Source organism: Anarhichas minor, unplaced genomic scaffold (genome assembly GCF_050575085.1).
Source record: "Anarhichas minor isolate MPS153535 unplaced genomic scaffold, ASM5057508v1 ptg000051l, whole genome shotgun sequence".
Lineage (NCBI taxonomy): Eukaryota > Metazoa > Chordata > Actinopteri > Perciformes > Anarhichadidae > Anarhichas > Anarhichas minor.
Window position 1 is genome coordinate 4,082,355 of NW_027466497.1, and position 63,509 is coordinate 4,145,863.

The 63,509-nt window shown below is 42.9% G+C and overlaps 3 protein-coding genes across 4 annotated transcripts in view; 2 read left to right on the forward strand and 1 right to left on the reverse strand.

The window, feature by feature from the left end:
- trim71 (tripartite motif containing 71, E3 ubiquitin protein ligase) overlaps positions 1-8,130 on the forward strand; it is a 26,349-nt gene extending 18,219 nt beyond the window's left edge. For both annotated transcript variants that reach the window (XM_076112851.1, XM_076112852.1), the window contains exons 4-7: positions 1,041-1,283; positions 1,399-1,896; positions 2,635-2,775; positions 2,983-8,130. In XM_076112851.1, coding sequence (XP_075968966.1) covers positions 1,041-1,283; positions 1,399-1,896; positions 2,635-2,775; positions 2,983-3,555 — 1,455 coding nt within the window. In that variant the 3' untranslated portion in view covers positions 3,556-8,130. The remainder of the gene's footprint in view (positions 1-1,040; positions 1,284-1,398; positions 1,897-2,634; positions 2,776-2,982) is intronic.
- Positions 8,131-40,431: 32,301 nt separating this feature from the next.
- Positions 40,432-42,920, forward strand: LOC142931410 (cholecystokinin-like). Its single transcript, XM_076075311.1, has 3 exons — positions 40,432-40,552; positions 40,683-40,838; positions 42,784-42,920. Exons 1-3 carry the CDS (start codon positions 40,432-40,434, stop codon positions 42,918-42,920), a joined length of 414 nt encoding a protein of 137 aa, XP_075931426.1.
- A 4,960-nt stretch (positions 42,921-47,880) lies between these two features.
- Positions 47,881-60,645, reverse strand: trak1b (trafficking protein, kinesin binding 1b). The gene is made up of 18 exons (XM_076112703.1): positions 60,621-60,645; positions 60,371-60,565; positions 57,499-57,575; positions 57,246-57,362; positions 57,028-57,134; positions 56,818-56,911; positions 56,630-56,708; positions 56,059-56,189; positions 55,879-55,953; positions 55,638-55,775; positions 55,471-55,547; positions 55,116-55,364; positions 54,668-54,951; positions 52,605-52,723; positions 51,984-52,203; positions 51,767-51,872; positions 51,145-51,270; positions 47,881-50,492 (listed from the first exon to the last, which is right to left on the reverse strand). The coding sequence occupies exons 1-18, from the start codon at positions 60,643-60,645 to the stop codon at positions 49,898-49,900; spliced, it is 2,814 nt and encodes a 937-aa protein (XP_075968818.1). The 3' UTR covers positions 47,881-49,897.
- Positions 60,646-63,509: the final 2,864 nt, after the last annotated feature.

A 63,509-nucleotide genomic window follows, 5' to 3' on the forward strand; every position in this document is an offset into this window, starting at 1 on the left:
GGAAATAAATGTGATGTTCGCCACAGGAATCATTGATGCACTATTTCTCCTTCATGCCCGTCAACCTTAAGTCAACCTTAACATCAAATACCTTTTATAATATATCTAAACTGTATGCAGCCAAACCAGCTGCTGCTTCTTCTTCTTGCTTGCTTAAATATGTGACAGACGTGGCTTTTCAACTCTTTGCTGCCATCCTGTGGGCCGTTTGCTGGTAAAAGTCTGTGGTGTGGAGGTACCAGGACACGTTTAATTCCACATTCAGTTTGACTTTTTTATGAGGTAATGAGGTAAAAACTACAAGTCAAAAAAAAGATGTAAATCTGGGTAACCATTGATGCCCGATCATAGTTTTAAATCCACCACAGAGTGCTCTTTGAAACCTTTTTTGTTGTTTTGTCGTGTTATTGTTTCTCTATATTGTTTATAGAGGTGAAGCCCCTCCCCTAACCCTACCTAGCATTGTGCCATGAACTACACACCTGATGTTCGTCAATGTAAAAGATCATTTTGCATGTCAGGAAAGTCACAGGTTGTTATTAGCCACGTTCATTTGTCTTGATGAGGCTACTCCAGCCAGCTGCAACCTTATTCAGGCTTTTGTAGTGAAATGAGGAGGTGTACAGATAGCTCCTCGTGACAACTTCACCAATCAGCCGTTCCTCGTTCACTTCTAAAGCGAGCGACGGGAGTAAATAGAAACGGGGGTCTGATAGAAGTTCAGCTCAGAGCGGCGCTGGTGGCCGGTTGGGACCTTCCAGTAGAAAACAATTAAACCGAACTGCCGCTGGCGTCGCATTCAGTGAGGACACGGTTACGCCGTAAACTCATCCTCGAGAGAAACCTGATAAAGCGTCGGTGGCCACGGAGTGACCTTTTGTGGCCACAGGCCACAGTTAATGTTGAACCCTGACCTGAACATAAAACATAAAAGTTATATGGTTGAATAAAGTGCCTCGGTCATGTGCTTTCTATTACGTTCGAACTATAAAATCCCCTCTGGTGGTGGTAAAACGTTCTGTGCTCTGGTCTCCTTCCAGGTGGAGAAGATCCGTAAGGTGAAGGCCAAGTCTCTGTACCTGCAGGTGGAGAAGCTGCACCAGAGTCTGACCAAGTTGGACAGCACCATCGCCGCCGTCAGCCAGGTGCTGGACGAGGGCCGCCACCTGGACGTGCTGCTGGCCAGGGAGCGAATGCTCACCCAAATGCACGAACTGAAGGCTCTGAGGGGCCTGCTGCAGGCGCAAGAGGACGACCGCTTCATGTTCACGCCTCCAGACCAGGTGGGTGCTTGGGACCCTGTAGATGCTGGATCATAAGCACGTTTGGATGGGTTTTAACGTGAAATCATTGCTATGTTTGCCGAGCCTGATGTTATATTATCGTGGTTCCCTACAGGCTCTGTACATAGCCGTCCAGTCCATGGGCCTCATCAGCAGCGGAGCCTTTGCCCCGGTCACCAAAGCCCACGGCGAGGGTCTAAAAACTGCTCTCCGCGGCAAGCCCGCCTCCTTCACCGTGATTGGATACGACCACGATGGCGAGCCACGACTCTCTGGCGGCGACGCGGTGTCCACGATAGTCATGTCGGTCCCGGATGGAAACCTGTCCGCAGCCGAGGTGACTGACCACCAGAACGGCTCCTACACCGTCGGCTACCTGCCCAAATGTGAGGGGGAGCACCTCGTGTCGGTGCTGGTGTGCAACCAGCACATCCAGGGCAGCCCCTTCAAGGTGACGGTGAAGTCGGGGCGGAGCTACGGCTCCCTGGGGAACCAGGTGTCGTCCTTCGGGTGCGAGGGGGAGGGAGACGGCCAGCTGTGTCGACCCTGGGGCATCAGCGTGGACAAGGAGGGATACGTGGTGGTGGCCGATCGCAGCAACAACCGCATACAGGTAGAGCACCGCCACAAGTACGGGGAGTCGTCTGTCCCTATACCCTGACAGTAGTACATGCTGATTATGTCCTGACAGTAGTACATGCTGATTATGTCACTGTACTGCATGTTTCTCACCTTTAAATGTTTGTATACATTTATATTGTGAGAGTTTGAGCAAATATGATAAAAAATCATTTATTTAGTAAAACCAACTGCAGCTTTAAATGTCAGTAACGCAAATGTAAAGAAGGAGATATAAAGCTCCCAAAGCGACTCTATCCTTCTTCTTCTTCTTCTTCTTCTTCTTCTTCCTCCCTCAAAGTCTCGACTGAACTCCGATATCTGAACTGTAATTGTATTTAGAGTGGTCGTATACAGTTCATCATCCACTCATTTACTCACCAACTCCACACTGTTGATTTTTGTGTCGACATGTTTACATAGCAGAGAGTCTGCTTAGCAAACTTTGTGTTCGGATGTTGAAACACACACACACACACTCTCACACACACACACCATCATTACTGTGATGTCTCATCACTAAAAGGTTGTTTCTCCGTATTTAGTAGAACAAATGGACTACATTTTAAGGGAAGGCCCTAAAAAACGTACCGTTCACACACGTGTTTAAGTGATTGTCACACGTGTGCTGTAAGTACATTAGCGTGTTTGTAGAAGTCTGTAAAAACTACACGTGCAGGTTTAAAGAGAGAGCTTTACAGGATCATTGGTTTCTTTTTCCTCCCCTCTTCAGATATTCAAGCCCTGCGGTGCCTTCCACCATAAGTTTGGCTCTCTGGGTTCTCGGCCAGGTCAGTTTGATCGTCCAGCGGGGGTTGCGTGTGACAGTCAGAGACGAATCATTGTGGCTGATAAGGACAATCACCGCGTGCAGGTATGAAAACCACACGCACATTTCTACGTACTCCTTCTGTATTATTGTTGAAATCCAATCGTATTCACGTGTGGAATGCACGACAAAAAAAGTGAGCTTAGTTAGCTTGTAAACACACACACACGTAAACACATAGCTCCTCGTGCTCACTCTCTCTGCTGCGGATGTAAACATGTTGGGCCCTAAGACATTTGCTTTGTCTGACAGGTGTTTACTTTTGAGGGCCAGTTCCTGCTGAAGTTTGGGGAGAAGGGTACCAAGAATGGGCAGTTCAACTATCCCTGGGACGTGGCCGTCAACTCTGAGGGTAAGATCCTGGTCTCGGACACCAGGAACCACCGCGTGCAGCTCTTCGGCCCCGACGGCTCTTTCCTCAACAAGTACGGCTTCGAGGGGGCCCTGTGGAAACACTTTGACTCTCCCAGAGGAGTGGCCTTTAACCACGAGGACCACCTGGTGGTGACCGACTTCAACAACCACAGGCTCCTGGTCATCCGGCCGGACTGCCAGTCGGCCCGCTTCCTGGGCTCCGAGGGCATCGGGAACGGGCAGTTTCTGCGGCCGCAGGGTGTCGCCGTGGACCAGGAGAACCGCATCATCGTGGCCGACTCCCGCAACCACCGGGTCCAAGTGTTCGAGCCCAACGGGAACTTCTTATGCAAATTCGGCGCACAGGGGAGTGGCTTCGGACAGATGGACCGCCCCTCCGGTGTGGCCGTGACGCCTGAAGGAGTCATTGTGGTCGTTGATTTTGGAAATAATCGCATCCTCAAGTTCTAGCTTTTTCTTTTTTTGGCATTCTCTCCCTCCGTTTGCCCTTTTTGCAGTTTTCTTGAACAAGGAAATGGAGGCGAGAGAATGAATCAACAGACACAACAGGAGAGCTCAGAGAGAATTGAGAGCACGTTGAAGTGAAGGGAAATTAAAACTATTGATATTTTTTGTTTTTTCATTTACATTGCTATATTCCCAATCAGATATCTGTGGTGTGTACGACAAAGGGGACCTGTAACACATTGATAATCAATAGATGAAGCCATGTTTCCCTTCCTCGGTCTCAGCTGCTCTGAATCCTCTCCGTGAGCTCTCCTTAGTTTTCCATCTCAGGGATTTTTTCACTTTTCTTGAAACCTTGTACCCTCTGCTCCACACCTACCTCATTTAGCTCTTTATGAATGTACTCATAGTCACTGAGCAGAGGTTTTAGTCCGTGAAGTTCTACAAAGAAGATGAAAAGCCTACCTCTATACTTTATTTAAAAGACAAAAAAAAAGAAAAAAAGACTGTCAGTTGATATTTGCACAGGATTAAAGAAAATCTTGCTGTGCATTTTTTTTTTTGAAATATGAGTTAAAGTGAACCTCCTGAATGTTGCTGAGACAACACTCAGACCGCTGTCGAGGCTGCATGATTTATTCTCACTAGAGGGCTTCGCTCACAGAGGAAACTAGGAGACACTTGTGTCCTTTTTCATGGTTTTTAGGCGAGTTAGTTTTTCCGCGTATGCATCGGCCCTTTGAAGAAGAGAGCGCGACCCCGATGCCGAATTAGATAGAATCAAAAGTATCTCAGGTCACGGTAGGACTGTTTCAAATGATCAGTGCTTTTCAGGCTCTCATTTGATAAACAAATCTCAGAAATGATCCTGAAAATAAGTCCTAGATAAGTAGTCCTGTAAGAAAAGACAACCTGTGTTGTTACTATGTCATAGATGCAAAGATAAAGTATGCAAGGAGAGCAGCGTCTCCTAAAGGGAGGACCCACCAAAGGATTTTGGTGTTGAATTTTTCCCAGATCTGGATCTGTAAGCGATCCTCACGTAGATATTTAATCATTTTAATTGAGTGACACCTTTTTTGATGAGGCATGCTGTGTGACAAAAGCCTCACAAGTAGACACCTACATTTGGCTGTCCAGAGGACATTAATGACATCAACTTGAAGGCCTAACATTACAATCCTTTGGATTTCAGATGGTGGTTGAAAGCCATGCCCCTTTGGCTCCCAGGGCCAATGAGAGAGGCTGTGATGACAAAGCCCCGCCCTATTTATTGATGCTTGGAGTGAAGGAGACCGATTCCTCTAAAGACGGAGGTCTATAGACCAACTTCTGGAGTCAACCAAAGTTAGAATTTCTGCACAATGGCCAACTGTAGATTTGGCGATTTAAAGAAAATGAAATAATCATTGTTGCTGGGAAGTCTAAAGTTCATCAAACGCACGGAGTTGAGTTCATAGCACTGTCCGTGTTAGGCTAAGAAGAATAAAGTGTGCTTGGGTCACAGTTTATTGTGCTCTGACCTCTTTCATCTGCAGAGATGTTCACGTGTAGAGAACTGAAGATACCCGCACCAAAGAGACCCCCCCCCCCCCCCCCCCCCCCCCCACCTCAGCCCATCAAACGACGCCATCAGACGACCCGTAGGCCTTTGTATCCCAATTTAATTACCATAGACACGACTAACTCTCTGTGGGGTTTTAAACCTCCCCTTTGCCCCTTTTTGTCCAATCTGTGTCCCACTGGAAGCACTCGACAATTATGGTTCTGTCAGCCACTTCCTTCGCCTAGGACCTGTGAAACGATTCACCGACGGGCCCTCGCCTCTGAGGAGAGGGCCCGTCTGCACACGATCAGGATTCACGTCGTCATATCTCAAGATGTCTCGTACCTCAGCGGTCGTTTTACCTCATCTCCTGAATACCTCGAGTATGTCACTCATAGCTACTGTGCATTTGAACGTTCAAATACCTCAACTTGTTACACATTCTGAATACCTCATTTTTACTCTTTTTATTTAAGCATACCTCGTCGGATATTTATGCATTAATATACCTCGTTCTTTGAATCGTCTTGTGTTACAGTACATGTCCCATAGCTCGAGGACCAAAGATCATGGTACTGTCTGGAGTGGAAGTAACGTTTGTTTTTTACTGTGGTCATCGCGTCATCTCGCAGCTTTTTGGTTTGTTGAATCTACTGTAAAGTGTCTGGTAAACTCTGCCTTTTATCGTCAAGAAACCAAAACATTTCAGATGAAAGCATTGTGCCAAAAAAAAATGATCTGTGAGAGTTCTGTGCCAAACAGGGTTGGCATCAGGACCGCGCTGTTGTAGACGACACATGTCACTGGACCATTATATCATGTCTGTCTCTCTCTCTCTCTGTCTCTCTCTCACTCTCTCTCTGGTTGATGCACTTAAGAGGGCTGGGCCCAATTTATCTTAACCTCATAATGATGATGAACAAGCAAAATTCCACTTGTACTTTGCAACTGTGCGCAAAGGGTGAGGGCAAGAGAGGATGTGGCCTCTTCTAAAGAGATAAAAACTTCACGAATCCGCCTTCTTAATGCACAAGAATTACCTCCTTGATTTCAGCACAAAGTTACCGATGTTTCATTTGTTGATGTTGGCTATTGGCAGACCTTGAGACCTCGAGACTCAACCATTCTGCGGCAGGTTTAAACAAAACGCACCGTAGGGATCACGCCTGATGCGTGACAGCAGTGTGGTTTACTATTACAGTGGAGCTATTGGCACATTGATGGCGACCCAACACCTAGTTTCACCAATAAGATTGTCTTTTGCTTTTCAGTATTACTCTGAAACGTTTCATCCATGTTGCATCTGTTTTTTTGTTTATTATTAAAATTGCAGAATTCTACCTTTAAGATCCGTAGGTCTTCACTCTTAAAGAGGAAACGAAATGTATTTTAAATCTTTTTCTTTTCTTTTTTAAATTTTTGTTGCATGCTTTAAAAAGTCCTTTGTATTACATTGACGTCTCTCAGATAGGTGTTGAAAAAAAACTCGGATGGGGTGGGTAGCGGTCGTTTGGGATGGTTTTACCAAATATTTACCCAAAGATGTGTGTGTGTGTGTGTGTGTTAGGATTGCGTCGGATGGGATTAACCGTTGACCTTTGCGATTGTATTTCCTGTTCTCGAGAGGCTCAACCTGTTCAGCCAGCCAACGCCTCGACTCCTGACAAACAGCGGCAGATCTTGTCAGATACAAGCTGGTGTGCCCCTCTACCATTGGTGCTTAATTTACTTAATCTCCCTCTAGTGTACATAATGTGGGAAGCCATATTAACATATAGTTTAGGAGGCTCTGAAAGCTTCCTACTGAGTAGATTTACCTTCCCAACTAGTCCGTGAGGTGGTGATGTTATGTTTGATCTAGCAATGGGAACTCTCTAACTGTCGTGTGAGGAGCAGCGATGTGTCTCCAGCACAGACCGGTAATCGGCTTCCTCCCCCGTCTTTATAAGAAACCAGGGAGTGCGGTGACGGTTGACAGCACTCCTGCTCGCTGGGTTGTTTTTTTTGGGGGGGGGATTTTGTTTATTTTGTGTCCACCATTTTATTGCTGACCTCTCACGGCTTTAAGAGAGAAAAGCAAAGCTGCGCCAGGTGACGTGTGCAAGGTCGTAGGTCGTTTTTAATGATTGTGTACTCTAAAGACGGAAAGACAAAAATAAGAAAAAGGTTGGAAAATTTAGAGAAAAAAAAAAAAAACTCAGGTAGTTCTCAGCAGCCCTGCCCTGCAGGTGTCTCATTGAAACGTGTCCCGTAGTGATGATGTAGTGCCCCCCCTCTTAGTACTAGTCAAATTATTTTGTGTGCCCATTTACTTATTATAAAACAAATTATTTCTAAATCTGAAACAATAATGCTTTCGATTAGTTTCCCCTAATTAAAAAAAAAAAAAACTTTTGTTGCCAATTTTACTTTTCTTTTACAAATAAAAAGTACAAATACTTCACACCACTTGATGTCCATTGGCCCTTTTAGAATGTATTTTGTGAAGAAAAGGGTTCAATGGCATCATGTTGGCGCTCAGTCGCTGCAACCAGCTGGCGGCAGCAGCATGACGAGACACAACACACTCGGGTTTTATCTCTGGACATTTTGGTGCTAGATGTTCCACACCAGCAACACTATGTTGGTGTATGAGGTGGAATCATGTGGTTGTAGTGGAACACGCTGCACCGCGCTCCTTTTCTAAACCAGCTTTAACGTCGGCCTTTCCCCGGGTGTTTTGGGGCCCGACAGTCCAGCTCGTCTCGTCCTCTTTTTGTTTGTGTTGTGTCCTGTTCCCCCGGCGGCCGGTTGTGTGCGGAGTGGATATTGTGTTTGTGCGCTGCATCTGTTGTTGTTTTAAGCAGAAATCCACTGAATGTATCCTCTGAACAGTCCAGGAGGCAGGGCGAGCCAGTGTGGCAGAGGAGACTATAATATATTGGCCACCTGCTGCTCTCTCTGTACTCTGTGGACTTTAAGCATTTCCTATGCAGTTTCTTTTTTTTCTTTTTTTTTTTGGCTTACACTTCAATAAAGTTGTATTTCTTTGACTTCAAAACCTGTGACTCGTTCTTTGCTCTTTAAACTGCACCAACACTAAAGTCTAGAATATCTCACTGAAGGTTTTCAATGATGAAGTACACAGCGTCTTCACAGTACACAGCGTCTTCACAGTACACAGCGTCTTCACAGTACACCGCGTCTTCACAGTACACCGCGTCTTCACAGTACACGGCGTCTTCACAGTACACAGCGTCTTCACAGTACACAGCGTCTTCACAGTACACCGCGTCTTCACAGTACACGGCGTCTTCACAGTACACAGCTTCTTCACAGTACACAGCGTCTTCACAGTACACAGCGTCTTCACAGTACACAGCGTCTTCACAGTACACAGCGTCTTCACAGTACACAGCGTCTTCACAGTACACAGCGTCTTCACAGTACACGGCGTCTTCACAGTACACAGCTTCTTCACAGTACACAGCGTCTTCACAGTACACAGCGTCTTCACAGTACACAGCGTCTTCACAGTACACGGCGTCTTCACAGTACACAGCTTCTTCACAGTACACGGCGTCTTCACAGTACACAGCGTCTTCACAGTTCACAGCGTCTTCACAGTTCACAGCGTCTTCACAGTACACCGCTTCTTCACAGTACACCGCGTCTTCACAGTACACCGCGTCTTCACAGTACACCGCGTCTTCACAGTACACAGCGTCTTCACAGTACACAACGTCTTAACCATTTAACAAGATATAACCATCAGTTGCCACTTAAAAATTGACATCCAAATAATTTTTATAGATTGTTTGCAAAATTCAGAAAGCCTAAAATTATCTGATCCATAATGTTTATAGATGGTTTACAATTGATTTCTTAAAGGTTTACAACTAGAATAACTGTTAGAATAACATACATTATAGCATTAATACTAATTAGTAAACATGATCATTTCATTGTTTGTGAACAGTAAAATAACTATTAACTGTAGTTTAGTTAACATCAATTAACAATTTATAATAAAATTATTTTTCTTTTGCACAGTGTTGGTTCACATGATTAACGGGTAATGGCTTCACCTGCTCAAGGCAGGGAAACAAACACACCTTGTGTGATGACAGTGAGTCTGAAACTGGTTTGGACAGTCACTGGTTTCACTGGGGGAGGAAGAGAGCACCACTCGCATCATAAACGACTGACACATAATATGCTTTACTGCTAGTAGTAATATCTTACACTCATTCACAAAATACAACCACATTAGAAGCTGAGGCAACAATGAAGAAAACAGTTTGGTGGAACAAGTACTTTTTGTCCTCTTTTGTCTTTTTGCTTTGCCTTTTGATTTTTTTAGGTAAAGTATCATTTTCAAACGCTTGGAGATTAAGTTTCCAGCGGAACAATGAATTGAGGTCTGGTGTCCATGAGTCAGTAGACCTCAACCCCCAATGTTGGGAACACTGGGAATGGAACAAAAACGCATAAAACAGTAACGTCACAAGACACTCCGGGGTGAACTAGAGTGCAAACTGTAATTCTAATAAACCATTCTTGACTTGCATCATCCGAATGTATAAACTATCCTACAGAGATGGTTTTCTTCTGTTACAACATGGATTTATGTTTGACTCTCTAAAGGACTGAACAAAAACATATGACCTCATATAGTCTACACATGGCCCAGTGCATCATGGGCTGTCGTCCCCCTCTAGTGGAGACGACAGCACGGAAACTAGACTTTATTTCTTTATACAAACAAACAAGGCATCTTTACATGTCTCATTCATCAGGAAACATTCTGCCTCAAGTTGAGCAAGATCAAAATCAAATAGAAAAATATAAATACATAAATTAATAAAATGCAAACATAGACAGGGCTTTGTCGAATTACCTCCAAGATATCGAGTAATAAAAACAACTTCAGAGCATTCTTGTCTTTAAGGACTCACAGCAGCCATTTTGACCAGCGCAGGTGAGCTTTATTTATGTTCTCACCTGTGCTTTGCCCACTGTGACGTGTGAAAATTCAAAATGTGTGTCAGTGGAAAAACGCCACGTTTGTTTTTTGTGTATTCGAACAATGACCTGCCTTTACTGAGCAACTAACGACCATTTTCATAGCAGACGTTTTGGCTCGTCAAGCACAGGTGTGATTAATCACATTAACGACGGCTCCATTCTATTACGTGTCATAGCGAGCCATGTCAGTGAGTGAGCATGCACAATACCAGAACCCAATGCAGCTCATCCTTAATATTATCAAAGTGCAGAAGTGTGAAGTTAATGTCTGTAATATGCTTATTATTTTAGGGATTCTGAGCATATGTGTGATTGTCTGTCCTGTTTTTCTGTCACATTAAGCCACCATGTTGGTAATAAGTGCAGCTTTACGTGTCCTCCCTTGGCTTGTTTTGTCTTCTAGATCAAATGAACTCACTCCCAGCTGGATTAATACTGACAAGAAGTCCAGAGAACACAAGTTTCCCCACAGGGGCGATAAAGTGCGTCACAATCTGACTCTGTTGTAGTTCCCTGCCTCCACAGCTTGATGTCAGCAGCGTTGCGTTTCAGATTCACCCTGGAAGCAACACTGTGGGATAATGTTACAGAGGATTTGTGGTACAGTATATCAATGAATGATGTGACTGGGTGAGAATGAGAGCCGTGTGAAATGTACAGTGGAGTGTCTGGTCTGTGTGAAGTGAATCATTCTCAGAAACTAGAGAGGAGGTTGGAGGCAGGTGAGACACGTGTCTGATTTGCACTGAGACGTGTCGTGAACTGCAGGTTTGCAAAAATTACAATGACGAGACACGACTGATCAAACACAACAGCAGGCTGGTGGGACCTGAAACGCCCCCCCAACCCCTGAGCATTGAGCTGAGAAAGCAGGAGCAGAGGAGCACCTGTATGTGCGAGCCCCCAGCAGATGGCTGGGAGGTCCTGGGTTGGTGTGTGTGTGTTTGCGCGTGGATGTCGGCATGTGTACGAATGGCTGAACGTGGCTCTCAGAGGAGCCAATTAGCTGTAGCAGACTGAGAAGGAGCCACAGAGATCCAGATTGTTTCGCTTTGGTGGCGGCACAAACCCGGCTGCTTAGCCAGAGTCAGCCGAGAGCATCGGTCACCTTTACTCACCACAGAGCTCCATCACATGTTCATAGTTTGACTCTACTCATTTGTTTGCACTGAGAAGACATTAAAAGGCCCAGAGGCTATGGAGTCTCACAGTGTTCAATATGAAATCAATTTAAAACATTGTGGAAACTTGTATATGTTGAAGCTGACATGGTAAACTTGTAAGAAAGCTTATTTACACATCCAGACGTTACAGAGCAACATTATTCTTTCAGAGATGTGTTTGTGTTTGCACCTGGTGACCAAAAGTCCAATATTCACTCTTCTTTCAGCTCCGTCTTTGGTCTCCACCAACTCCTGGGGGAAATTGAGTCACCATCAGTTTTTGAGACATCTTTGACCCGTAGACTTAGTGATTCCCACTACAGGTGTGTTTGAGCCTAACTGAGTACATTACTTCCTCTGGACTAACATTTCCTTTGGAGCAGGTCAGAACGTACGACACCGGGCCTTGATGATTGTCTTACTGAGATACCGAGGCGTGGGCGGATTTGACCGCCCCCCCCCCTGTACCGAGCAGAGCGAGCAGCTGACGTAGTCTTGACGTCGAGGTGATGTAGAGAGCGTGACGTAGTCGAGACCCCTTCAGAGTTGAGGTGTCGGGGAGGAGGAAAAGAGAAGAGAAGAGGGTAGATGTGTGGCAGCAGCAGAGAGAGGAACACAGAAAGACAGAGACATTGATTTTCTATTGACTTCAACTACCAATCAAGACATGTTTGCACTCCGTCTCGTCATGGAGACGACCAGGAAGCAACTTGAGATAACGAGACGTTTCACCCTGAAAAAATAACTAGATACACAAAGTGAAAACATTAAAAACAGCTTTTGGTTAGTGGATGTTTTGGATTTGGGAAAATCTATTCGTCCGTTCGTATTTTTGTAATTTTACGTCACATAACAATAGTTTCATACGTCATACACACTTTTCTTTTCTGCACCAACGAAAATTATACTCAATGACGGCAATAGACTAAACTTGAAAAGATGACGGCCACTTTTCTGCCGAGGCAGATCGAGGTGACCCCTTCAATCATACTTTGGCTCATTTTCCTCCAAGAGACGGGAGCTCTGGGTTATGGTGTTTTGGTGAACCCCTTTACAGACGACGGGACAGATGAGATTGGATGACACTGCCCAGCGAACATTCTTCCGTTTAAAGACGTTAAAAAGACGTTCAAAATTGGTTCAAAAGTGAACGTTTTTTCAACGACTATTTGAAGACGTTGATTGAACGTTAACGTTTAGAGCAGATTTCAACGGGATTTGCAATACTACAATTGTTCATCGTCTACATTGTGCTAATAATAATATATCGTCATTTTAGAGGCTTACTAAAATAACAGAAGACCATGTATTAATAAAACAAACATTAGAAAGAAATACTCACTTGTGGACTAGTTTTGAATGTTTTTTCAACGGAAAGATGATCACTTGGATAATATAATACTTTATATTGTTTGTATAATGCTATAAGCCAAACAACGACCGTATTCTTATTTGTACATCACTTTGTTTTACTCACTTCCTCCCCATTTAAACTGTGTACAGCCCAGTTTCTGTTGTGTATTTTACATGTAAAATGTCCTAAAAACTCAATTTTATAACGTTAGGCTACAGCAACAGCCCATAAAGACAGTCTCCAACATTAACTTACACACACGTTTATGTTTACTGTTGGCCCATGCTGCTGTAGCTACAAGCTGACAGCCTCACCTTCATCGTTAGCAGCATTCAATGATACTAACGGTGCTAATTTCGGTTTGCATTATTGGATTTCAGTAGTTCAAGTACTTACAAAGTATGTCGTTAGTTAGCGTGAAGCCTCACCTTTATTCCGTCAGCCCGTTCACTTCGCTCCGCAAGTCCTGTGCTGAGTTTCCAGACCAGTGCATCTTTCAAAATTGTAGAAGCACTCTGAACCAAAGTTCCTGCGCACGCGTGTTCACGTTTTCGTTTAGACCACATTTCACCGACCAGTGTAACATGACTTAGGAGAAATACCTTCACAGTAACCAATATCGTGTCTCTTTCAACCTACAACTGAACAAACCATCAACATTTTAAAACAAATTGGTGTTTTGTGACATGTTGAAGTTGTAACTGTATTTCAGCCGGTTGAAAAGACGGTGAAAATATGGTCTTAGACGTTCAGACCGAATTTCAACCAGTTTTAACGTTGAAACCCCGGTTGGTGCTCACTGGGTGTGTTGACGGAGCAGCTGTGGGACAACTGGTTACTTATACCTATACTGCATTACCTGATGTCCTGTGATTCATTTCTACCACAGACGAATTGGATCTTAGTCCTCAGTGAGTCATGGCAACCCCACTATAGCCGTGTCGTCAGGCAGAATGTGATTGAATGTGGATAATGTGGGGGGGGACTCCGTACACCAACTTTAGGATTGCAGACTCACAGCGGCCTTTTAACCTTAAGGCTGACCACTACACTCCCTAGTCATCATGCATCAGAGACGTTTACACACACACACACACACACACACACACACACACACACACACACACATACACACACCTGTCCAACCATCATTGCAGGCGGTGGACTGATATCCATACAAAGCGACGGATGCAAGATGGAGCCATGTAAGAGCTCATTGACCTCCGCTCTGTTCTGGGCACCGTGTTCGCTGCCGCAAATTACCCGTCCATCCGTCCCAGGCTTCCTCCTCAGCAAAATGAGACTGACCGTGGATCACCGCATCTCCTGCATACAGATATAGCCCGGTCCTGTCCAGAAATTTTAGTGCTTTCATGCGTGCGTATGCTGACAAAGACAGAGATAACATCAGAGGAAGTGAAGGAGGAGGGAATTTGAAGTGAAAACAGTGAATTCAAATAAGAGTTAGCAAAGCGAGGACATACTGTATGTCTTTGGAGTTTTTGCTGCTCTGATGTGTGTCCTCTCGAAGAACTTTTATTTCTGGCTGAACGGAATCACATTTCTAAATTCTAGGTATAAAGGCCCGAAACTGACAAAATGTAGTTATCAGCCAGGTAAAAAAATAAAACTAAATACATTGTTAATTTAAGCATATGAACGCACTGAGCGCAGGCATTTTCTCGATAAAACTACACCAGCCGGTGCATATTAATTGTTCGTGGACTGCAGTGTGCGAAATCTCTAGAAAACGTTTTATTCTGCTTGTGTAGTATTATAGTAGCTGGTGTTTGATTGTGTGGGGGACAGATTAAACCTGACCAAACATTCACCAGAGTGTCACCTGCAGCTACCATCATGTCTGAAACTGCTCATTCTGCAGACAAACGTGTCCACATTGTAAATCAGTTAGCAATGAAGTGACATTTAAAAGCTAAGTACTTGAGAGTGTCGACGCATTAATTTGGAATAATTATCACACAACGCCGATCTTTCATCCAGGAGACCACTGTTAGTTCCCCATGTCAAATAAGGTAGTGAACGTTGATTGTTCAGTTAATGACGACCTTTTACTAAACCTAAAGTTTTTTTGTTACCTTAACCTAATTAAGTTGTTTCATCTGGAGACGGAAGTTTATTTAGAAAAGACTGCATTTAACGAGCGGAAATTGACAGTGTTGCTGGACTTTGGTAGGTAAACACACGAAAAATGAACGAACCTATATGTATGAGGAAATGTCTGAATAGGCCTATTTGGGAATGAAAACAACTTACTGATTTATAAAGCCACCTTTGGGTATTTCTATTAAATGCTTTACTCATGTGCCATAATAATGTAATGTTCTTCATTTGGGGGCTTTTCCAAACAGCTATCACTATTTGTGATTTTGTTTAAATCAGCATATCTATTTCTGCCAGTCCTGAGCGTCTCCATGTTGCCACCCTATTGCCACCCCATGAATATTTCTCTAGATCTGCCACTGCACCAAGACGACTGGATAAGAACATAACTAGCCATGAGATATAGGCCTCAGGTGCTGGTGATTCTTCACCGTAGTAGAAGTGATTGCAAAATGAATTAACTTTATTAGAGAATGCATAAGGGCACTTTGACTACTGCCGTCCTCTCCACTCATTGATTTGATAACATAAAGAAAATGAATCTAACATAAATTGCAATTGCATGCAAGCATTAAGAGATCCTCAAGCTAATAAATCAAAATGTTAACACTCTGTCTCCTTGGTAACATAACTAAAGCCCTGCTCCTCTCAGTACCCCTCAGTCATTGTTTTTCTGCTACACATCCCTTTCCTTTGCCTCACTAGGGCCAGAAGCGTACATGGTTCAGCAGCAACCATTTCCCTATCTGCCCTGCTGACTGTGGGTTTTGTAGTTGTACTTGCTGCATTACATCACATTATGTGCCACTCACAATCTAAGAATCGTCCCATTGTTCTATGTGATGCAGTGTTCTAAAATTCATCACATTATAGAATCAAAGAACATTTAACTGTTAACTACTCACAAGTAACTTGTGCCACACTACAGTCCGATCTACCTTCAGAGTCCGATCTACTACAGTGACGATCCTCTACAAACAGACAAGTCTTCTCGACAACCAAAGTCTACAGACCAAAAGAGAATCCTACAAACACCCAAAGTCTTCTAGACAACCAAAGTCTTCTAGACAACCAAAGTCTTCTACAGACCAAAAGGAGAATCCTACAAACACCCAAAGTCTTCCAGACAACCAAATCTTTTGATGTCATGACGTGCCTATCTTTGATAGGCAGCTAAAGTCTTTGACAGACAGCCTTAGTCTGCGACAGACATCAACAGTCTTCTACGCACAACTACAGACAGTGCCATGGATAGAAGGCACTACCAACTGAAGCTTTTACATATCTTAAAAAAAGGCGGTTGCTAACAAGTGGCTAAATTAAACTACAAAACATCATCACGCCAAAGACTAGTCCACCTTTAGCCTAGTGCCGGTAACGGTAAATCATGTTGTAGTAAAGGTTTTATCAAGATAGCTTCTACTACTTCTACTATTGTAATTGGTTTTTATTTGAAGTCGCAGCAAGAAAGATCTTGCCCCATTTAATTACTCCCAATAACTTGTTCCTGAAAAATACCTATGTCCTTTTATTTTAAGTGTAAATATTTACCTAGTGATTTATTGTTGTCTTTGTATTTGTCTTGCCCCAAGAATGGAAAAATCTGTCTCTCCAGAGAGTGGTTCAATTTCACCATGCGTCCGTGTTTTTTATGGTTAAACCAGCCAATTTGTCATTCCCTAACTCCTCTTGTTTGTTACGTGCGCCTCCTAGAAGTCAGTCAAGCATAAATACACGTGCTGCTGTCAATATGATAACCTTGTAATTTATTCATTCAGCATTTCTGTTTGTCTCTCCGGCTCTTGTTTCTCGCAAGTGTGTCTCATGGAAACACCCAGGGGGAGCTGAACTTTACTTTACATATCAAAACACAGATTTCCCATGTTGCCTCAGTGTAAAAGGTCAGCTCACACACACACACACACACACACACACACACACACACGTCATTACATGAACAGAGTTCAAACACTCACGATGTACTCTACATCACTTATGATCTTCTCTTCCTGCAACACCCTCACTTTTTCTGTGTTATCTTCTTTTTTTTGTCTTTCGCTTCATCTCCCACTCATTCATAGATTTTTCTGTTTGAACAAAAGGGTTTTCTTTCGCTCTCACGACAGCAGAAGACCCAGCGGTGAAGTTCATCAAAGCTTGTTTCATGTTTGGGTGCAAACGCCTGGCTTTTTATTCCACGGCTCTCATTGGCTTTAGAGGAATACACTGGGAATTTGGAAGGCAGACTCATTGTCAACTTACTTCTGAAGTCAGGAGATTACCAAAGTGAGAGAGCTTCATCCTCTGGAGGCTACAAATAGACAAAAACAATCACGGCAATCTACCAACTAGTTGTGGATTTATTTTCAGTCAGAACCAAAGTGGTGGGTCGACAGACACAATCCAGAGATTTTTCCCAACCTGACAATCCAATAATTGTTCTTATTAATGCTCATAAAGCATTAGTGAATGATTTATTAAGCATTTGTATAGCCATCTTTATAAAAGACGTCTTATTAGAATGAGTAAGTGCTCCTCTTTAAAGCTGCTTTCAATTTCTTCCTTTCGAGAAAATCTAAATTGTTAAATGATGCCAAAGTGTTAATGATCGACAGGGAACACCTGCGGAAGTCATGTCGCAGACAAACGGCACATTGAGCTGAACGATGTGTGCACAACATTTAAAAGTCATCTGATAACGAGATAAGAGGCGGGAACGGCGTCTTTACTTCTGCTGGGATAATGATTTAATCAATATCAAATCGAGTACAGCAAACACGGTGCTATTGGCAAAACAGATCACTGATCGATTAAGTGGCACACCACCAGTTACTGATTCAAAATCAAATGGGTTATTAGGTATTAAGAGCTGTACATTACAGATACATTCGTTTGTCCTATTTTATTGGATTGGATTTAATTCCAGAGTAATTTAAGGAAAAATATACAATTTTGATAGATATTTAAAGCTGCTATTAGAGCAAGCTTAAAGCTTCACAATGTTTTTATGCCTCCATGATGGCTGGAGGCATTATGTTTCTTGGGTTGTCCGTTTGGTCCATTCTCCTGAATGTCTCAGGAACGCCTTCAGTGAATTTCTTTAAATTTGGCTCAAACTACACTTGCTTTCAAGGTTGAACTGCTAACCTTGCATACCACTGGACTCCTCAGCCAAATATTTATTTGTGCACATTTATGACTGTATGCTCAAGAACCCGTTGTGGTTACGATGAATCATCATTTTAAATTCATACCGCCGTTGACTGCTGACTCCGTACTCAACGTTGGTAGGGGCTGAATGTGATGAACTGCTTCAGTTGGGAATTTCTGGCAATCGTCTCGGCTTATTCTTTTGCAGGCCACATTTTGGCCTTTGTCGTGGTTCAAAAACTAACATCCATAACAAAGGTTGGTCTCATTTTGAACCAGAGATTCTGCAGAGTAATTCTATACCCAATATGTTATGTTCCACTAAAGTTAGACACTGTACAAGGTAAACAAATCCCTGTTTTCTGTTGTGTTCGCCTCCATCTTGAGTGTAAGGGAGCCTTGAGGGACAGTTGAGTGTTTGTTTATTTGGGAGGGAAGAGGCAGTCTCGCCTGGCGGATATCTGCACTCTCAGTGAACTTGTCTAGTTTGGATTTTGGTTTTGATTGAGTCTCACTGTTCTCATCAGCCTCGTTTCAAGTCTGTTTTTATTGAAAAAGCTCAAATTGTACACTGTGTCAATGTGCAAATAAGCACTGTTTGCTAACAGGTTTGCCATTTAAACTTTATTAGGTGATAATATGTTTATAGCTTCATGCATTGCCCTCAGGTGGCCAAAAAAATCAATTCATCCAGTTTTTTTAGAAACAGCCCTGGTTAGAAAATCAGGGCAACGCGAGAATAAAAATGGATCATCGCAAAAAATAACACTGTTGTCACTTCTTTTTTAATATTCTCCCAGTCTCTAACCTCTCCTCTCGTAGAGGAAGAGATTGAGACATAAACTTATAAGCTCTGAGATTTTCCCCCAAGACTTGTAAAGCTAACATCTGTCAGCTGACGCCACAATATCTGCGGAGCCTCTCGGCCCATCAAATATTGAAGCGATGGACATTAAAAATGTACGAGGTTAACAATACTGTGTTATTTCTCTGATCCTTCTCCTGCTGATCACATTTAAAGGACCCAGACAAGCAGCCGTTTCACAGACAAACATCCATCAACATCCAAATGGTTTCCTATTCTGTTTCAGTCATTCTATTACATTTTATGTCTCCAAAACTGTGGTGGAGTAAACAGAAAGCAAGAGGCTTATAAGTAGTTGTTTTTATATTATGGCGAAGGCAATGCAGTTGCTGATGTGTTTGAAACTCGTTTTTCTTTCCTCTACATCTGTAAAACAGCTGAGACTGGGGCCATCTCTCTGTGAGCTATAATTACACACCACTGATACTATTATATTTAGACATCACACCTCATTACATGTACCCCTAGTTAGGTCCAGTTCTTTTCTGTATTCAATGTGCCCACAGTTTAACGCCGTTAATCCGTTCTACTTTCACGCTCATGCTGTATGCTGCACGAAAGTCTCTCTCATCTCAACCATCTTCCCGTGTCCTCACCTCTGTCTTTCCCTCTCCTGAGCCCATTTCCTTTTTTTCCCCTTTTCCTTTCTCTCTCCCTCTGTAATAAAGGTTGTGCGGAAAAAAAACCCTCTAATGAAGACCAGAGAGACTTCCTAATCGCACGTCACCATTAAGGTCTGCAGGCATACATAAATAAAGACAGAGTGACAGGGAAAGACTTTCAGCTAAGAAGAAACTTCATTATCTAGAAGATGATTATGCGATTTTAAAAGTATACTTTTCAGACCTGGATAAACTTTTGATGTTGGAAAATAACTGGGGGAAGGACCCACATTTCAACTGCAGGATCCCACAATGCAACTGTAGTAAAGTGATAAGCAGGGTTGTGAAGGGTCGTTGGATTTTAACATAATTCAACAAATGAACCTGTAAATTTCACGGTTTATCCTGTATTTTGTTTGCTGGAACAGAAATTTGCATAAACAATAATCTTGATGAGCTAAAGAGTGCGCAAAACATCGCACTTTGTGCAAACTTGCACTGTACGGTGATATTCCCCTTTTTCTGATTTTACATACAAAATAATGGCGACATTTCCACCCAATAAAAACATTTGTCTCACTAACGTTAGACTATTGTGTGAGACGTAAATATTACGTTATATTGTTATATATATATATATATGTTACGTTAATAAGTGTTGTATTGTGAGCACGTGTGCATAGCATTATAACGTTTCTTTGTATTTTTAAATTATAAGCCTGTTTATGATCCCCTATTTACTAATGTATCAGTTATCCGATTACATCTTTGTTTTCTATTATCTGTTACGGATTACAGTTACGTTTGTTTGGTATCTTAACACCTTTCCACGTATTCCGTTACTCCCCAAGCCTGACGATAACCTTCCACTCTATCATACCGATCCCCTTGCAGCAGCAGAAACACTACCATATGCTGTTATGATTTCTCTTAAGGCTGCCGTATTTTGACATGTGGTGATGGTGGATGCATCCATCAAGCCAAACAGGACAGGGATTGAGAGTTTAGAAGCCTCACCGCTGTCCTCGCTGTCAGCAATGACGACAAGCGATGTGACTCTGCAGGAGGAACATTTTTAAAGATCCTCTTATGGTGTGTGTTACTCGTATACACAAGCACACACAGAGTGTTGAATATTTGTGTAGCGTTCTCTGAGGGGTTTCTCTTCGGCAGTAAAGACACTAATGATCAGTGGCACAACGCTAACATCCCCAGCAGCATAGAAATGCTCCAGGGTAAAAGTAAAATATTCAAAATGTTGACACCAAAGTTGTTCTTGATGGAAAGCAAACCTTGGGCTTGTGTTTACCCGCGGCTACATGTCAAATCATGTGTTTGTTAACTAAGTGAAGTACCTGTGACTCATACTGGATTTGTAAAGGACTACGCCAATTGTTTGAATATTTGGTTTACTATAAATATGGGCTATGTAATTGTAACTGCTGCCGCCACCTGTTGCTGTGCGTCGCCACACTCTGCCTTGGCAGAAGGCAGAAACATGTATCACTTCAACTCTGATTGTGACGTTAGCGCATACAAACCTACAAAGAAAACCACTATTGAACAGCTCCACCTGTGTACCAGACACACAGATGTTGATCCTCTCGTCATATTTTGGGTAACGTCACCAATGGGAACATTTACAAAAAGTCAAAACAGTTCTTTGGTCATTAGCGTGTTGTAGTGGCAGCTCTCTCTGACAAACAGTAAACAGGGTTGGCTGGAGGGACGGAGGCTGTGCCAGAGAGAGAGAGATGTAATCATCCCCTCTTTCTAATTAACAGCCCCTCAAATAGACGTCGCTGCAGATTGAGTTTGGTCTTAAGTGCTCCAGTGTCAATTTCCTCCACCTTGTATACATGGACCGATAACGACGACAAGGTTCAACGCTTCCAGTCAAACGGCATGTCATTTTTCTAGAGTGTCCCCCCAAATGGCAGAAAACATTTGAGATGTTTTTTTCATTATTAAATCTATTTTAGACACTGTCTTTAGACACTTGCTTCCATGCTTCAACCAAGGAGGACTTGATTGTGAATTTAAGGCATTTACATGGACGTCCTCTATATGAATCCAGCGACTTATGTTAACCAGTCGACAACCTCCAGTTTTCAAAAGTGAAGCCGATACGGAAGTCCCTTAAACTCGCATTCTTTCTAATGGCCATCAGGGGGCGACTCCTGTGGTTGCAAAAATGTGTGATATTGTGTAGAAGTCTATGAGAAAATGACTCTACGTCTCACTTGATTTATTACCTCAGTAAACATTGTAAACATGAGTTTTTGGTTTCAATCGCTAGTTTTAAGTCTTTTTCAACACAGCATGATGTTCATTTAGTAAACTATGGTCCACTTTGAGTAACATAGACCATAAAGCGGGGTACGCTTTAGGGCGGGGCTACCTTGTGATTGACAGGTCGCTACCACTGTGTTGTCTGTTTTTGTTGTATAAGTTTAACCCTTTCAAAGTGTGTTTTTAGCTTATGAAAGTAATCGTAACATTTTGGTCGCCGAAAAATGTCTTCAAAAAATGCTGATTGATTTCTGGTTGCATAAAAACAAGATGGCGACGGCCAAAATGCCGAACTCGAGGCTTCAAAACTGCAGTCCGCAAACCAGTGGATGACGTCTCTATGTCGACGTTAACATAAAATGGAGGGTTAGGCTCAATGTTGATGCAATGTTTTAAAAACCTTCGGACAACATGAAGGTTTTTATTCTCCCCAGAAAAACGAATGATCCAATTTTACGCTCACATAACCTTGATCACTGAAACGTCCAGCTGTTCACTGAAACCATTAGGATTTGTACAAAATGATTTTCATTAAGTGTTGATGATGAACTGAGATCTTATAACCACTGAAGTGAGTGTGTGATACAACTTATTGTCTCAGCGAGTCATTTCACCCCGGCTGTTCGAGGTCCATTACTGTGATATGAGTCAACTGAGTGGGTCAAAGCAGAGAGCAAAACTGAACTGTTCTTTTTGATTTTGCTGCTCTGAGATGCGACAAACTGAGGAACTTGTGGCTTCTGAACAATCAGAGCCTTTTATGCTATTAAGTGGAACCAAGAATATCATTTGAATACAAGGATAATACGAATGTATTCATTTATTTAAAATGACTGAGGGCAAGATGTGACAATAGCAGATGATTGTTATGATACAGGTTACGAAGTGCTTCACTCGGCCTGCACTTTACACATTTTATCATTGACGATTACTTTGACGATTCTCTCATGGCAGCAGCATGGCTTTAGGGATGTCAGCCTGGTGTCGCTCCAACACAGACCGAAATATCTCAACAACTATTGGATCATGGATTGCCATAAACATTAGCAGACATTCACGGTCCACAGAGAATAATCTTCTATTGATCGACTAATCGTTTCAGCTTTACACGAAAAACCAAAAAAGCAAGTTAAGTCATTAGAGATGCACCACTCGATCAGCCACCGGTCGAAACCGGTCGATTGTCAGCTGATCGGCTCATATATATGTTTTATTTGCCGGTCACATAGACACACATGTGCCACATGATGGTTTCACGTCTCACACACAGCGACACTGTCAGTAACGTCACCGCCTCACACACACACACACACAACATGTCGTCGGTTTGAAAGTTCTTCAGCGTGAGTGAAGAAGACTAAGTTTGCCATTTGTAACACCTCTAAGTCCAAAATAAGCTTTTGAGGAAATGACATTTAGGGAAACTTTGCCTTTGCACTTTTATTATGAGGTTTGTTTGTTGAGTGAGTGAAGGTCCTGCAATTTTTCACCAAAACTGCAATTTATATAATTGTCCATGTTTTATTATGAACATACATAGTTGTAATTTGGAATTGTCCATGAAAGAAATTGTGTGTTTATGCTGTCAATTATAGTTCTAGACTCATTATTACATCTAATCTAAACAATTCGATCACTAAAAAGTGATCCCCCCACACACACACACACACCTAACTGCTTGTGGATTGAGCCATCTGGGAGATGGGCGGCTTGGCTCCTCTGCCGTCGTCTGTCGAGCTTTAGCGCAGCCTCTCGCGTCTGGCTTCATCTCTGTGGGATTCTCTGTAGATTCAGGTGGCTTTTTCTTCTTCTTCTTCTTTTTTATTTTGGCATCCCTTGGCCCACATGGCTGACTAATGGGATGCCCGTGGAATGGATAATGGTGACTCTGTACAACAATATATCTCCATCCCTGAATCCACTGTGCATGAAAACACAAAATGTAAGCTTTGCAATGATATTCTTACTTTTGACCTTTGGTTAAAAGGTAAATTCTACAAGCTTAGAATGAAGTCTTCCTTTATATTTACAGCCTTTTGACTCAACGGCAGTTAATGTCAGGGAATTTCGGAAAGAAATAAAGATGAAAAAAATCATTGTCAGCTTTGCTTTATAGCCAGAATAATACAATATATCCTAAGGTGAAAAACAGCTCTGTCCATTCGACATTTAAAAAAATCCATTGTCAGTTTTATGCAAATTGTCCAAGGAAGGTGATGCCGCATTTTGACTGCCAAACCTCAAACAAGACTGGAGCAAAAAACAAAATAGTGAAAAAAATTAAATTAAATTCAAGAGCATGAAATAACCATTTGTTTCTGGCTTGGCGTACTAATGGCTTCAACTGGTGTTTACAAAGAGACAAAGTGCTCCATAAAGTACATATTTTAAGCACAGATCCCATTTGAGATTGACAATAAACAAAATGTGGTGGAAATCGAGCAGCTGTCAAACCGAACTAATCAGATGTTTCCTGGAAAGTGAGTGCATACCACGGTTTAGACAGAGGCAGAGAAAAGATGAAGAGAGAGAGAGAGAGAGAGAGAGAGACATTAAGGAACAGAGAAGTGAGAGGGACGAGACGTTCTTGAATGCTAATATGAGAACAGGGTCCAGGTGCACGGGAGACAGGCAGAACAGGTACCATCTGCTTCTCCAGACAAGGCATGCCAAATATGAAATATTCATTATGATTCATAGAAGCACACAAGTATACCATGCATACTGTATTTCAGCAGGGCCTGAGGCTGTGTATATCTATATGCAATAAGATGGGAGCTAGATGTACCTGTCCGCATGTGTGTGTGCGTGTGTGTGTGTGTGTGTGTGAGAGGGAGGGAGTAGTTGTATGTGTGCCCATATAAATGACTATGTGGATTTCAGCGTGGATGTGTGACTAATTCCTTCACATCAGCTCCGATTACGATCGTTTAGTGTCTCTTTTTTCAGGTTTGCACTATCTCAGCATTGTGTTGTTCCGGCCAGGATAAAAAAAAAAAAAAATCCCAATCGAGTTGTTCGTTTGAACCTCTTAAACCAATCAGAATCTTTCAAATTGGGTCTTAATTGAGTAAGACTTGCTTGTCTGTGCATTTGTAATGACGTCTTAGTAATTTTATCAGAGAAAATATGTTTATGTTTGCTACCAAATGTCCAATTATTTCATTCCAGTATTTTAGTCAATGCATAGCAGGTCCATAGGGCTACACAATTAATCAAATATTAATCGTGATCCCGACTTTGGAAAATGAAGATGATTGACTGCGATGTTGACGTATAAATTGCGTGCTAGTGGGGCGATAAAGATGTTTTGGCTTCACTTCTCGGGAAGCTGTCATGCTGCTTCGTGCGCAACCTTTCCTGAATGTTGCAGTTCAGAGTGGAGGAGTAATGTACTGTATATTGTACGGACGGAAATGCACCAAACTAGGGTGAAGAAGAGCCTTATTTTAAGTCAAATTTGGATTCCAAAATGTTTGCGTTAGCAGGAATTAGCTAAATATGGGAGTGAAAGCAACGATCTGTTGGTTTAATTTTGGGTAAAAAGATTTGGTGCTATTTTATTTAGCTTCCAGTAGATGCACTGTGAATAACAACCAGTCTTATTTTGATGCAAAGATATTTACCTTAGCAGGAATGTAATACAACATGGAGGTGAAAGCAGTGATTTGTTTATTAAACGTGAAAGTAAAATGAAATGATTTTGATATTGAAGATTGGATTATATATGGAGAACTTGAACTTGTCCTTCCAGGGAACCTACAAGAAATTTAATAGGATATTAGTAGAAAATGAGTAGAAATTAAAGTGTTCCCGTTTGCTGTACTTAGATCATGATGATGAATGATGCAGAGAGAGACGTTATAGAGGGACATTTTGCACATAACCAATTGTATGCTCATCATAATAGGTTGGTAAAAATGTAATGGTTTTTTCAGATTTTCTCTCTGCTATGAGAGCCTTGAAAACAGCAGCAGAGAAACACAATAGAGGTCCACATCTGGTCGGTGAGATGGAGAGCCGAGGCTGATCCATCTGCTCTGAAGATTACATGTAGTTCGTCTGCAGCTCTCAGTAGGTAATCACAATCTGTATCACTACCACTCTTTATTTCCTTCTTTTGTACTAATTGCTCTTTACAGTCAGACATCACCTGCCAATCAAACTTTTCTTTCATTCTCGGTCAATCTGAAGCCCTTCTCACACAGCCTGTTCAAAGCGGGACTGTCGTGGCGTTATTACGAGAAAAAAAGAAGAAACTAGCAGCAGTTAGCAGCTAATTTACAGCAACCAGAGAATGGCAGTTAATTGGGGACACAAAATGGTCCGGGAGCTTTCAAAGCGATGGACGGAAAGAAATAGAAAGAAAGAACAGGACATTGTAACAGAAAAGGACACGGTTCAAGAGCAGTGTTATTAATGACTCTCAAGGCCCATAGGATGGACTTCTACTTCTCTTTGTTAGTATGGAGTGGGATCAGGGATTTAATGAATTAGCGTTGATAGATTTGGCGCTTTGGTTGCTGTCCGTGGTGCTGATCAACGACTGGTTTGCAGGATAGGTGTTGCATGCTGAGCCTCTCCATGGTGGCATAGCAATCCTCTGCTTTGCACTTGTCTGGAGTGGTTGTGTGTGTCCGTGCGTGTGTCCGTGTCTGTGCGTGTGTGTGCGTGTGTGTGTGTGTGTGTGTGTGTGTGTGTGTGTGTGTGTGTGTGTGTGTGTGTGTGTGTGTGTGTGAACAAGTGCGCGCTTGTATGCGGGGCCATGTAGGCGGCAACCTCTGGTTCTGAAGAGCGAAGCCAATGTGGAAGTTCCTTAAACTTGCATTCTCTCTACTGGCCATCAGGGGGCGACTCCTCCAGTTGCAAATAGAACTCCGGTTTTATGGAAGTCTATTAGAAAATAACTCTACTTCTCTCTTGATTTATTACCTCAGTAAACATTGTGAACATGAGTTTATGATCTCAATCACTAGTTTTAAGTCTTCTTTAATACAGCATGATGTTCATTTCGTAAATTATGGTCCATTTAGAGTCAAATAGACCATAAAGCAGGGTATGCTTTAGGGCGGTTTAGGCCACTCCTCTGCAGTCCAAACATTCTTCCGCTCACTCGTTGCAAAGAACCAAAATCGCGATGGCCAAAATAAATAAATAAAAGTAATTCACACATTCCGTCTTTATGTAAAAGAAGCAGGACAAACTTTTCTCTTTCAGCCACACTTGCTGAAGTTTTTCTGAGCACAGGACTGAATGTCGACCAGCTTTATGTGTCATGCTGTGAAACTGGCTCTCAGGCAAAAAGAGGCTTTCCCTGGAGGGAGTTGTAGAGAGTCACATTATCAGGAATAAATAAACATTATTTGTCTCCAACCTCAGATAGAAGCCAGGATAACATTGTACAGAAGTTCAAAAACGCTCCCACCACTATCTACCAAAATCTTTTGAATTAACCGGTCGTATTGGTTGGACACGCTAATTGATCGTTTCCAGTCAGCAGCAGCCAAGCGCATCGCTGACACCTGTAATCTACCTCACCAGCACACACCAAAGCTCTCTCTGCCCCACTGTCTCTCCCTCTCTGGACAGTACATGTCCTCCCGTGGAGTCTGCTCGGACACATTTCTTCTGGTGATTGCCAAATTCGTGTCACATTGCAGCTCTGAACTCTCACAGAGCCAATGGCTGCCAAACCCTACTAACGCCTAATGAATTATACATCATGTGGGAGGGAGAGACGGAGGAGTGTGTGTGTCCAAAAATCATTAAATCCCCTGCTGTCTTCAGCGTGTTTAGAAATGGACAGCAAGCCAAGATAAGCAGTATAAAGAGAAGGACAGAGAAAAGTAAGAGTTTACACACTATTTCTTCGCTAAGGGTGCGAGACAGAAAAAAAACACGTCAGGATCCTTCGTCTATTGACTGTCGCTCATTCAAATTCAGCAAAGCTGGCAGGAAAAACACTGTGATGCAGAGCAGCAGTTACATAACAGAGCAGTCATCTGCTGCAAACCCTGCAGCAGACGGTCCAAACCTGAGACAGTTTTGACAGGTCAGTTGTACAAAGCTGAGTTTTAGGGCAACAGTGACACGGGTCAGCTGGATCAGAGAGATTGCTGATTGGTCAGAATGTCGACCTGTTGTTCTGCTAAATTGTAGATTTTGGCAGTGAGTGACAAGAGTCCCTGTAGCTCTAACTGGGCATGATAGACTTTGGCTTAATTTACCGTCTCTGTTCTTCATATTTGTAACAAGACTTTGGGGCATAATCAACATTTTTGCACATAGTCCCTACGACTACGAAGCCGATGAGACAAACTTTTATGGAAGGTTATTTTTTATATATATATATATATATATATATAGTAATATAAAGAGCAACAAAGTATCTGAAGGAGTGGAAGTCTAATTTTATACTTATTGACTTATTGTTTTCTGAATTTATTATTATTATTTTCAGATTTCAGATGCCGTTTGGTTAGGTTTAGACAATATACATAGCCTTCACAAATATTCATACGGTATCTAATGTGTGCCTTATTGTTTCAACAATGCTGCTGCATTCACAGAACAAAGAGTGATGACCCAAACTATGAAAACAAGACCCAAGTTGTAATGAACTGTAACACAGTAAGCCTTCAGGTTGAGGCATCTATAACCATTCGGCTTATAATAACATGATAATGGGATATGATCATATGATAATGATTTGGGTCATTCTGTTGTTTCCAAACAGAGCTATTTGGTAAGAGATGTGCATATTTTTTGGGGGGTTGTTTGCTGTTGATGGGATTTAATTTTCACATGTCACCAGTTCTGCGGAAAAGCAAACATCTCTGACGCTCATTTCGAGCAGACTGATGCTGATGCTGTTTGGTGCCGCCTGAGTTTAAATAATGTTGTTTTCAGCGGACAAACAAACCAGAGTAAACACACATAGCGTGAACACGCTGTGTTCTTTACCTCCTCAGATGAACACTCAGCATTATGCTTTTCCTCCAGCATATGCAAAGACTGTGTCACGTGAAATTAATTAAGTGATCCTTTCTTCAGAGGTGATCGATATTTGGTTATTTTGTAAAGATGGTGTTTGATACGTGCAGCTGCAGAGATCAATGAAGATATTGTGAAACCTTTTTATATCTAGGTAATGGTTTCCCTCAATGAGAGACAAGCCTGATGACTGTTTATCTCCTTTTATTGGCTAATGTCTTCTCGTACCACAGATATCCACATACAGTACATGAACGTCTTCCTGCATAAGCGTGAGACTCATATACGCACATATGTGGTCATCAATCTGAATGGCTCATGTTTAATATTTAATGATTTTGTTTTCCGTCTAATGGATTTGTGCGTAACTGCCGTGACGTGGGTTATGGAGCTACATTTATCTTTTCTCCGAGCATTAGAGGAACGTCATAATAAATATGATCAATTAAGTAAAACTGTCCCAAACAAAGAAGACTACAATCAAAGCTACATTTACATCTGTGATTTATTGGTGAATGAAAAGAAAAGGTGAGCCGTCCAGCATAAAGAAAACATAATTGTTATTAGAAAAACACATGAATTTGCTGTGTTTTCTTAAAAAAAAGGCTACTTATACTAATATGGGCATTGGCTGAACGTAATGAAGCCAAAGAGGGTTACATTAATGTCGTCAGATCTGACGTTATCATAACCTTAACACTGGGACTAATTAGCTCTACACTGCAATACAAGAGCAAGAGCGTATTCTACGTGGCTCATTAACTGGGGAGGATGCTTTCCTTCAAGGGGACATGCAACCTACGCCCGAGGCTGTGTTCGAAATCATTCACTGCTCCTCAGATAATAGACGCTCATTAGGTCAACAACGGAAGAGGTGCAACGGATAACAAAACCCACAGTTTGGAGTGTATCGGGGTTTTAGGTCACGGATCTGATCAGCATCTTTGTTGTTGTTTTCTTTTGTTATAGCTGCTATACAAGGCTCCAGACTTTGGTTTTTTATCACCGTCCTGAAAAATCATTTCAAATGCCCAGAAGTTGGTTTAAACCATCAAAAATTCTAAATGTTATCCTTTTACTTTGTTTTAGTCATCTATAGTGTTATTTGCAAATGTCAGCTGCTAATTTTGCCCATACAACAAGATGGGAGTTATGGTGTGTGTGTGTGTGTGTGTGTGTGTGTGTGTGTGTGTGTAATTTGCACTTTAACTCGTGCTTTGTATATTACCTGTTCCCCAATATCTTAAGTTTGAAAGTGATTCTTATATTCCTACACTTCATGCCTCTGAAATTCATGGTCAATTTTATATTATCCCATTTTTGTAGTTTTTCAAACCAGGCTTGATGTAGTTATGTGGATCTGATTGCAGCCACGGTGAGTCCGATTTCAGTGATTCTGACGAAAAGAGACGGATTGTTTAATTTATCTCTTTGTCAAATAACAAAATAAAGAAAATACCGTGACACAGCCATTGCGATGGAGCCGGTCTCTAATAAAGTCGTCACGGATATCTTTTCTCTGTGTGATGCCTGTGTTTGCTCTATATCCACTCTCCTCTGTCATCACTGACACACCACAGGGTCATTTATAATTCAGCATTGAGACCAAGCAGAGCCAGAGGAGGCACACGGATTGCCACAGTGGAGCAACAATTACCCGCCTCTCATGCCTCTCTATGTCCACGTATGTCTGTGCAAAGACATGCAGGCACACATACAGGTGATGGCATTTCCCAGGCAACGAGAGAGAGGGTTGATATCATTAGACCTGAAGCTGACTGGTGTGTCACACACACATTTTACATGTTTTGGTGTCTCATCACCAATAATAAGGTTTTAGCTTCATTATAATCACAAAACATCCTGAATGATGTGTTTTCCTCTTCTTCTGCCAGCCTGCCACTTCTTTGTGTCTCACTCATCAAAAGCTTTTTAATTGCACAGAGTTTAGAAATGTGCCATGATTTAATGAACCCACGTCAACTTAATTGGATGCAAAATATTCACATGCACACGTTTGGATGTGCAGGGAATATCTTCCTGGTAGTCGTCGCTTCTCTGTCTGAGTCCGTGACTGTGACATATTTGGCGTATTTGAAACTGCGGCCATATAGCTTCAGCTCTCCTTGCCTGAACATCGTGTCTAACTGCCTGTCAAAGAAGTATCGATCAGCTAGTTTCACTGAGAGCTGCTCTTGGTTTGTGGTATGAAGCTGCAGAGAAGCATCCACACTTGTTGTGGTTGAGTTACAGGCCAAAAGATCTACAGTACGTGCTTATTTATAAAAAGCAAGGCACACGCTCTTATTTAATTGGACAGTCCACAGAAACATTTCTAAATAAGAAAGTGTTGCTGTTATACAACAAGTTATGAAAACAATAAGCTGAAGATCACGACATTAAGGAGCAGTTTGCAAGAAAGTAGCCGAGGGCAAAAACCTGGCTGCTCTGTGAAAATATAAAATACATATTGCTGCGACTAAATTCCTCCTGATAAAACTACTCTGAAGGAAAATAGATCTTTAAACACTACAACACTGTAGAATCCCACAAAAAGAAGAGATTGCTACAATAGACACTCACCCCAGTTTTGTCGCCTGCCATTAATAACGGTGGAAACAAAATCTGTTTCTTCAATTCATCCCAGTTTACGTGATTTGACTGCACACATTTGGTAACATTTGCAGGTGATTGTAAGCAGCGGCATGGTGAGGACAATACTTGACCTCTCATCAGAAGTGTCGGTCCCTTTTGGTGCTAACCTTAAACTGATCCTCGTATTATTATGGAGGACTCCACTGTCATGTCAAAGTCTGAAGCTATTAAACCTTTAAATAGATCTTTCCTGCTGTTTATTCTTGGCTGGTTATTCGCGGTTTTGCATATAGTGGAGTGGAGTCTAATATAAAGACATCGTCAGATTGTGGTTCTATCTTTGGTTTATCAATGTTGGCTCTGTTTGATACGCAACAGTCCACACTTTATAGTGATTATTGTCACTCTGGTGATAGAAACACACATGTTATATTACAGGTTTATGCAAGAACGGCCATTATGTATATTTTCTTAAATGTTTCTGCTAAGTGGTACACAAGCAAGTGTACAACATATCAGTGAAAAGAGAATAAAGTAGGATTTTCCCCATAGAAGTTCTATCATGCTGCAAATTCGAGTGTGAAATAACCCATTTCCCATATAATTGATGTTAACGGATGTTTGAAAGCTGCCATAAGCTGTAATTTTCCTCCTTTTTCTCAGAACCACTTTACCTTTTATCTCACCGTTTGTCCTTCGACAGTCCAAACCTGAGCTGGAGCATTAACACTAACACTCTGCTGAAGATCTGACAGGTTACAGGTTACAGGTTCCCATGCTACATTCAGCTGATATGCTTTGACAGCTCTGACATAAAGGCAAGTGATGAATTTAATTTAAAAGAGTAAATAGGTGGAAAAACATAACGAATGGAGTTGCTCCCATACAGTACAAGTGTACCACATGACACAATTAAGCCATGAATGGCCTATTGTGCTCTCTTTTGACTCTACTTTTCACTTGATTTATTACCTCAGTAAACATTGTGAACATGAGTTTATGGTGTTAATTGCTAGTTTTAAGTCTTCTCCAAATGAATACAGCATGATGTTCATTTGGTAAATTATGGTCCATTTAGAGTAAAATAGACCATAAAGCAGAGTGGGCTTTAGGGCGGGGCTTACTGTGATTGACAGGTTGCTACCACAACGTAGTCCGATCTGGGAGTTGTCTGTGTCTTTGTCTTGCATCTTTAACCCTTTCACAGGGTGTTTTCAGTGTATTAAAGTTAATTGTAACATTTTTGCCGCCCTAAAAGAATCTTAGCTCCACCCTCTCATGTCACTTCTGGTTGCAAAAAACCAAGATGGCGACAGCCAAAATGCCAAAGCTAAGGCTTCAAAACAGTGGTCCACAACGTCTCGGTGACTACGTCCACTTCTTATTTACAGTCTGTGACTCCTTCACTTTAATCAGCAGCAGGTTGCAAGCACTAGTTGTAGCATTTATTCACTGACAAAGAGAGTCTGAAAGAGGTGAAACAATGCTTTCGTTAACGCTAATCAATAGTATTGACTGAAACCCTTTGAGTTTAACAGAGCTGAAGTTCTGGCTTGCTGTTAATTACTAAGTTATCACAAGGACCAGCCACACAGAGTAACTCACCTTTCCCCTGCAGTCAATCACATCGCTCTCCTACACCGCTCGCTCGCCCGGTCAGTTTAATTTATTTTAGTAAATTGACCCACGAAGGAGGAGGGAATTAAATGTCAATGAATTAGCTGCTCTATTACAACAGTTATATCTTTGTGCATTTGTGTGCCTGTTACAAGAGATGGGAGGAGAACACGGCGAAACGTATACATCAAGATTTGAGCAATTTGCACATGATAATACACGATAGAAAATTTCCATCATAACGGGTCCATTGCTGGACCGAGACGAGTTTCGGTCTCATCATCCCGTGAGTCAGAACAATTGATGTGAAGCACATAGTGTGATAGGTCTTCCCGTCCTGCCCACACCGGGGGCTCCATTTCCAAGGAAATTCATTCACACGACGCGGTGAAGTCACCTGCAGCCGGCAAAGAAAATGGAAAAGCTCCGTGTGTGGAGGAGACGCTGGAAACAAAATGTCAGTCTTGATAACTTTTCCTCCTTCATCCCAATATTTGTATGTGCAAAATAAGATTGATTTTGATGTATGGAATTGAAACGTGTGCTTGTTTACGGGCATGATAATTCAAAGATGAGAGGAATCGGCATAAAGATTACTGTGTAATCACTTTTTATTATTCCCAGCCATGCAGCCAGTTTGTAACGGCTGTGTGGTTGGATGTTTCTTGATCCATTGTTTCTTGGTGTGTCTAAACGGGTATGTGGGGCTCCGTCGTCCTCTGAAGATCCAGGTTATCATTTTTTCACAACGCACTTGAAACTGAATTCATTGTGACTCAAGTGCAGCCGGACCACCTCTGTTTCCACACAACCGGCAGCGCTGTCCCCACGTTGGCACTCATCAATAACCGAGTGTGTGTGTGCTTGAAGTGTGCAAACGCACATGCATGTACAAGTGTGTGATTGCAGCTGTGGTGTTGTGCTGAAGCGGCCCGGCACTCGGATGAAGAGAGGATGCAGCTTTAGGGCTTCGTGTGGAGAGGGTTTACGACTGGTGGGCGGCCGGTCCTGATGGGACGATAATGTGTGACGTCATGTGCTCTTTGTTATCCATGGTGACCGCTCTGCATACAAGAACTCATTTACTGAGCATCAATGTTTGATATATTTTTTTGTATTTTTCATTTAAAGGGACAGTGTGTGGGATTTGGTGACATTTAGCAGTGAGGTTGCAGATTGCAACCAACTGAATACCCCTCCGCTCACAGCTTCACAAGCGTGTCAGAGAACTACGGTGGCCTTCAGGTAACGTAAAAACACGAAAGACTCTCGCTAGAGTCAGTGTTTGGTTCTTTATTACTTCTTTTAACCGTACCGTTTACAGTAAAAGCCTTAGATACACGCTAACTGTTAACCAGAGGGAACTCCAATTACCTCATAGCGTTTTGCTTAAAGGAAACTTGACTAAAATAGCTAACAGTAGCTTAGGCTACTGAACAATTTACCTCAAACAGACTGCCAGACGCTACTCTGGGTCAATTGGATCCCGGTAGTTGGTCTATTCAAACCTTATATTGAAAAAGTCGTAATGTGCACATTCTTCTTTCTCATCTGTTCAACATTTAAATGAGCCGTGAACTTGTGATGTTTGAGAAATGTTTGTTAACTTGTGTGTCGTCTTTTCTGTAGGACTTTAACTCCCTGACCAGCCTGTCCCTTTAAGAAGAATGAGTGCACTTCCCCTTTAAAAATGTCTTTGTTGATATTTTTTCCTGCTGTAATGTTTGTCCTTTGCAAACAAGGGGATGTTTACTTGTTTCTCTTCACTAACAATATTTATGTTTTGTTTATGCTTCTTGAGAAGGTAAGTTTAATTAATGTCTTTTACCGAAGTGCATTTGACTAATTGGCTCCAAATGAGGGGAGATTTATGCCACCTGGGTTAAAGTGGCACTAATCCCAGAGATCCTCCCTGATTGGCCACAGAGAGCAGGTGACAAAGTATAAAAGGTTTTCAACAACAGCAGACTGGTTGGTCTGTTTTTCACTCTCCAGGAAAATGGAGGAAGGCCAGTGTTTTGTGTACCAGATGATTTCTTCTCATTAATTGTCTGCAGAGGACCTTAAGTGATAAACCAGATGAAGTGGTTTATGGTTCTCCTTTTCATGACCGTTCTGAGTTAATTTTGTTTTCCTGGAAAATCAACGCTGGTCCATTCTTCCCACTCACACTGCCAGCCATCCTCAGGCCATTTTGCTTCATAACATGTCTTCTTTCAGACTAGTGGAAAGAAAACTTTACAAATACATATTTAGGTGTTCATTCTTTAGATTTGTCTCTAAAATCACAAAATGGTACTATCTAAATAAAGTTATCATTATTATTTTATTATTATCATCATTATTTAAAGGATGTTTTATCAACTTTAATCCATCCCTATTTTATATTTTATTTTTTTACAAATCATTTTGATGTCCGGTTCCACCACCACCTCGTATTTATATCATTTTAAAGTGATTAATCTGGGCAAACAATGACTGGACCATCACACACACTGATATTCTAATTGACACTAACAGATGGGTGTACAGTATGTAGCGTTCCTGCTGACACGAGGCTCCCGCTGAGCTTTTAAATTGAGGCCCTGCGACATACGGAGAACCACGGTTCACATGAGGCAGATGTCATTATCAGCTCAAGAGGTACAACCAGCAGGTAGCTTATAAATGTGAAGGCACTCAAAGATCTCAATGGTCCTCTGAGTTGGAGCTGAGCGATGGGGCCAAAATCTTATATCTCTGCAGGTCATTTCATAGCTATATTTATCACAGCATGTTTTCTGGTAATTCTATAAATACATAGTCTAGTGAAGCCTGTTTTTGTGTATACTCCCATGAGGATTAAATACTTGGTCTTGAGTATTTTCTCATTCTTAACAAGAACATGTGCAAACTGTTTCAAGTGAAGTTATAGAGAAAAAGTAAATACACATCCCCAGCTACACACTGACTATGTTAACATGCATGTACACAAATCCAGAGTAATCAGATTAAGACACTAGTTTGATTTAACGACACTGGGGTATTCTCAAAAAAATGCATGTTATAAGTTCAGTAATCAACTGGGGAAGTTTCATGGTGATATCTATTTACTTTTTTGTTTTTTTTACCCTCTTCACCTGGGGTGACTCCCCTTAACTTAAAGTTGGAGAAGTTTGTGACTGGAGGGTTGTCAGTTGGAGTCCACTTTGTTAATCACTTTGAACGGACAGATAATGTAAAAAACAAAACCGCAATATTTCTCACCAGATATTTAGTCGACTATTATTCCGTATCATTGTATCTCGATTCATGATTTAATCACGTTATGAGTTAGACGATAGGTTATCGTATTTAATCATCACCCGGCCCTCGCCTGAGTGCATGTGTGTCTGAGACGGTAATAGATCTATGCATTATTTAGTCTGTTTACTAACTGCAAACCAAAGCCGTAGCAAATGCCCTCTGCGAGGGGTCTCTCACCACCTCTCTTCATAATTGCAGATTTCAGTCAGATTCTTTTTCACAGAAACCTCTCCACTGTCACTAATTAGTCGCTTTAACAAGCATTTAAGATATCACTCCAGATGTGTGCTGCATGCATTCAGACATTCAGTAGCTCCCCTACATTAGGAGGTGAGCGATCACGCTCAACAGGTTGCCTTGAGGCTGCACTGAATCCACATCTCAAACTCAAATACACACTAAGAGGATTCGGCTGAACTCACAAACACACACATTTCACACACATGCACGCCTCCCACTCCACATGGTTAATTAATTCTAATTTGAACGGCGGTGGCCTCACCTCCTACACTCATGCCTTCTGACGGTGCCTGGAGATACGGCGTCTTCAGGGAGCGAGAAAGACGGGCAGACCGGAGCAAAGCCATGAATGTGAAAGTTAGAGAATGTCAGAGTGAGCTGATGAGATCGAGAGAGACTCATCGCTCCCGACTGACAGCTGCGAGTTGTGGCCCAAAGTTCGGCTTGCAGCTTGTTAACCGGCAGCCGGAGGTGGTTGAATTAAATTGGGACGTTTTTAATACCCAGAAACACCAGTAAACAGCACGCTGTAAGCACACAATCTGGCAACGTAATGATATCTGATACCACTGCAGAAAACAATCCAACTATGTCTGGACACAGCAGGCTGTTTAGAAAGGAGATTTCAGGAAGGATTCAAGGATGATTTATTGTCATTAAGCAACACGAGGATGCACAACGAAAAACATGACAAACAAAAGCAGTAGTACATTCCATTTTTTTAAATTTTGCATCATAAGGAATACAAACAGCAACAACAACAACAATTCTCTGGGCAGATAATATGGCTGACATAACATTGTCCATCAACTTTTAAAATGTTTGAGCACCAAGCATCATTGATGTAAACACCGAGTCCACCTCCTCTCGTCCCTCCGGAGTCCTGCAGTTTGCCCATCAAGTGCCGCTTGACCCGGGACGCCACGATGGAGCCAGGTCTCTGTAAAGAAGTGGGCTCATCTGTCGCCGATCTTCCGTCGCTGGGTTCGCCTGAAGTCTTATTTCATCCATCTTATTTTTCCTGCAATCGAAGATCAGACAGCCAGGAGCATGCTGGGTAGTGGAGTGGCCTCAGGTCCTAGCTGGGTTAGCTTAGCTTCCATCCCGGCTCTCCTCCCTGCTGCAGTTCGGTGGCGTTTAATCCGGCAGGTCTGGCTAGGTGGTCGGCCGAGGGCGGTGATCGTCTCAAGGGCCGCTGCACCTTTTCCGATGTTGAGTGTGTTCTGTCATATGCCGTAGGTGCTCCAGTTAAAAACACAAAGAAACATCAGATTAACATGTCCACGCCCACTTAGGAGACGGGAAGTGTATACTATTTTAAAACATTAGTGAGGCTTGTAATACGTTATCTTTGATGTCATCCATCTTTATGTAAGTCTACATTTTGGCACAACAGCTGCCTGCTGCGGCTGTTGGTTGATGAGAGCGGTGAGAGTGAGCCGAAACAACACAATCTCACGCCCAACTTCCCAAATATCGACGGTTTGTCAGTGGCCCTCAATGTACCGCGCTTTCAACTAACTCCGATATAAACCACCCACGTCATTATTAGGCGGTCGGACCAACTGACGCAGTAAAAAGAGCGAGATAGTCCACACAGGTCAGGTGGATGGTTCAAACAAACAGGACTTTCATCAAGGAGACCGCTGTTAGTGTCCTGTGCGAAACTAAAAGTAAACGTTGATATTTAGTCAAGTGAATTGTTAGTCCTTCGCTAGTCATGTGAGTTGTTGGTCAGTCAAATACACTCTTTTCCTAAACCTAACTAAGTTACCTAAACCTTTATTTTGAAAAGATACGAAAACTGACACGCCGTCCTCGAGTCGTCCAAAACTGACGCTAGAGGGCTACGTAGAGCGTAGCGTCATAGTCTGAAGCTTAGGGCCACTGACCAATACGTCGGTATTGACGTTAAATCTACAGTTTAGACAATCATTCATTTGTTATTGAAGTTGTTCTCTCTCTATTAAAATGTCTTTTTTAATCCATTTGAGAAACGGGTTTCAATCCTTTGGCGTTTGGTCGTGGGGCAACTCTTTTCATTCTTCACAGTTGGATGATGGTCGTTCATCATCACTGGCAGCAGTTCAAGTCAAGTGTCAGGGGAGCAGTCGCTAATTATAACAGGGACTCTTCACAGATGTAATTGCTGTTCTTCATTTATTTGGCAGCAAATGAGCACTTGATCCATATTTCATTGAAAGTCAGCGCTCCATGGAGAGTTACTTTGAGTACAGCTCACAAGTGTGTGTGTGTGTGTGTGTGTGTGTGTGTGTGTGTGTGTGTGTGTGTGTGTGTGTGTGTGTGTGTGTGTGTGGAGAGAACAGCTTCACACTGTTGCTCATTTATCTCTCCTAATTAGCAGTGAAATGATGTGTTTGTTCCTCCTCCGTGGTTCCCCTCAGTTAACAGCCTCAGTGATACGTTTTCTTGTCCACATTATCTCCGCAGGTACAAAACAGCTCCGGCGCCGCGACAGAGATCTTAATCCTGTCATGCATCAGCGGGCTGTTGGCCTCATTAATAAAAACATTAAGCTGGTGATTGGCTATCGACTCAGGTGACGGGCTGGTTTGCTACACCTGCACGATCGATCAGCCGGGTTAATCCTGTGTGCTACGGGGGGAGAGAGGGGGGAGAAAGGAGGGGAGGGGAGTAGGAGGATGCTGGAGATGTCTCAGTTGGAGCTCAGTCACCTGTTAAATTAACAAAACTGAAGACACACTTGTTTTTAAGTGTGAACATCCACTAATGCATGTGTGGGTGTGTGTACAAATAAACACACCCACACATGCCCGACCACACAGCCATCCTCCCCATCATCCACCCACCCACCCACCCACACACACACACACACACACACACACACACACACACACACACACACACACGTGCTTCTCGTGGCGCAATTTAAAATGTGTGTCATATCAGTATGCTTCACAAAAATACACTTATTTCCAGTCAAACAAAGAAAGCTTTATTTTAACATCAATTTCAAGAGATACTTTTAACCCAGATGATTCCCTGTTAATGTGCACAACACACAAAAACACACTTTTACACACACGTTAATGTCAAAGCATTGTCAAACAGCTTCTGAATTTTTTTTATGATGGGCAAACAATAAAGACGATAAAACTGAAGCAAGCTGTTGCCATTGTTGAGATTGTAGCAAATATGCTCACATAAGGCTCGCAAACACACGGAGGAATACACAGGATGTACGCTGAGGCAACACACACACACACACACACACACACACACACACACACACACACAGGGCGCTGAGCGTGGAGTATAAAAAGGGCATCCTTCCCACTCAACAGAGAAGTGCTCTGCTTACTCTCACACACTCCTCTGACACTGAACCTCTTTTCTCAAGGTAAGGAAACCGCTATTTATTTTTTTATTGTATGACAGACCAGAGCTTTAAGCTTTTTTACAAGATGTTTTTTAATATTGTGAAAGTAGTTTTTCTTCTTTATAATCAGACTGGGATTCAGACATGGAGGCAGTTTTTATAAAAATGCAAAAGAAAATATTCTGCATTTTTACAATTTTGTGTCAATTTTGCCTTGATTTTCTTTCATATGTAAAATAAATATGTATGCAAAAACATACCATTGAGTGTATTTGTTCTATAACGATTAGAAGGTTTTAGATTTTAAATAATAACATGCTTTACTTTTTTTCATTTTACTCAACATATTTCCAGTTTTCCCAACGCAAATTTGTGGAAATGAGAGATTCTCTCCGCATTGACAATCGGGTCACTTGAACCTGCTGAAATTGAGATGCAACTATCCACAGTGTGCTGCGCGCCGTGCCCATTGGATAACAGTGTGAATATTATATTATGCTGTTTCTGATTCACGCTCCTTTTTTTCGGTGCAGTCAGAGCTACAACTGCGAAAGAGCAGTTGTCTGGCAGATGGGCTCAGTTGTGGTTTCTCAGTGTGGAAGATGACTGTTGAGTCAGGAGAGGAGAACGCATCTCAGATTCATTAAACTTTTCCTCCTCTCTCTCTCTCTCTCTCTCTGTGTTTTAGATGACTGCAGGGTTGTGTGTGTGCGTCGTGCTGGCAGTCTTGTGTACGAGCTGTTTGGGGCTCCCCTTCTCCTCCCAGCCTCTAGACGAGGGCCACCGCTCCGTGTCCGCTGCTTCTGAAGGTACTAACTTCTCACAGCGGGGGATAAAAAGAAAGAAGAAGAAGAAAAGGCACGTTGCACTAATATATCACAGTAAATTTCCTTATCTGACATCTGCCCTTGTGTGTCTTCATTTGTCTGTGTTGAGCAGCTCTCCTTGAGGGTGACACCCACACCTTTGGAGAGCCCCACCTCCAACACAGCCGCTCTGTCCCCCAGCTGAATGCTCTTCCTCTGGCTGAGGAGGATGCTGACTCCCGAGCCAACCTCAGTAAGCTGCTGGCAAGACTCATCTCCTCCAGGAAAGGTGTGTGTGTGTGTGTGTGTGTGTGTGTGTGTGAGGATGCACACCTGCAGCATCTTGAAGGATAGTAAGCGGGTAGATGTTTGTGAATGCGAGTGCGTAGAGAGAAACATCTGGCAACTACATATATTTGCAAAATAGGTTCATTTTCAGAGACAAGCGCTTCTTTCCCCTTCCCATTCTCCTCCCCTCGATCTTGCTAATTACTGGAATCAGCGCACAGCACAGCTTTGTAAAATGAATTAGTGGCTCTGAAAAGCTTTTGTGGTTTGATAGAGCACGTATGAGAGTGCGCAGCCTTCCGGTCATTCTCCTCAATACCATCTTATTTCACTTTCTACTTCTCCAATGCCAGGAGAAAAAGCCCTCAACCCTGTCATAGTTCCTCATGTTCAGCGCTCTGATCTCTCTGGCTGTGTGAATGTCTCTGACACAACACACACACACACACACACACACACACACACACACACACACACACACACACGCACACACACACATGCATATACTCAACGTCAAGACCTGCATCTTCTGTTTGGCTTCCAGAAACTTCATGTGTGTCCACGGTCTCTAAGCAGGACAAGTAGCCGGAAACTGTCTCATTGTCACGTAGCCATAGACATGTGACATTTTTCAACACGAGATCAAAGGTTAGAAGAAAATGTTTTCTGCTTAAAGTTTATCATCTGGTGTTGCATAAGCATCAGCAAAACAATAAATAAATGCAAAAACAGACCATTCAGCCAGACAGTGAAGACTATAAAATGTCAAAGGGCAAATTGAAATCGATATGTACTGTAAGGGGATGTGTGCATGTGTGTTTTCTGTGTAACCGTGCGTGTGTGTTTGTGGGTGTCAGTGTTCGTGTGCTTGCTGTTCACTTGCATGTTTCGGTGTAGGAGGTGTCGTTGTCGAGCCTTCTGCAGCCAATCTTCTCAGCACACCAGGGAACTTAAACGCTGTGTGTGTGTGTGTGTGCGTGCGTGCCCGTGTGTGTGTGTGTGTTGCGTAGGAGGATGTGGGTGGAGTGAAAACAGCATCTCTGCTAGCGCTCAATTGATTACCAAAAGGATAGCATTCCTACTTCTGTTTTAAAAGAAGGGAGGTCACAGTGTGTGGGGGGGGGGGGAGAAGAAGAAGAAATGAGGGCGCGATGATCATTTCGAGGGAATGGACACCCGTTGGTGCAAATGTAGGCCGCATATTAAGAAAGGAGACGGTAATAGTATGTTATCACCCTAAAGTCCAGCTGGTGGTGGAACGTCCCCCTTTTAGCTCGGCGTTGTGTGAATGTGAGATACATAACGAGGAAGAGACAATTAAAATGTCCAAAAAGCAAACCAGCTCCACAACATTTTAAAAACCCAAATAGTCCCAGAAACCAAACACAGATCAGCTGGTGGAGATGAAAACACGTTTGTCTCTGGAAGAGTATAAACACCAGATTGTGAAAATCATAATTTGGTAAGGAACTCAACTAACTGCTAAAAACTGCGAAAGAAAAAGCTGTAAAAGTGATGACGTATTTTTCGTATTAAAAGCATCAATCAATGCAAATACATTTCAGTGCATGAAGACTATAGTGAGAGCATCACTTGTGTCCTATCTCGCCCAAAACTGCCACCAGATTTAATAGCATGTTTTAGTTAAATGAATCCTTTCAGCTCCGTCAGAGTGTTTCAGGGAATAACAGGATCACATTCACTCTGTTATTGCACCACATTTGCTTGAAACACATTTCAAACTAGCCTTCTCCAGCTGTCTCGAAGCAGAAACAAACCAAAAGCAGGAAAAACAAACCCAGTGAAGTTTTTAGCCGCTCTCATGCTCTACAAACTCTGAGGAATACTAATTTCCCTCCTGCTCTGTTCCTCCTCCACCCACTCTTTCTATCACCTCCACTCCTCCTCCTCCTCCTCCTCCTCCTCCTCCCCACTTCTCCTCCCAGGTTCTGTGCGTAGAAACTCCACGGAGAACAACAGAGGCAACGGACTGAGCGCCAACCACCGGATAGCAGACAGGGACTACTTGGGGTGGATGGATTTCGGCCGCCGCAGTGCAGAGGAGTACGAGTACTCCTCGTAAAGGAAAGTCACGGCTCAGACGTCTGCGTACGGGCACAAGAAGAAGAAAACACCCCACGCAAGCTGGCTCCCCACTGTCTCACAATAAAGAGTTGATTTATGATGTATTTGTTGTACATTTGTTTGTAAAACTGTAATAATGCAATATACATATGCCAAATTTTGCAGAAAAGCTCTCACTGTCCAAGGTGTGTTTGTTTCTGGTTTTCTTTGGTTTCTTTATCATTTTGAGTGGAAAAGATTGGGATGGTGTGAACATCTGTTGGGACTAACTGGACTGAATAAAGATTGGAAATGTCACACTCTGCATATGAATTCTTCCAACGCAACGCATGCTGCTGAAATCAGAGCCATTAACATTCATTGGGTGTCAAAAAGCGGATGATCTGTGGCACCTCATTACTACTGCGAACATACAACGGTCTTAGTATTCTGATGTTATGAAACCTAATACATCAGGAGCATCACTATGGTTGACAGCGTGAGCATGTATGACTACTCTTAACACACACATCGTTGCTCTAAAAGTCATTTTGGTGAATAAAAACACTTAAATCATTTGGCTTATTACGTTCCAAAATCAGTGTCATGCTGATTTTTCTGTTGGATGAAACAAATCCTTCCAATTCCATTTCTTCATTTTCCTCTTCCCTACACTCCACCGAGTCAACCAGACTGATTTTGAATACAGAGAGGATGACCGGTAAGAAAATGGCGGCTGCTTTTACATGCCAAGTTCCCGGGCTTTTGTTTAATTGTTTTCTGTGTCTGCCACTTCCTTCTCTGACATTGAAATTGCTGGAGAAATAATTTCTTTGGGCAAGGAAATGTATTTTGTTGGGAAGCGTCAGATGTCACTTTGTGGGACAAAGAAAGATCTTTGTGCACCTCTGTAAAATCTGAGATTCATCAGGTAAACTGGATTTGGTTCTTCTCAAACTCGAAAGCCAATCGCTGTCCAATATGTAAAAGCTGGCCAAGAAACCCGAATCATCCAGACACACGACTTTCGTGTCCCCTTAAAGTGGACATGTTATCACAACAGTTGATAGCGTCTCTAATCACGTGAGTCACTAAACCCAACTAAGTGGTTTTGTTGCCTAAACCTAAATGTCCTGTAAGGATGGTAGTTTATTTTGAAAATACACTAAGCATGTTACCAACGAATATCCAGAATTTCTCAAAAAGGGAAAAAGATTAGATGAGCTTTATATATTTATTATTTATTTATTTATTTATTTATTTATTATTGTATGTAAAGAGTATTTGAAGCCACATCCGGACCATGTCCCTCCGGATAGTTAACATATCATAAAATCTTTATTGTAATGGAGATCTGGGAGAAGGAGGGTTTTCTGTTCTTGTCTGAACTTACTGGATTTTGCCTTCTGATGTATTTCGGGATTTTGTTTTGCTGTATGCCATATCACCATGAAAGCGAAATTGCTGGACCACGGCATATTATGGGTAAGGATGCTGGGTTGATGAATGTAAAGGGAGAGATGTCTGATGCTGAGATAAAGGGTCAGCGTGCAGCCGCACAAAGGAGATGAAAGTCAGTGAACGCATCATTCAAGAAGCAGGCCGGGGAATGTGAGAGAATATCTTCAAAAGAACGGCAAGATCATTATGAGCTTTAACGTCTGTGCTAAATATTGAAACGGTTTTGAAGCGTTTGGAGGAACTGATATCGGTTTGAATTATTAAAGCAGGCTCAAAATAAATCCTAATAATTGCTTTTGGCTCCAATAACAGCATTTAGAGTGATTTTGTGTTATGAAGAAATTTTGTGTTATGAGAAAATTTTGAAACTTCTTGAGGGCAAAGGCAGTAAAAGAGATTAGACGACGTGAGATTGACTCACTTGACATTTTATTTGTTTTTGTTAAGATGCAAACAAGGACAAGAGAGAAAACAGCCCGCTGTTCAACCTGCAGAAGGTATTGGTGAGGGGAGGAGGAGGAATCCACGGTAGTGATGAATTGTGATGAAGGGGCCCATTATGCAGGTCCTGGCCTGGTGTGTTAAGTGAAAGATGTGTCTGTGTGAGTGAGAGGTGCAGCGAGGGATCGATGGACAAGCAGACCCGGTGAATTATTCAGAGAAGTGGTTTTGAACGTCTTGGGGGAAAAGAGAGGGTTCGCTGTGTCTTTATATGTGTGTGTGTGTGTGTGTGTGTGTGTGTGCTGGGCATCGATGACACCGGCCAGACCGAGGTTTCACTTGAATCAGAAATTTACTTGAGATTCTGAGAGGGCCATGGGAATTGACTCAAACTTTCTGTTTGAAGATCTGAGGCCGACTTGAGAGTTAAAGGCTCTGAGAAGGTTTAAAGGCTTCAGTGGGACTGCCAGTAAATGTCTCCACTGTGTGTGTGGGTGTGTGTGTGTGTGTGTGTGTGTGTGTGTGTGTGTGTGGATGTGGATATCTGCTAGGAGTACCAATGACGCAAAAAAAAAGGTCGAAGCAGCGAACGCCATGTGCAGCCTACGACATGGAGCGATTCGGGCACTCACACGTGCGTAAGTGCTCTGGGTTTTGTGTGCTAATGGGTAAAAAAGCCACACACTCATGAAAGGAACAAGAGCTCCAAGAGTGTGGCTGTAATGAAGATCCAGCAACGGTGACGAGCAGATGGTCCGAGCTCTTCTTGGATCCTCTATGAAACTGGCTCGACGTACTCGTCTTTCATTCTCTGTCCTGTCTGTCTCCAAAAAAAGGTCCATTTAACCTCAAATCAGCTTTTTGTCAATTCAAAGGCCTTTTACTGGCGTATGAAACAGAGGAACTTATGGTAAAAGCAGGGAAGCAGAGTAGTCTCCAAAAACCTCAGAATTCAAAGCTCACATGATATAAAAGCATCTTGCAACCGTCACCACATTACACAGCAGCAAATAAAGATGGTGATGTAGGAAACTACACATTTAAAATAAGTTGTTTGTCATTTTGAGAACACTTTTACACTCACTGTCACAAGTTAAGGCCTTTACACACCGGTGGAGGGGCGAATACACGGCACACAAATGCAGACTGCTCAAAACTATTCATACCAATGGCGATGCGAATTTGCGACAGTTGCAACTCTTTTTCTTATCGACCCAGAGCGTCTGGCAGTGTGTCTGTGGTAAATGGATGTATAGTCGAAGCTACTATAAGCTATTTTATTGAGTTTCCATTTAGGGAAAAACTCTGAGGGAATTTGCCTCTGGTAAACGGATACGCACAGTATGTGTCAAGTGCTTTTATTGTGAAAGGTAAGAACAGAATGAATGGATCTGTTCTGTTATTGTCAGGGTTAAAAGGAGTAATACAATTTACTTTCTTGTTTCGGACTACAGAGCCTCTGTGTTGTGGTACACTATAGTGTACATTTTGAATATGTCTGTTGGACACACAACCTGATTGGTTGATGCTTTTATTCACTGCGCGAAAGCTCAAAAAAATGTCGCTGTTTTTTTGCATCTTGATATTTACGCTCTATGTGAAAGTATTCATGACACAAACAACAGTTAAAAAAATACCCAAAAAGTGTTATATTAATGTAAATGTGAGGCCAGCAGCAGCCTGTTAGCTTAGCTTAGCACAAAGACAGGAATCAGGGGGAAAAAGCTAGCCAAACCAATGCTCTCAGAGAAGGTTCTAGCTGCGGCCTTGTAGACGACTTCACCACGACCCCATGAAATCTTCTTCTACATGCAGACCTACAAACTTAACAGGTATGTGCTGGGTTTTTAAACGTGGGAAAACACGCCAAAAGAGGCAATAGACTTCTTTCCCATTGCCATTAGACGAGTAGCATGTGTCTTTCTGCTTCTTTTTTTCTCTGGTATATCACGATGGACGTGGTCTCACCAGAAAACATGTTTAAACACAGAAGAAAGAAGTTATTTGGTTACTTATTCAGTCTGTGTTTCAAACTGTGTGACGACTGTCTGGTGCCTTTGGCATCGGGGACCCTTGCAAATAAATACATAAAATAAAATTTCCCTCTAAATACAAGAGCCAGATGTTAGTGTGCGTTAGTGGTTTTTTTTTAAATCTCATTTTGTCCAAAAAACTAATTTTGTGGGTTATTTGCAGGACTATTTTCTGTCTGGGTGCCGATATGTAGACTGCACAGGACACGCCTCCCAACAACCTGCGTAAGTTGTAACCGACTGAAAATCAGTAAAGTTAATTGTTTGGGAACAATGAATGTCTGTTCATGGCTTCACGGCAGTCCATCCAATAGTCGTTACACATGAGATATTTCACTCTGGACCAAAGTGGCGGAACAAGTAATTACCGACATCTCTAGAGCCACACTGCTCACATGGCTACAAGTATTCACTTTTATGTAATATATTCATGTAATACCTAATGTTGATTTTAACAAACACAGTGGGACATTATGAGAGTGTTGATCTGACTGGAGGGTGGATGACCATGTTTCACCTCAGGAGGCAGCGGATTTGATCTTGTGATAAATCACATTACCAAAACGTTATGCTAAGAGGACAAATATCCACAGAGAAAGACGTCAATGACATTTGAAACAGAGTTTCATCTCATTTCTTCGTATTAAGACTCCGCAGCTGCCAGAGCGGCATTTTTTGATTATTGCCAACCTCTCCTTCACCCTGCGGCTAATAGAGGTTTAATAAGCAGCCTTCATCATATCCCTCAGAGCACAAGAGATACAGATGGTGAATGGGTAATGGATTATGACTGTGCCAGTGTGGACAGACGGACAAAAGCACTGCGCTTCACATACTGACTGTTTTCTGGTTATTCGTGAGCTCCATCTGCTGGTGGAGGGGAACACGATGATTTCCTGTCTGGGATTCTTCTTTTCATGTCTTGTTGAGGGAAAAACACACACACACACACACACACACACACACACAGACACACACACACACACACACACACACAGACACACACACACACACAGACAGACGGAAAAACCATAAGATTCATTTACAGAATTTTTATTTGAAAAAAAAAACCTCATTACATGATTACCCCAATTACTTCCAGTGACGTGTGTTTCTCGGATACGCACTATAATGATTCCTTTATGAGTGAGTGAGCCAGTACTGACAATTTAGTGACAATGAACAGTATATACAGTGAGCACGAAAAAAATGAAAAATAGGTTAAATTCATAGGATTTATTTAAATAAATAAACACAAGTGCACTTCTCTTCAATGACTCTTCACCACCTTTGGTCCAACACAAGAAGAACAAATAATGATCAAAAAATAGATGGTCGAGGCACTATATTGCTTAATTTATCCAAAAGCTTCCGACCACAATGGCTGATTTGCCACTTCCTTCATCCCTCTCTCCGTCCTCTCTGAGAGCTGTGGCCTCAGCGCATCGATCCGTCCCGTTTAGTGGGCGCAACAACTTCCCCGTCTAATGGCCAATTAGGAAACTAAACCAAAGTATCTTCAAAATTGACTTAAAATCTATTTCATGATTTGTTGAAAGCGACATGTCGGACTCACACCTAATCACTTCAGGAGGGATTTAGGAAGGGGTAAGACGGGGGAGAGAGTAAAGGTAAAGGTGACGTATTTTCACGTATTTGGTGTAAAGTTTTGAATCATTTATAAAATGGTGGATCTTAATCCAGTAACAGAGAAGAAGAAAGGCATGTTTTAGTGCTACAGAGACTACAAGGAGCCAACTAGTGCGATGGCAGATTTAACAGAGTGCAGCTGTCTGGATGTGAGTGGGATTTTGTGGATATTTTTCAGAAAAGGCAAGAGTGGGAGTACTACATCCAGCCAGCAGAGTCAGTATCCAAAGCAGCGATGTGAGTGGAGAGCAGTGGGCGATATCTCAATAGATATATATATATACATATATATTTATATCGATATTCTGATTTTAATGGGTCAGTTCACCCAATTACATAAAATGTAATTATATAAAATTGGTTTTAAATTCCCAGATTTGTACATATGTGAGTCAAACTAACACATCTCTGAGACATTTCAGAGATGTTTCATAATATGAGCGCATAAAACCAAATCTGCATAGCTGCATATATCAGAAAACAATTTGGGTTAAATTATTTTGCTCTTGAGACAGAGCACTAAGTCCTGCCCACACCGGAGGGGAAAACAATTCATTGCTCTCCATTATCTTTATATTGCGTGAAGGTTCCTTCTTGTCACTTTTCGTCGGCTAGCAAACAACAGAAAAAAGTCTGAAAGCTGCTGTGTGGTGAGATGAACTACCAACAGGGTAAAGAACCCAGAACTACGTTTTTACTAGAACCGAAAAAGTCTTTAAGAAGACAAAAGTGAGCCATCATCAGAAATAAGACTCAGAATAAAGACTTTGTGTAGCAATCATTTTGTCTAAATGTCACTTTTAGGGTAACTATGTTTCTGTAAGTTAAGCTAACGCATTTTGACAATATGCAACTTGTCTTATAATGTATTGTGGATAAAACAGAAAGCTGTGCAGTAATATGTTGGCAGGTGCCTTAGCTGCAACACACAGCTAACATTAGCTTGCATTAATTCTTTGACATGCTGAAATCAAATGGTTTTAGCTAGCTATAGGCATTGTGTTAGCCTTTTAGCCCTTGGTTGCTTAATGTGGTGCCATAGAAATAAAATGTGAGTAGAAGGGACATTCACATTCAAATCAATGTAGCTGGATGTGTAGAGCAACGGCCATTTATATGTGCACCGTTGCCATAGCGGGTGAACTTAAACCATAGACTGTATGTATAAACTGGTATGAGTTATTTCTTTGTGTGTCGCTGATTGTTAGCGTGGTTTTCAGAGTAGGAAAACTCTGAGTGGAAAGCACTAAAGCGTGGATAGTGTCTGTGAGGAACCACAGCAGTGATAAGAGACAGTAGTGGCACGTTGTTGTCATACAGTATGAACAGTGTGAGTCAGTGTTCGGGCTCCAGGTGACTGATCAACAGTCGGTCCGTGGCCCTACTCTCTAATGGCCAGCAGCAGTCCAGACTACTCCTGGGGCCCCGGGGCTTTCATGGCCATGCTGGGCCCGACCATGGATGGATAACTCGGGTTCCTCCTCATTCCATCGGGCCCAAAAGGGGAGCCGGATCTACGCAGCCCGCCCAGAGGCCCCAGGATGGGGCCGGGACTCATTGCTCTGCTTCCTGGACCTCCAGCCACACCCAGCCGCTTCACCTTGTCCAGCAGGTTGAGGTTGTGGACGGTCACGCTAACGTCCGTCTGGCTTTCACAATCCTTCCCTCTCTGCCTGCCCCTCATCCTCCCCGTCACCTCCTTCAGAATGGAGCGGGCCGGTTTGGAGGTCAGAAAGTTGTCGTAGGAAGGGCTCTTGAAGTCGAAGCCCGCAGACGTTGGCACAGCTGAAGCGCCCTGTCCTGTGGGCGAGCTGGGAGGGGTAGAGGGGTGCAGAGGGTCGGGGTTGGGCGCTCGGTTAGGGGTGATGGAGGTGCTGAATAGGACTCCTCCGTTGCCCTGACCGTACTCCAGGCCCTGGCTCTGGTGATACATTGCAGCTGAGATCCCTCTCTCCTGGAGGAGGCGCACTAACCCCAGGGAGGTGCTGGTGGTGCGTGTTGCATCTCTGCACAAACACGGGAAACAAACGAGAGTCAACATCACACTGACTGCCAAATAACTGAGACACAAAGGTTACGTTGATCCTAACAACTAGGGCTGGAGATAATTAAAAAACATAATTTATCGTCTTTGAACTGAATTATATGATGATGAAAACATATATTTACATATCATGATACACAATAAGGTCATCTAAATTGATAATAAGAAGTTCCTCAGAAAAATATATACACATAGTCAGTGTATAGCTTGAAATATTCATTAATTTCTTTCTCTATCATTTCACTTGAAACAGTTTTGTTAGTTTTGCACTTAAGTTCTTAATTTAATGAGGAAATATTTTTATTTGTCAAGTATTTAATTCAGACATGAGTATACAAAAATAGGCTGTGTGTTTATCTATTGAATTACCAGGAAACACACATATATATATATATACATCGTTATTGAGATATGAAATTACTTATATTGTCATAAAAGCAACATAGTCTGCTTTCTTCTGCCTATCATTTAATCATGAAACTTACATGTCTTGCTTTGTAAAAGTACCCGAACAACAATCTGCTTACTCATTAAGAAACTTCTTCTTACAGTAGAAAGAAGACCTATTTTTAGAAAGAAGCTGGAAATGAAGTAATAGCATTTGAGGACCGTGCCTGAGGTTAGTTGAGGACTCGGACGGCCTGAGACCGAGCCTGCGGGGTGTGCAGGGTGTAACAGCCGGAGTTCCCAACAGGGTGCTGGTCATCACGCAGGAGGACGTCGCTGGGACTGAGTTTAGACTGGAAAACAAAGGGAATAAGAAACATGATACTCACTTTCATGATATCTCATCATTGTAAACTGACTGATTTTATTCATACACAGGGGATTTTGTTTCTCAGAACCACAAGCGCATATATTATTTAACGCCCTTCGACTGTCGAGCAGACAGATTGCTAAATGTTGCTTGCTTGGAATTCAGACTGAGTGCACATTTAGCCCTCTGAAGGGACATTATCACATTAACCTGCATTAATATGTTGATTTTTAGTGTTATTATATCACATGGAATGTAATACAAAACTCATTTGAGTTGCTTTTTAAAAGCATGCAACATTCAAAACAGAGGAGAGGAGGTTCTCATAAAAGCACATTATTTCATTATGACTTTTGCAATAAGGCATTCACTTTGCGGTTGTTGATTGTGAATGAAGATCAAAGAGAAACTTTGAGAAACTCAAGGGGAAGGGCCAGAAAGTTGACGTTGATCAAACATTTTCAAGCAGCACCACTTACCTTGGCGTGACCCGCGTCAGCTCATCGGTTGGGTGGAGGATCCGACACGTTGTGAAGGTGTAGGTAGAGCTGGTGTGGGCCATGCATTTACCTGGGTAGTATGCAGCTGCAAGTAAAAGGCAAACGCATTACAGTAATTTAAAACAACATGAAACACTGCACGTGTTCCAACTATATACATAAATACAGCATGTTCAAATGTACAGCGTGTCCTCACCCAGGATGTCGGTGTTGCTGAGATGTGGCGATGGGGACGGGGATGGTGGAGAAGGTGGAACGAGGCTGGGCGGAGGCGGCCCGAGGTATGCGTAACACGTGCCGGAGGTGGAGGGCACGGCTGGCGAGGCGGAGGCGGAGGCGGAGGAGGAGGAGGTGGGCAGATTCTGGAAGTATTGCTCCCCCGGTTCCTCCTCCTCAAAGCCACCCCATGGATATACCTGTAGACAACGCAGACGAAGGAGTGCAAATCATTACAGTGTTACCACTTGTACCAATATTAACTAGGAGTAGGGTGGGGGGTATTTTGCAAGTAATAAGTCAAGTTATACCATATTTTCACACACAAGGTTTTTGCTATACATCACTTTCCTCTAAATATCAAAATAAAGTCTATATTTGTGCAATGAAAAAGCTGTATAATTATAAAAACCAACTAATGCTGTTAACAGGATGCAGAATAAACCCAACACAGCTGTACATACGGTAAACATAAAGAGATGCATTTACATGAACACGACCATATTGTAGATACGGACTCAGAAGCTTCTCGCACACACACACATATACACATATACACACACACACACACACGCACACACACACACACACACACACAGACCTGCTCCAGCTCTAGTTCGAGGGGTCTGTAGCCCTTCGGCACGACTCCCGGCCTAGCGTCCAGAATCACACCGAGGTGCGGCTGGGCTAACTGCTGCCAGTGATGCAGCGTGGCAGAGCCTGGTGGAGAGACATGAATACTGCAATGTACTCAATATCTTTAACCACACACACACAAAGCTAAACACTTGTTTATGACTCTTGATATGTAACCGATTCTTTTATCGTCTGTCATTTAATGCTTTTGATACTACATGAATACTGTAGTTTTGTGATACTGGTGCAGGGACAAATTGACAGATAGACGTATGTATGTAGATATCTCATACATATCACATACAGTACTAGCATATGGGCTGATATGAGAGTATGCAACAAAAGCAAGACAAGTAACCATTAAAAGTATGCATTTAAAGCTAATAATTACTTGTCTGACAAGCATATCCATGAAAAAACAAATGAGGAGAAATGCTGCAGAATGAGCGTCAGTGATCAAGGTGACAAACAAAGGTGGCAAGAATACAGAGATGCTAAGAGGCGATGAAGAGCAGAAGAATGTGATGCAAATGAAATGGAGGAGCAAGTAGAATGAGAAAAGGTTTTTATTTACATGAAGAATTTGAAACAGAGAAAGCAAGCAGTGACAGAATGAGCAAACAGAAATCATGAAAAAAAAACAGGAAGTTAAATGATAAACAGTAAAGAAACACAAAGACAGAATAATGCATATATAGGAAATGAGACGGTGTAAATATAAATAAACAAATGGATGCAAACAGAAGCTATCGTGGGGTTTCTTTAGGACTTTCTCATTTCTCAATTTTACAGAAATCATCTGCATCTCAAGGATTAAGGACTGAGGAGGCTTTACAGAGGAGCTTTAAGTGAGCTGAAGTGTCTTCGGACCCGAGAAGTGTCTCTAAACATAGCTGGAATAAATTCAAACCATGGCGGGACTCTGTAATGTAACTGTTCCTTTTGTTTTCATAAGTTGTAGTTATTTAAGATGATCAAACGTTCTGCCCCTCACCGTTTGTCGAGCGTCTTGTTGTAACCCCATTCCTCAATGACATCTCACCTGATATTCCAATTCAGCTGCAATAATAATCAATAATCATAATAACGTTTACAGCAGCTGCTGGAGTCCCATTATTTCATCAATAAGAAGATTCTCTTGCATCAAGCACTCATTTGTTGTATTTCTTGTTGTCATATAGATAGAAAGGAGTGTTTGTTTGTACATAATATATATCACTCAATCATATACATAACATAGTACTTTTGTAGTGCTTCACATGTAAAATATATAAATGCTAGAATATATATGTGTGTATATAGCCGTGCTTGTAACTGAAGTATTAATTATTACCAGCAGAGGGCAGCACAGGTCAACAACAGCCACCTTTAAGGTTACATCAACACTGAATCACAAGGGGAATAATTAAACGCTGCTGCTGCTCTCTCTGGGTTCAAACTTCAGGTGCAGCTGTCGAAGTACAAACACCAGCTGTGACAACATTAAATCGCTGGCCTACAGGTTAAGTTTTACACTAACCGGAATCATGTCCATCTAATTAGAAGTCTGTTTCCCTTATCCCAGAGGGAGGTCAAGCTCAGTCAAAGAGGCAAATGATTTGGACGCCTGGTGTAATCAGGAGTGTGTTTCTGTCTACAACCATCCCCTCGGCTGTGTGTCTTTGTAATAGCTGTGTGGAGACGCAAAACTGCTGGATTTGTGACAGTGCATCAGAGACCAGAAAGAGTTGAAGAGCATTAGTGGCAGAGGCCTCTCTTTCGCTCCCTTCATCTTCCTGCTCTCGACTCGCTCTCTGGCCCACCTCCTTCCTCTCTCCCTCTCTATCCCAGCTCCGGTCTTCCTCGCCCAGCCCCAGCCTCTCCCACTCTCCCCCTCCAGCGTCCGCCCATGCCGGCTCTCCAGCCACCTCTCCCCCTCCGTCCCCCAGCCCCGCTTGCTCCCCTTCTTTGTCACGACCCCTCGGTGTAGCTCGCCTTCCCACTTCCTCCCCGCCTTGCAGCTCGCCCCGCCCTCCCTTTCACCCTCACCTTCAAGCGGTTTGACGATCTGGAGCTTGTCAGGGAGGTAGGGCCCTCGTGAGGCCCAAAGGTGGAGGTTCCCAAGGGACATGATGCTTTCCGAGGGGGTCAACGAGGGGCTCTCCTGGACCAGGGAATCATGCAGACCTCCGTATACTCCCCGTCTCCGCTCCCTCTCCTCTCCCATGAAGCGCCTCTCGCTCAGGTTGTTTTGCCGACGCAGGGACAGGCGGCGCAGGGCGAGCCGCAGGTCCTCCGCTCCGCTGGCCTTCTTCTCTCGGCCCTCTGTGCTGCTGCGGATCAAACAGGGACCAATTTGTTGTAGTACGTGTTATATAAACTGTACTAATAACATTTGGTACAAAGGTACTCTTTGATTCATGTAGATGTCTAAAAATTGTCCTCAAAATCAACTTCCCCTTTAATCTATTAATTGCGTAAGCTCAAGCCTCCTCACCTATCCTGATTGGCTGCCGTCTCCATCAGGATGCTCTGTGTTCGGTTGTCAAGTGCCACACCGTCCCCGCTGACGTCACCTCCGTACACGCTGGAGTGAGGTGTGCAGAGGCCACTGGACTGGGGTGACGTACGCGCTGACAGAGACTGGTTGGAGCCCGGGATGTTGGCGTTGGTTGGGGTCAGAGAGCGCTGGCGGACTGTCTGGTTGATGTTCTTCACCGTCTCAAACACGCGCCTCCGATGGATCCTGCGCACAACCAAACACGTGAGAATGAGCCAACAGCGTGTGCAGTTTGTGTTTTATTTCTATAACGTAAAACCCTTTTGGTTTTGGACTCTTAGTCCATACGTACTTCTGTTCCTCACACTCGGGGTCGTCCAGGCTCATCTCCTTCCTCATTGTTCCCTCAATCTCAGCTGCCAGAGAATCCTGCGACACGAAACACTCCTCATGAAGGACTGGACGACGGTCACGCACACACATCTACAGACACGCTCACACACACACACACTCCCTCACCATCGGGTACAGTCCCAGAGGATGGAAGCGGCGAGGGGTCCCTGCAGGGAAGTTTCTGTTCCTCAGGTTCTTCAGCTCCTCGTGGGCCTCATGGAGCATCTCTATACACTCTAAATACTTCTCATCCAACTCCTGGAGCTGTTTGAAGACAACAAAATATTCTTTTTGGAATTAAAGTGTCTGGTATCAGCTTGGCAAGCAAGGGACTGTGATCAAGACAGGGCAGTGATGTGGAAGTTACCTCTGCTGTAAGCTGCCTTTGGGCATCCTTAGCTGCCACCAGGTGCTGAGAAAGCTCCTCGTTCTCCACCGCATACTAGAAACACACATGCAGGTTTGAATTAGCAAAAATGAGCAAAGTATGATGACAGTGACCTTTGAGTTCATGTGTCGGTTCATGTGTCGGTTCATGTGTGCTCACAGATTTGGCTTTCTTCTGCAGGTCTACTATCTGAGAGAGGAGGTGTGTGATCTCCTCTTGCTGGCGGGAAGCGTCCTCAGTCTTACGAGACAATTCCTCCGCTATGGTGGAGATTTGGAGACCGGACATCCCTGATAGGATGGAAAGGAAAGGTTTAGAGGGAGAGACAAGAAGAGAATTAAACAATCCAGTTCAGTCTCATTAAGAGGTTCCCAAACTTTCGGACCATGCATCAAACCGGATTTTCAAAGGACCACTTTCCTCCGCAGATACCAACAATGTAAACTGTAGGGCTGTCCTCAAACAAAGAAAGTCTTCGTCAAGTAATCGATTAGTTGATTTAATCGACAGATCTGTAAAACTGAGTTGCTCCAAAAAGAATCACACAAAAGCAGCACTTTGAATCCAGAGATGTGTTCATAAGTTTCTTGAAAAAAAGCAGAAAGACAATGACTGAGACCAAAAAAGGTCATCTTTCGTGGGCGTGAACCGGAGTTTGGGAATCACTCATCTCAGATATTTAAGTTTCGACACACATAGACAACATGTGTAAGTGTGATTCAATACTTACGGAGCTCTTTCACACATTCATTGACAAGCTGCTGCTCCTTTTCTTCATAAATTTCAGTCTCTGATTTCAGATGGTGTGCCTGTTTACAAACACGCATTATAAACACTCTATAATCCCAGACAAGTCTTACATTGTGTCAGTGTGTGTGTGTGTGCGTTGTGCGTGTGTGTGTGTGTGAGTGGAGATACCTCTGAGCGGAGTGAGAGGTTTTCCTCTTCCAGCTCTTTGACTTTCTTCTGGAGTGTGCCTCCTGAAGCAGTTTCCACTGTACTTTTCTTCGCCCTTTTGACAGATAAATATATACGATAAACTTATGCTTTTACATCTCTATAGTGTGTAAATTATGAGATACATATTTGCAGATTGGAGGAGCGATATTGAGTAACAAAGAAAAGGACGCTAACGTCGGGGAGCTGCTGGACTCGTCCTCGCTCTCCTCCGCTGCATTGGTGTAAAACTGCAGCAGCTCATCCTTCAGGTTCAGCTCGTGGTGCAGCTGGGCCACCTGGAAGAGGACCGTTTATATTCATGAAGACTGTGATTCATTTGAAAGCTCCAGAAAGAGCTACTAAGTGGTGCTCGAGTTGGGATTGTTTGAATGTTGAGAGCAGCAGACCTCCTCTGTGATTTGTGCCACTTGCTCCTCCAGATAGTCATTCTGCTCAGTCAGACGTCGGTTCTTCTTGAGAAGCGACTGGCCGATTCTTGCAGCCAACTCCAAATCTCTCTCTTTCTATTGGTGGGAGGAGGAGGATGGTAAGTTTAGCAGCATATACAAGCGCTGAGTAAATGCACCGGACAACTCAACGACGGCATGCACCAGAATGTTCTTCCATTAAACAGACCGAGGGAAAAAAAGGCCGTCTCACCTCCTCCAACAGACGTGTGACAGCATCGATGTCACTGTAGGTCTTCGTCATCTGGCCCACTCTGTCTGCACATAGCACTGTGGGAATATAAATCACACCAACACAGTGAGAGGAAGGTAGCGAGGTTCAGTTTTATATATATTAAAATAAATCACTTCTGGTGTGACGCACAACGGCACATTATGTAACGCAGAAGGCTGAAGAGGTGGTGGACGGGTCATGTTTAGGATGTGATACTTCCATCACCATTGATCCGATGTTGGTGAACGACAGAGCAGCTCAGCAGTTGGCTCTGTTGCCCTGATGTGAAAGCTGTCATTGACTTTAGAGCTCTAATCAATAACATGCTGGGACAAAAGTTATTGAATATGTTCTGCTAATTCTCTGCAATGCTCATCGGTATTACAACCAGAGGTAAACAACGTAATTGTGGTTTCATTGAATCACCTTTTGAGTTTCTCCTATTCAACAGTGCTCATGAATGAGGATCCACTCTGGTTAGTGGACTGTGGGGATTTGTGTGTGCATGCGTGTGCACTCGAGGGCTGATATGTCAAAACAGAGCAAACTCAAAGTCAGCGGGCTTCGAGAAAAAAAATCCTCTTAATGAGAAGAACAAAAGCTCCGGTGTAAGTTAACCAAGAATCTCACAAAACACTGTTTTTTATTGCCGTTGCTAGAGACCCTGAAATAAAGAAAAGAGAAAGCTGTTGTTGTAATCTGTTGAAGTCATTAAACAAACTTAAGCAGAGAAAGCTCGAGCTACACTTCAATCTACTGCGCACAAAAATCGAAGTGCTGGACAGAAAGAAATGCCACAATTAAACTCCCTCATCACATATTAAACCTGTCTTTAGTTTCTGTATTTCATAAATGTACTTTACCTTTCTTGTCCTCCTTATAATGCCAGTCATCCAGCTCACGTTCATCCCTCGCTAATCTGTCCATCTCGCCCTTGTTGTCCATCTCTCCCTTGACCTCCACGACGACCGACAAGCAGAAAACCGATCCAAACACTGATCCATTCGCTTTCCCTCTCCTACTGCTACTGCTCAGCTACTGTTTCACAGGCCCAGAGAGACTGAATAACCCTCCGCCCACAAGACCGCTGTGAGTGCGAGGGAGGCGGAGAGATGTGAGAGAGTGTGCGGCGCTCTACGGCGACTGAGTTGGAGTAGAAGTTGTGTTGTAATTGAGAGGATGCAGGACGGAAGAAAGAGCCAATCAGTGATGGACTCCCACATAGCCCTCCTTTTTTTAACCTTTCTTTCATCCCCCCGCCTGCCTCCTCTCTCCTCCTCTTCTCCTCTCTGCTCTCTCCTCTCTGCTCCTCTCTCCTTCTCTCTCATCTCTCCTCTCTCCTCTCTCCTCTCTGCTCCTCTCTCCTTCTCTCTCATCTCTCCTCTCTTCTCCTCTCTCATCTCTCCTCTCTTCTCCTCTCTCCTCCTCTCCTCCTCTTCTCCTCTCTCCTCTCTCCTCCTCTCTCCTCTCTCCTCTCTCCTCTCTGCTCTCTCCTCTCTCCTCTCTCCTCTCTTCTCTCTTCTCTCTCCTCCTCTCTCCTCTCTCCGAGGCCGCCGGACATCTATCTGCCTCCAGCGACTGTTACCATGGCGACACTTTTCCGCAAACAAACCCTGACACACACACACACACACACACACACACACACACACACACACACACACACACACACACCCACTAACTCTTTACCATTGATCGTGCTGCAAACAGCGGCCCAACCACACAATACGGTGGAATGCTCAAATTAAACTGTAACGTGATTTATCACTACACTATTATGAGCTACAAAGGGCTCATAACAACATATTAGATATTTGAATATGTTGGACATTGAAAAGAATACAAATGTTATATGCAGACACAAAGTGAATGTGATGCAGGAGATAAATAAGTTGTTTGCATACAAAGTAATTAAACAGCATCCTATTCTGTAACATTAGAGGAGATACATTAAACAATGAACAACACTCCTTAACTCTCTGAACCTCCCTAATGCAGTATAGTGGAATATAACAAAGTATATTTACTCAAATACAATGATGAGGTACTTGTACTTTCCTTGAGTATTTCCACTTTATGTTGCTTTATACTTTTAATCCACTACATTTTGAAAGTAGATATTGTACTTTTTTACTCTTTTTACATTCATTTGAATTCTGAAATAGGCCATTCTGAATAATAGTACTTTTACTTTTGGTATTTATAATTTGATGCTGATACTTTTTTACTTTTACTTAAGTGAGATTTTGAACCATATACTGTATATAACAAGTGGACGTAGTCACTGTGACTATAGTTTTGAAGCCTCCAGCTAAAACTCAATACAAGCTATAGTGGCAATCAATATGTTGAATAATATTACTACATACTGCAAGATCATGAAAATGTAGTAATATTACAGTAATACTATCCCACTTTTACTCGTATATACTTATTAGAGAGTCTACCCTTACTTTCTTGGTTTAAATATTTTTTTATGTGTTATGTTTGTGAATTGTTTGTGTTTAGTTTTGTTGTTGTTGTTGTGAACCGTTGTGGTCTCCCCGAAAAAAATGAAATAAAAATGTCTCATGTGTTTAAACCCGTCAAGAAATTCACACTCACATTCCCACAAACTAAAGTAGATTATCTTTCCAAGAACCCATGAAGGATTACATGTTCCCAGGTCATGTATTCAGACACCAGAGATAAAACCCCACCGGTTTAATCTCCAGTGTCCCTCCTCAGTTTATATCACTGCATTTCCACCGCCTGAATTTGAAACAAGATAACTAAAAGCTTCCTGCTCCCTTCATCAGGAGCATATCATGTATGTATAATTGTGTATGTTCTGTCCGCTCGTCAGACTTACAGAAGTATTTGAGCGTCTCTTCGATCTGCTCGGTGGTCAGGTCGAGCCTGGCGTCCGGGGCGACGAGGGGAGTGTGCAGCCAGTCATCGTGCTCGTAGCCGTAGACGGTGTCAGCACGCAGCCGGTACACCGGCAACTGCTCCTCTAGAAGACTGATGATCTCAAACTCTGGCAGGTCGGTGCTGTTGCACACATCTGAACATCACATAGAGGACAGGGAGGGGGGGAGGGGGGGTCAGTGAGCTGCTGCCTGGTGGTGCCCTGCAGGCCTTCATGATGAGGTGTGTCAGGGTCACACGGTGCCTAAAATGTTCACTGTCAATCCATTCCTAATGTGTCAATCAGTGTGTCGATACTCAAATTCAAGTCAAATCAATGGTACAAATCACACTTTTGTTTTTGGCTCAGTTTTCTGAACACAGACACACACACACACACACACACACACACACACCTGTGATGGTCTCGGCGTCCCTGCAGTCGGGCGGCGCCGGGTGTGTGTCAAGCTTGCTGGAGACGCCCTCGCTCACATACTGCTCCTCGTTGCCGTGGAGGTCGGGATCTGGGTCCGGGTCCGGGTCCAGGTCTGGGGCCGGGGCCAGGGAGGGGGCCGGGGAGGCCAGCTTGGCTCACCTCTCACTGGTGGAGAGAAACAGGGGCCATGGGCCTCTGGAGCTGGAGCTCCACTGGGTTAGCAGATCCACCTCACAGACAGGAGACGGCAGCTACAGCGACCTGGAGAGGAGAGATGAGGGAAGTCCACACTCATCAATTAGCCTCTCTCTTTCCCGACTGAGTCTTTAAATTCAAGTGCTGAGTCTGCACTGTGCTGCCTGCCAGCAGGCTGAGTAAATCACAGCCTATCCACTGCAGACACCACTCTTCATTCATCGGGAAATGAAAGAAGGCACGCGGGGGTTAAGAGCAGCTCTTGATAACAGCCGATATGATATCATGAAAGAGTACTACTTAATTGATTAATTGTTCTCCCCAAGTGCTTGTTTTCCGACGGCAGGTAAAACCACAGAGCAGTGGGTCTCTGGCTGAGATACATTATCTTTTAAATGTTAATAAGGTTCAAAATGATTGGTTCATTTTTGTTGACATATTTGAGTCAAATGATTTTACTGAGGGAAGTTTGGATATCTCTTTTTATCACTCCATAAATCACAAAATACTGTCAACAGCCATAGAAAAGTTTGATAAGATGTTGTATGTTTAAATATGCAAATGAGGGATTATCTAATGATAACTTTTGTTGAATGTAGGATAAATCTACAGACGGAGATAGATAAAGTTATCAAATGAACACTGAAATGTGTATTTTGGACTTTTCTTTCCACTAGTCTGAAAGAAAATAACCCCAAATCTCAAAACACACCAGTGCATGAAAAACAACATCTCTTGTTTTTTAAGAGACAAACTCTTGAACCACGAGCCAACACTGCGACTCACACCTCCTGATCTCCCAGTGACCCAGCGAGGCCCTCCTCACACATCACAGACTACTGAAGGAGCGAGTTTGATCCTGATCCCCCTACCTGAGGTATAGGTACAGCAGTGCTCGTGCATAGCGACCTTGCAGCTCTCCGTCTTTATTCTGCAGGGCTCAGTGTGCCACTGCAGATGCGCAGCAGGCGACAGTCGGATATACACACCACAGATCTGGTTCATGAAATCCACCTGAGTGTCAGATCAAACAGCTAGCGGTGTGGCTCACGGAGGAGAATATAAATAGAGACGGAGAACAGGCGTGTGTGTTTGAGTCTCCTCCGCGGATAGGTGGTTGTCTCCGCTTGTTAGAAGATAAAAGACAGCTGGTGATGGACGAGTGCATCGGACATGAAAGGCTCCAATAACATTGGTGTTACAAGCACATGCACGACCACACCAACACATATGAAAGCTGCTTTTATGCACATGCTCTGTTCTTCGTGTAGCAGCTCTACAACCTTGGGACGTCTTCCCCATTGCACCAGTTGTACTGTTGTATTCACTCTCTGTTGTATTGTGTTTGAGAGGGTATCGTATTTTGCCTTTTCATTGGGGCTGATTTCAGGTTCAAACTGCCAACATGCACATGCAAATGTGGGATTAAAGGCATTCTAACACTCCCAGATCACAGTCCCTTTCACCAACACAAGCACATAATGTCAACTTGTAAAAACTCCTTATCCTCACATCTTCAAAAAGGGATGAGCTCTTAGCAAGTAAAAGTTATTTAAAAGATCTCCATGAAGACAAATAAGTCCAGACACCAATGATTTCTAAATAAATACTGATCTGTATAGTTGGGAATCTGACAGTTAGGAGGAATAGCTCATTGGATGTCTTACAGTAAAAGACTATGGCTGTCCTGCAGTGAATGCTGCTGCTGCTGCTGCTGATCATGCTGCTGGCAGCATCCCCACTAAATAGGCCAGGGTTCATTCATGCATGTGGCCCAAACAATGCTATTTGAATGCTGTCTGTCTGAGGGTGTGGCTTCATCGACATCAGAAGGTCGCGTCATCGGATGCGGATCTGTGTTTTCATAATTCGCGTCTCTACAGTAACACAATAAGTGTGGCAGAACATGATCAGCTGACCTATATGATGCATGACATCGCCATTTAAGATCATCGGCACGGAGCTCTATACTCACACTCAGTATGGTGACAGAAAATCCAAACGGGACTCTGGTGCAGTTGAGGAGTCCTTCAGGGAGGAGATCGGCAGATAGTGATGATTGTCTCTTTGGATGAGCAGGTAGAAAACGGTCCCTGTTAAACAGTCTGTGTGCAGGCCCGGCGGGTCCCTGCGCTATTTCTCGGGTCCGGACTCCCTCCACAGCGCGGACAGCTCTGGATGATCAAGGTCACTTTATGTTGGTTTCCAAAGTCGCTCTTGACCCGGTCCAGTCTTCCTTCCCTTCAGCCATCTCCCTCTGTCTCTCTCTGTCTCTCTCTGTCTCTCTCTCTCTCTCTCTCTCTCTCTCTCTCTCTCTCTCTCTCTCTCTCTCTCTCTCTCTTGTCTCTCTCTCTCTCTCTCCGGAGCCTCCCTCACCACTGTGAAGCCAGCCAGGAGGAGATTAACACGACTTCTGGTCACCTCCTTCACAATAAAATCAGTATCGGTGAACGGATTTTAACCCCATAAA

Excerpts from the sequence above, each read along its gene's own strand:
- trak1b (XM_076112703.1), bottom strand. The coding sequence starts at position 60,645 with ATGAAGGCCTGCAGGGCACCACCAG. Across the intron at positions 55,548-55,637 it reads CTCTGGGACTGTACCCGATG|GATTCTCTGGCAGCTGAGAT; the intron begins GTGAGGGAGTGT and ends TTCGTGTCGCAG. Across the intron at positions 52,724-54,667 it reads GATCGTCAAACCGCTTGAAG|GCTCTGCCACGCTGCATCAC; the intron begins GTGAGGGTGAAA and ends TCTCTCCACCAG.
- LOC142931410 (XM_076075311.1), top strand. The coding sequence starts at position 40,432 with ATGACTGCAGGGTTGTGTGTGTGCGTCGTGCTGGCAGTCTTGTGTACG. Across the intron at positions 40,553-40,682 it reads CGTGTCCGCTGCTTCTGAAG|CTCTCCTTGAGGGTGACACC; the intron begins GTACTAACTTCT and ends TGTGTTGAGCAG. Across the intron at positions 40,839-42,783 it reads ACTCATCTCCTCCAGGAAAG|GTTCTGTGCGTAGAAACTCC; the intron begins GTGTGTGTGTGT and ends TTCTCCTCCCAG.